The sequence below is a fragment of the Patella vulgata genome, chromosome 2 (assembly GCF_932274485.2).
Source record: "Patella vulgata chromosome 2, xgPatVulg1.2, whole genome shotgun sequence".
In the NCBI taxonomy this organism is placed as follows: Eukaryota; Metazoa; Mollusca; class Gastropoda; family Patellidae; genus Patella; species Patella vulgata.
This window is the reverse complement of record NC_065880.2, coordinates 93,626,341-93,698,429: the sequence shown is the minus strand read 5'-3', so window position 1 is coordinate 93,698,429 and position 72,089 is coordinate 93,626,341. Positions and strand designations below refer to the sequence as shown.

Here is a 72,089-nt window from a genome sequence, read left to right as displayed (position 1 = left end):
TCCGTTGATATGCTATATACTACTACACCTTTAAAGAATAAATATCGTTTAAACCAATTACGCACAAATACAAATGCAGCTTAGTGAATAAATATCATATAAACCAAATAGTATACTGGCTTGTTTTTATATCAGTTGTTATACTATTATATTAAACCAAATACGTACTACATTTTCTTGTAAAAATATACATTAACAACAGACCTTCACACCTGACGTCAGTACTAGATTGTATTACGTATTGCTTGTAAGTATTGGAATCAATATGTATGGTATACCGCCCACAATATCTCCTCTAGCTGCCAACAGTTTGGGCAATAGTACACGTGTGAATATTTCTATGTATAGGTCAAAGTTCATTTAATATATAAGAACTGTTATCCGGTGTCAGGGTTTAATTCTGCCAGATTTGTGAAATGAAATGGGGTTAACGTCCTACTGTTCTGCTCCCACTGGGGTAATGCAGACAGGGCTACGTCATACATCGTGTTATGAGGGAAATTTTCCCCGCTACGGCCTACTCTTATATCTAATCCTAACTGCCAAGGGATTTTTAACGTACATGTCAATGTGTACACGGAACAGACGGTTCTTTGTAGATTGGAAGTTTTACTGCTTTAATAAAGACGGACATACACCAGCCAGATAGCCATGAGGAATAGCGGCGATATGATATATACTCGTATTTTGAATTTCAAGTGCCACTGGTCATGTACATGGGACCTAGGTTTTTCGTCCGACCCGAACAACTAGACGTTGCCAGACTCTCCGACCAGCATCAGATCCGGGACCTCCTGTTAAATAAACCAGCGCCTTTCTTACTGACCCGCCGCTCCCACCGTCCCTTCCTTACTATAATCAACACACTTCTTGTAAATCACGCGTCATCATTTAGGCAATATAACCCCTCCCTACTACCAAACGTTTATACTCATAACTTAAAGTACGTGGTGTAAAGAAACTGACAACATGTTTAAACAATGTTACCGATAGTACTTATTAATAAACCATGCACCAAGTGTTTACACTGACATCATGTTAAAACAATGTTGCCGGTAGTAATTAATAAACCATGCACCACAACGACCTTCTTTAATTTACATGACATTGAAATAACTTGGCGAGTTTTCAATTAGTGGTTTAAAATTGCTTCTCAACTGTTTTAACAGATATATAGCTGTATTTCTGGCAGTCATGGTTACCTGTAAACGATACCTATGGGTTATAGGGCGGATCCACTGTAAGGGTGCATACACCATCATATAAAGTGTTTCATCTACATTAATATTTGTGACTGCAGTTTGTCTGTCTATTCAGGGTAGGCGGCCACACTAGAGCTGACCCGAGGCTGACATTTAATGTTTAAGGGTAGCTCGTACCGGGCAGTAACAGAAGCGATGGCCTACCGCATCCGGTGTCATAGTTATGACCCCGGGCTATGGGATCCGGGCGAATTCGTGTAGTTCGGAAATAGCACATATCAATTATCCATGGGCACCATTATTATTGTAATCTTCAACAGTAAAGTAATTGAAATGATGATGAGGCACTTTCCTAATTCTGATCAGCATTACTTCATAAACATTGTGCTCAACTAGTGGATTTGACATGTACAAATCGACTCTAGGCTGTTCGACACAATCCACAATCTATAGGACATAATCCTCGGAACCGTCTAATGATATACATATTGTGTTTTGTGGCCACTGTGGTTCCTGTTCCTCATGCAAACTGACCAATACTATTGAAGCAATGAAATGATCAATAATTCGTGGCAATTGCTTCAAGATTATTAAAATGAAATGAAATGGGATGGGGTTTAACGTCCTATTGTTCTGCTCCGACTGGGCTAATGAACACGGGCGTAAGCTATACAATATGGGGAAAATTTTGTCTACGGCGCTACGGCGTACTCTTGTATCAAATTCCATCTGCCAGGGGATCTTTGACGTACACGTTAATATATACACGGCACGGGACCTCGGTTTATCGTCCCATCCGAACGGCTATTAGTTGTCTCTTGCCAGTCCTTCGGTACTGCTCCACTGACAAAGAGAAACACGTCGAACACCGGACCAACAGGGTAGCGAGCCAATGTCTTACTCACTGAACCACCGTGGCTTCCTACCACTGTAGAATACGAGAAGTAGTGTAATGGTCCTAATATAATACATGTCGTGTTTATTTTTATTGCACTGTTTCTAATGACCGTAATTATAATGTGAACTGTCGGCGGTGGTGTACCCGGGAATTACACTGAATCGTTGACCCGTTGTTTATTGTTTCTTCAGAGGGACGCCGAGTTGGAGACACAGGCTCTGGACTGGATGGAAGCAATCATGGGTGAGAAAATCGATAGAAGTAAACCATTTGAAGATGTTTTAAAGGATGGAATTATTCTCTGCAAGTGAGTTCTATATTGTATTATATTGTTTCCGTATCTAATGCAAAGTTCGGACTTCAAATTGGACCAAGACATTGTCAGATGTTGTCCCATCTGTTTTGGTTAGCGTTCAGTCCAACGACAATTTGAGAAAAACTTAGACCCAGATAAAGAGACAAAAACTTAGACCCAGACAAAGAGACAAAATTAACATTGTGTATAATTAGTGGTCTGCATCCGCCTAATAATGTTGTATTGTATTTCAATACTTATCTCCCCTGAATTTATTATATTTACGCTTCATGCATTTCCTTTTCCTTTTTCTTGAGTTTTTAAATGACAGTTTATTGTGCGGTGATCTAGTTTGGGACCAGGGCCAGCACTAACGTTGTCTAATTGCAGGGCGTATTTCTTGGAATATAAATTATTATTTAGACATTTGTTCACACGGCAATCTTATGATTAACTCTCTCTAATCTATCAGATTAGACAATGTCCGACCTATCTGCCTTAAATGTTAATATGGCCGTCCAAGCCTAAATTTCCCGAAAATGCATGACGTCCCTTACTTACGAAGACTGCCAATAAATGGGTCGACAAAAGAGTTATACACAGCGTCAGTGCTTATTTTACGTTTTTTTTTTGTTTTTTGTTTTGTTTTTTTTTTGTTTTTTTTTAAAAGCAAATAAATGTGCAAACTATTTTCCTATTTTGCAGTTTTATGAATAAAATGATGCCTGGATGTATTAAAAAAATTGACAAAAAAGGTGGAGGTTTTGCTTTGATGCAGAATATCGAACGATTCAGTGATGCAGCCAGGAAGTATGGTGTTCCTCCTAATGAACTTTTCCAGACAGTTGATTTATGGGAACGAAAGAACATTCCCCAAGTGACGTTATGTATTCACGCACTTGGTAGAATCGTAAGTGCATTCTCCCATCTCTAAAAGCACTATTTTAGATCTTTAGCAAAAGGGGTGGGGGTGGGGGCGGCCGGGGGCCACGGAGAAGCGGGGAATCGAAGCCAAGCCAGCGAATCATTGAAATAAAATTGAAAAAATTGTTAGATATAAAGATGTTCGGTGTAGGCTTTCTTTAACTGCATTTCCTTACTTAGCATGTTCCTAAAGCAACGACTGCAAATTATACAACATTTAGCCGTTAGGTTTGTCTGAAATTCCCAAACGTTTAGGCGCGTTATCTCCCTTTATCGCAGACGTACAGATTTGTTTACAGCCGCTGAAAGCTGTCATATAGTTCACAAACGCATGGCAAACTACGGAAAAGCAACCTTACTCGCATAATGAAAGAACAAAAAGTAGGACGTTAAACCACATAAAAAATAAGAAAAAATCACAGAATTACGTAGAATGTCTCTTTAATTTATGTAAATTATCTTCAATTATTTTCATTCAGTTGAGTTTAATTACATTATAACCAGTCATACGGAAGCGTATAGGGGTCATGCAAAAGTTTGTAGAAGACCTCGAGATCCTGCGATCCTGTGATACTTTCTCGAGATCTCAATTTAATGTTCTTGAAATCCCCTAATAATATTCTCGAGAATCTCCCATCCTGTGTAAACGATCTGGAGAAATCGAGTTAATGTTCTCGAGATCTTGCCATCCTGCGTAAATTTTCTAGAGATCGCCCCACAACCTGTCGTTTCGGCGTTTACCCCACACCCCTCACGCCACATACACACACTTCCCCGAAAACCTTAATAGCACGGTAGAGCCTACAGTTTTTGATATATTTGTTTCAAATTTAGTGTAAAGCATTGGGGCCACGAGAGGACGGTCCCTGTCGCTTCTGGCGCACCTTATCGTTCTGGAGTTATCCCCCTTATCCGAAAAACTTGTTAACGCAATAGAGGCTACAGTTTCTAACTGATTTTGTTTTTGAAACGTGGTGTGAGCACTAGGACCTTTCGATTTCAGAACTCCGCAAACGTCTGTTCGAGAGTTGCCCTCTTTGTCCGTATTTCTTTCAAATATGTGACGATGAGAGGACGAACCCTATCGATATTCAGCATTCTGTGACCTTCTGTTCTTTAATATACCCCCTTCCGCGCCCGCTCCCTGAAAGCCTTGTTCACGCCATAAAGGCTTCACTTTTAAAATTTTGTGTGAAGCTTTGGGGTCATGAACTTTATTGATATTCAATGGTTAGCGATCTTCCGTCCCGGAGTTATACTCTCCATTCTTTGAAAACCTTTTTTTAAAAGGATTTTTGATATTCAGTGTTCCTGCATAGTTTCGGCTGAACAATGAACCTTATTGATTTGCAGCGCTCCTTGGCGTTTTCATATTTGGTGTGAAGTATTTGGGCCATAAGACGAGGAACCCTATCGATTTTAATCATATTTCAAATTAAGTGTAAATCATGGGTACCCTATCGATTGTCCGTTTATTCTTTCATTAGTTAGCAGTTTTACTTTATAACAAATGTTAGAGTGATTTATTTTTTATCAAATTTGGTGCGAAGTATTGGGCCAATGGTTGTTTCACAACGTGGAAACACTATCATATAAGTTTTTTTTTACTTTACTTTTACTGATATTGATCTTGGTAAAGAACTGCCATCATGCTGTAATAGAATTAAGCTCAGCTCAGCTACCTATACGTACGCGGCGCGAAAATATGCCAAAACTCTAAAACTACATTGAGGCAACGTACCACGTGACGATACTGATACGTGATACGGATGGGAAAAATTCCACTTGCCAAAAGTCTCTAGTAACACACACGTGGACACGTGTCAGGGCAACAATTTTCAAAACCGCATTATGAGACTCGGTGATTCGGATATAAAAGTACTGTGGTATAACGTCAACAAAACAACATGCTACAGTAACTGCTCTTGCCAGAACAAAATATTATTAAGTGTTACTAATTTCGTTGCTTTAATATTCGTAGTTCAACTTTCAATAATGTTAAAATGAAATGGTGTTTATTATCCTATTGTTTGCATCAGGTGCTGTGGCAAATTTAATTATTGTTTAATCGAGTGGTTCTTTTCTTATCGACAGAAATGAGAAATTTGGACAAGTTCCTTAATTCGGATGATAATAATTGAATTAATTTAAATATATTAGGTTTTCGTAAAAAGTATGGTTTGATGAATTGATGACGCAATTCATTATAACAAGGACAGCTTAAAGTAAAATGAAATTCATCTTCTTTATCGTTCTGGTTATATAGTGTACATTTTCTTTCATTACGTACTATTTTATTGTATCGGCCTACTTCTATTTTTAAATTATGCGCGGATAGTCGGAATTTGCAAATACAGTTAACATGTTAACTCGGAAGTGAAATAATGGACATCCGGTTACGATTTTCTATGGTGATTCTGAAATAAACAAGTATGCTCGCACTTTCGTATGTAATCAATGGACGTGTGTGTTATTTGATTATTAATATTGTCCGATTTCCTGTTTTGCAAGCCTTCCGTATGTCACCAGTGGACGTGCTTTTTAGCTGATTATGTATTTATTCAATGGGCGTGCTTTTTATAAGATTATTCATATTGTCCGATTTCCTGTTTTTGCAAGCCTTTCGTATGTAATCAATGGACATGCTTGTTATTTGCTTATTAATATTGTCTGGTTTCTGGTTTTTCAAACCTCCCCTCGAGGATAACCAACAACAGTATGGTTCCAACCCATTGTTGTTCATGACAATTCTGTCAATAATAATTCCAATACAAATTAATTACAAATCGAATCAATAATAAAAATAAAATAAAATAAAAAATTCAAATCGAATCAATAAATTCAAAACAAGCCAAATGGTTTACATACTGTATATTTCAAAACTCTTAAACAGAGGTTGAACAGGCGAGTCTACCCTTTGTCACGTACAAGCGGGGAATCGAAACAACGCCACTTGACCCAATGAAAAACCTTCTAATGCAACGCGCATGCGTTAACAATTTAGCCCCCCCCCCCCAATCTATCTAAAGTCTAAAAAAAGTACCGCGTTAATGCAACTACTGTTTCGAAGCAGAAAATGAACTGGTTTGTATTTCTTGTTTTGCATCAGAAAGATGGAAGCCAGAAATCAATGAACCTAAGTCGATTCCAATTGTAGTTCGACTCATGCAATGAGAACTATGACCTGCATGATTCACACATTAAATCATACTCTGTGTGATCTATTTTGTAGGCCCAGACGAAACCTGATTGGACAGGACCAGTACTGGGACCAAAGATGGCCGAAGCACACAAGAGAGAGTTTACTCAGGAACAAATGGAAGCTGGGAAATATATACATAGTTTACAAATGGGTTCTAATGAAGGGGCCAGTCAAGCTGGTATGAACATCGGAAAACCAAGATCAATTAACGACTAAATTATTGTACATTGATTATCATAATATATAAAATATTGTAATTAGGTCTGATATATTATGTTATATACGCTATAGTGTGTATGTATGCGTAGGTTATCATGAATGTAGATTTAGAAGTCTCTGGAACACCTGATATCACTTCCCAAGTAGGGCATCGGCAGTCCCAACTTACTCTTCTTGAGGAGGGTCCATATTATTATGATTCACGGTTTGATTTTCGGAGTTTTAATTGTAAAGTAAAAACTTAGCTGACAACCACACCCGAAATACGCCATAAGCCTTTGAAAATTTAGGGGGCGGTTTACACTACAAAAGGCATTAATAACATATATCAGTATTATATTTCGAAACAACAATTTAATCAAATCGATTTTATCCTACCACTAATTGAAACAAGACATCAGATCTCTTTTGGTTCCGATTTGCATATAATTGAAATATGAACTTAAATGACTTGAATATGCTAAAATGAAATATAAGTGTCGATTTAAGTATATCTGATATGTATTTCATTCGCATTGGCGAAAGTTTAACTTAAATGAGTAAATAAATCGGCTTTCGCGTTATGTTTCAAAACAATTTAATCGAATAGATTATATCCTACTACCAATATAAACAACATACCAGATCAACTCAAATCAATGAGGTTTAGCTGGTTTTATGTTTTACTGTGGTGTAAATTGATCAGATGTTAGTTTGGAGTAAACAAATAATAACCGTCTTAAATCAGTGTTCTATTATATATTATGTTATCATTGTTCTTCACGATTCTGTTTGTTCTCTTGTCTATCGGTAGATTAAATTGAAACATATCAACACATTCATGTGGTTTGTTTTGTCTTTCTTAGCGATGGTTTTGAGATTGTTGCTATTGCTATTTTGTTTGCTACTGGCATCGGCTAAGGAGGTGAGGGTGGGGAAAGGGGTTGGATGGGCAGTTCAAATCGCAAATGTATGTGTAACAAAGGATGGAGAAACGAGTTAAAATGCCAATCTGTCCATTTAGAGAACACCATTTTGTTTGGGCCACGGGCTATTCAATATTAGGTTAATAGTTGGAAGTGGCCCACTGAGTATGCCACTGGTATAATAACGGATTCGATCCCGGTTTTGGCCGAGAGCATTCCTATTGGAATCCACTTCATTAAATCAGCAAATAAAACAGTCGTGTTGTTCAAAAGCTATAACATTTCACCATTTGGGCGTGGATATCCACCAGCGTATGACCTACCCACCATTATATGTATTATCCATGTACTTTACCGATAGAAGTCATCAGATGAATACCGGCTGAAGTTAACAGAAAAGAAACAGGAGGTTATATAGCAGGAAACATTAAATATTGCTCCACATTTCTAGATTAAAATATATCAATAACAATATTTTAAAAACGAGAAGAGGTTTCGACAGAACCTGAAGTAAGGTACGGTTCTTATATGGTGAAAGTAAATAAGAAAGATCTAACGACGTATTTAAAGAAAGCCACACCCAAATCCTATACCAATTAAGCATAAATTTGCTATCCACGAGAAGTCCCCAAATGAGCGGCGACACCTGGTGAACATATTTTATCTTGTGCTCGACAGTCATCTGTGCTTAGAGTAAAGGACAGATAACCTCGAGGTTCAAGGTCCATCCCAGAGTCACCCACCCAGCGGTTTAAAACAATGATGTTTTTGCTTGGATTTTAGATAGAAAGGATTCTGGGACCAGATGTAACAAGTAGAGTTACTAGCGCGGCGGTTAGTGCATGTTTGTACACATAGTACAAACGAATACAAATCTTTATTAGCGTTATTTATGCGACTGCACCACAATAACCAGGCCTGGATAAATATGTATACCAACCAAATAAAAATTGGTTAATTTGTGGACAGTGTTATTATTTGGAAACCAGATTCTTTTGCTATCTGCAATCAATAGTGAAATATTCTACCAGAAAGATCACCGGGGACAATATTGACCCGTTAAATACACAAGTATAATCGCATTTGTCAAAGTATTGATGAAATGAAACACGTGGAACACGGACTGGCGCACTTTAGTGTATCACATTATAGACCCGAGAATTAAAGCGGAGAGAGAGATATGGTTTAACGTCCACTCAAAACACAAACATAGGTCATTTCGGGACTAAGATATATGGTTCAATTTTATTTCAATAATTCGTTCGCGCGTAGGGGTCTTTAGCAGTGGGAGGAAACGGGAGGACGCCGAGAAAACCCACGAGGTTGGACAGGCGACCCTACCCCTTGTCACGTACAACCGGGGAATCGAAACCACACGAGTTGACTCAATGAGAAAGTATTAGTCTACTGTTTCTTGTGTCATCAATCCAAGCCACAATCTGTGGGGCAGTCTAGGAGAAGAGACGATTCATTCGTGAATTTCAGTCCAATTTATACTTTTAACTCGGTACTAGCTCAGTCGGTGCAGAAAGTTGGACGTTCAATTTCATTTTTAAAAAAAATCAATTTGCAGGCCAATCTGCTGAATAATATATTGTTTATATGCACAAACAAAGGAGAAGAGGAAACAAAAATCGTTTAAAACGTAAATCAATATTCAAAATGTCTGATATTTCAATCGCATCCCGATATCCTGTATAAAGTATTGTTTATAGGCAAAAACAAAAAAAGAAGAGAAACAAAAATCGTTGAAAAATCCATTATCAATAAAGTCGAGTTGGGAGGATCGGTCTTTTGATTTTAAGGGTGGGGGGGGGGGGGTCGCCAAATGGTTACCGCGAGCGTATTAGATCATAAGGTCTGTCATTGAGTCAAGTGGCGTGGTTTCGATTCCCCGCTTCTACGTGACAAGGAGTAGGATCGCCTGCCCAACCCCATGGGATATCTCCTGGTCTTCCAGTTTTCTCCCAACGCTAAAACCCCTACGCGGAAGCGAATTATTGAAATAAAAATTTAACAATATGTAAGTACCGAAATGAACTAGTTTGTATCGACGAGACGCTACACGCCAATTATCTATGTCATCGCTAGTCCAACACTGTACAACATATGAATAGCCCCGGGGAAGAACTATCTAAGTCACTTTTTCAACAAACCCCAGTTCATCGTACCCTTTATTGAACCTTAATTTGCCTGAATAGTTGAAGTCAGTTGTACTGGTAATTATGATTCGTATTAAACATCATTTTAAAGTTGTAAATAAACCCACTCGTTGGTCTGTTCGCGTCAAACATTCTCGTCCAAAAGTCTGTTTTGCCTTTTATGCGAAAAGACAAAAATGTGAATTAGATCGTTCTTCCCTTGGACTCTCCATATGGGTATCAGAAAAACCAGCCTGATATACAAAGGTCAAGGCCAACAATCAAAACACCTCGATCCAGACCTAACTTTAACCCGCGGACTAGTAAACTAATGATCATCTCTCCCAATTTCTAACCGCAAAAATGTATGACGCTTCAGGACGTTTATCGATGAACTAAATTTGAATGTGTGACATGTAAACACCGGGGAAAACATATGACATCATCATCTAACTCATTGATTACAGCGTGATGCAAGGTCTGTCATTAAATCAAGTGATTCCATTTCCACGCTTGATCGTAACAAGGAGTAGGATTTCCTGCCCAACCTGATCGTAACAAGGAGTAGGATTTCCTGCCCAACCTGATCGTAACAAGGAGTAGGATTTCCTGCCCAACCTGATCGTAACAAGGAGTAGGATTTCCTGCCCAACCTCGTTGGTTGTCTCCGTTGGTGCCCAACTGCTAACGCGAATTATTGAAATAAATTGAACCAAATATTAGTTACGAAATGCGCGAGGACAAACTTTTATATAGCTTAAGATTATGATTTTTGTTAAACCAATGCATTTATGTTGTGTAAAACAAATATCTTACGGGAGTATGATTTATCTTCGGCCCGACTTGTTTATTTTCAGATTCAATTAAAATATATGTTTTATATTTTGATATTATGCAAATGTTTAGTTTACTGAATAAATAGAGTAAAACATATGAAGAACTGAAGAGAAGCGGGCTAAGCTTATTGAACCAACACCCTTAATTTGTTACACAAATATAATTAATTGTATATATATAATCTCGGAATTATAGATAATAGGATTAATAAATAAAAACTCAACAATGACCATGTCTAAGCATAAATCTTCTTATACTGAGCTGTTCATCCCTGACTATTATATTCTAATTAATCGATGGGTGAAATAAAAAGTGTAATAAATCCTCAGTAAGCACATTGATATTGGTCCTAAAGGTGAGCAATGGAGTTTAGCATCCACCAAACAAAATCTTAGCCATTTCGGCACTATCATATGGTTCAATTTTATTGGACCTGGAAAACCCCAAGAGGTTGGACAGGAGACCCTACTTATTGTCACATACAGGCGGTGAATCGAAACCACGTTACTTGACTCAATGACAGACCGAGACCGTTTCATCACCCCCCCCCCCCCGCCCGTTGTTCAATAAATGAAGAATTAGTGTAATTTTAGAGTCTTTTGTGTTGTCCAGAGACAAAACACATTTCCTTACAGATGTGTAGGGACATAGCTCTGAAGTAAAAATGAAAATAGAATGAAGGGTTATAAAAATCGATGTAAGGAGATTAAATTTCTTTTCAAAATAAAAATTTGCCAAAACAAATTCTTCTTATAATTCTTTTCTACCATGATCACCGTGTAAACGCACGTTCAAAAAGTTCACATGGGCAGGTCACTTTAACAGAGGCGGACAAAGACCCGTCACCAGTTTTACCACGACCACTATCATACTTGACTGTAGGATATACCATACAAAATATCATACTCGACTATATGGTAGGGTATACCACAAAAAATATTATACTCGACTATATGGTTGGATATACCAAGTAAAATATCACACTCGACTATATGGTTGGATATACCAAGTAAAATATCTCACTCGACTGAAGGAACATATTTAGTACATGAGTTCTAATTTTCAACATGTCCCTCCTACTCTATAAAACTAGCAACTACACAGTAATAATATTTACAAAGTGCATATATATCATATTATATGAGCTTATAATAAAGAAATATCAAACAAACAAGAAAGAAAGAAAGAAAAAAGGTCAAATAAAAATACATTTATTATGAAAATGTCCGTTTGCAACTTCAGACGAAACTTGCCTTGAACAAGTCTTGATTGCCTTGTCGCTAAAAGATGAACCAGAATGTAGACGATTTTTGTATTTCTCACCATCTTTGTCTTGTGAATTGTACGCGGATGGTACCAACTGCACTGAAGCTGGTGATATTACTGGATGTTCTAGTGTTCTAGAAGGGTAAATAATAAATAGTCCGGTTTACGGCAGTCGACCGCCATATTTTGCTTTTTCTATTGAAGTAGGGTGTGGTTCACGGCCAGATAACAATATGAAATTGATTGAAATGGAACAATATTGAATTCTAATTCGTGTTTTTGATTTTGAATGTTATGGATATATAATATTGAGTTGGAGACTTTGCCCCTTTAAATAGGGTGAAACCTGTTTTATTACCGGCCTGAGACTGTACACCGCAGATCCATTCACTTGAATTGCTTCTTGCAATGTTTGTGTAGTTTTTCCTTTTGTCAGTGGGTTTATCTTGTCTTCTCGTTACTACTGAGACAGTTTGATAAGTTACTACTCCTTTTACAATCTTGTAGAATTTTAAGACGCCAATCCACATTTTACGAACGTCAAAATTGTATTCAATTTTAGTTAATCTAATCAGCCGAAAATTTTCTAAATATATACTCTTCCAAAAAAAGTAATGCAAAGTTAGATTTTCAATGGATGTTTCAAAGACATTTAATACATATATAAACTAAAATGATAGAAATTTGAAATGTTGTACAGATAAACAACAGCAAGCAAAGCTTTAGTGACAGTCATCGAATCTCCCAACGTTAGATTTTACGTCACATACAATTAGTAACGAGTGTGACACCCCCCTCCCCCAAAGAGACAATCAGAATGCGGATGACAGCATGGGGAATTGTCTGTCCTGGCGTTGTGAGAGATGGCTGCCCACATCATGACACTGCTTCCACCAAATCTGTCCACTTCTTGTATGCAACTTGTTACGAAGCGTTGACCTCTTCGGCGGTAGACACGGGCCCTTCCACCCTGTCTGCGAAGGTAATACCCTGTGCGCTTGATACCATTGCCGTCGTAGCTGGCGATGCTGCCTGGTCAACATTACGCCTCTAACAGGGCGTCTTGGTCTCAACCTTGCCTCTCGGAGACGGTTCCGGACAGTCTTGGCCGAGATCCTGCGCAGTCCCGGTATTGGGGATGCAGTGGAGACCGCAGTTGCAGTCATTTGGCGTAGGTGGTGCAACCGAATGTAGATGTCTTGGGCAGGAGTGGTGACACGTGGTCTAGCGGATTTGGGAAGATCACGTGTTGATCCCTGCTACTGGTAGCGGTTCCATTGCCTAGATATGGTTGTAGGAACACATTAAAATCCTCGCAACCTCTGATTAGGGCTCTGTAAATACTCACAATTTTATTTCTATCTATTTATAATGCTTTTGGAGCTGTAATGTTTTATGTGCATTTTTTGTATTTTTTGCTTAAATTTTGTCTGATGGCGCTGTTCCTCTAAGCTTCGTCCAGTTTTGGCATTATGAAATCTGTGCTGAGAGTTGTAATAAAAGTGAAGCAGAATAGAGAACCCTGCACTGTTATAGTGCTAGTTGGACCTTGCTGATGCGAAGGTGGCTCAAATCGACTGCAATTGCGATTTAGCAGTGTTACCTGTATGTGTACAAAGTCATTGATTTCTGAACAACTCTTGCCATGAAAATCCATTTTGTAAGCTGTATAACACAACATATTCAGCGTTCGTAACAATCCGTTACTTATAATATATATTTATAAAGAAAATTTTCACTTTTGCTGTACTTTGTTTGGAAGAGTAAGCTGGCGATTATTTTGAAATACACTAGGGGTCGATGAATAGGCACACAACTATTGTTAGATCCTGAAAGAAGGAGTTTATCAGTAACGTGAAGTTTCAAGAAAATGTTGATGTTGTACTTACTATTTTCTGTATAATTTTAATTTTTTAAATAAAAACAAGGTTTGTAGCGTTACTACAACATAAAGTTTAAAAGTAGTCCCATGAAAATAATGTCCGATATGAACTCGATGTGCTAATTGTATAGGTTCTAGTCATCTCTATATGTCCCTACAAACCCTTGATGTTTGTGATGGTACTGTATAACATACAAAATGATTAAATGTAGTCCTTTAACAACAATATCCCACATGAACTCGGTGTGCTAACTTTAAAGACTAGTTGATTGTGATGCAGACATCAATATTACACGAGCTATGTACGGACGCTCAAATTGGAACTATTTTTTGTTTTTCCGATTTCCTATTTTAATTTTTAATTTTTATTTTGAAAAATAATTTCTATTTTCAACTTTAGATTCTGTAGAATACTTTTGTTTATAATTTTAAACTTATAATTTTATATTTTGTATTTTAATGTCCATTTTGTAAAATAGTTTATATTTTTTTTTAAAAAATACAATTTTTATTTTTTTCGAGCACAATTCGACAACTCTCGGCTGATTCTATGATTTTAATCATGTTAGACGTAGCTTGATGTGCGTTTCCGCTCTCCGACTGACATTGTGGTACGGTCCTGGGTTTACTGTTTAGGAAAGCTTGTCGCTTAACAAAAAACGAGTTCGTAAAATGACGTTGTTAAGAGACTTTACCTTGCATAGCCGCAGGTTTCTTTACAGACAATGCGTTTGAATGGTATTATTCGTGTGCAACCGAGGTCAAATGGAAGTTTCAAAATACGGAGGTAGGCCGAATGTACAAGCTTTTATTATCAACAAAACGGCATTCCAGTAGTAGTAATTATACTAGGCCCATTACGGTGGGAGACGTAAGTAAACCGGGGCGGTCTGCTGGATCTGACGACTATAGTGATCACTAAATACGTGTTATGGAAATATATTTTAGGAAGAAGCAATGTCAAATTTACAGTACCATTGAAGTGATGGGCCAAACAAAGGCAGGTTAAAAGTTAAGACACAAATTTACAAAATAAAAAAATATTTTACAAAATAAAAAAATATTTTACAAAATAAAAAAAATATTTTACAAAATAAAAAAAATATTTTACAAAATGAAACAATATTTTACAAAATGAAACAATATTTTACAAAATGAAACAATATTTTACAAAATGAAACAATTTTGTTTTTTACAAAATGAAACAATATTTTACAAAATGAAACAATATTTTACAAAATGAAACAATATTTTACAAAATGAAACAATATTATACAAAATGAAACAATATTTTACAAAATGAAACAATATTTTACAAATATTTTTCAATTTTTTTCCCAAATAAAAAAATATTTTACAAAATCAAAAAAATATTTTACAAAATCCCAAAAATATTTTACAAAATCAAAAAGTTATTTTACAAAATCAAAAGTTATTTTATAAAATCAAAAAGTTATTTTACAAAATCAAAAAAAAATCAAAAAGTTATTTTACAAAATCAAAAAGTTATTTTACAAAATCAAAAAGTTATTTTACAAAATAAAATATTATTTTATAAAATAAAATATTATTTTATAAAATAAAATATTATTTTATAAAATAAAATATTATTTTATAAAATAAAATATTATTTTACAAAATAAAAAAAAAATATTTTTCAAAATTTCAAAATTAATTTTATTTTTCAAAATTGCAAAATAAAAAAATATTTTTTAAAATAATAATAATAAAAAAAATAAAAACAAAACAGGAAATAAAAGATTACAAAATTCTACAAAATCATTAAAAATATAAATTAGAAATTATTTTTGAAATTCAAAAAGAAAATAGGAAATAAAAAAACAAAAAAAAAAAAAAAAAAAACCCCTAAAGTTTAATACAATACAATGAAAGCAGAGATACTTTCTCAAAATTTGAAGAATGACTTATTGGCGTGTATATATTCACGCATCTCGATAAAAGAGTTTAGTCTATACCTCCGCCGAGATGAAAAAATTGCTTCATCAGTTATTAATTTCAAAATCATTATTCTTTGGCTTTTCATTCCTCTTTGTTTCCTTTTTATTATCTAGTTTTTAACTATTATAACGAGAATTGTCAGCTCTTTATCTAAATCTTACATAGTGCATCTTTAATTATATTGTGTATGTTTTGTTATTTTCTCCTTTGACGATCTTATCAATGCAGAGTATTATTTGCTTCAAAAACAAAATCATGAATCAAGTTCCCGTAAGAAAATCTAATTATTTTGTGTCCATTTATGATTGTTTGAGGTTAATCTTTGTTTTCTATTCGTGCTGTTTTTCATTTCATGTTTTGTTCGAGTTCCTGTTTTATTTTCTCGGCTGGTGTATTTCATTGTGTACTACAGCAATTAAATTTAATGTTTTACTAATATAATTGTTGATTTACAAAAGCTTGACAAAGCTTCAATATTGCAATATTTCGTTTAGCCAACATCTCTTCAACAAGATTAAATAAAATATTTAGCTTTCAAGCTAACTTTAGTTTGAAAAAAATATACTGAGCACCATGGAAAACGCATCACTTTTTTCCCCCAAATATTTTATTACTAGGTAGTTTTGTATGTATAATATTATGCAATACTATGAACTATTGTTTCACACAATGCTCCCAAACGCACAAAACAAATTGCACAAGATGCACATGAAAAACCCAATATTCACGTGCAGCATTGTGTGTGAGCCCTTTAAAAGCAATTTTTCAACTTAATGTGCAGTACATGAACTGTGAAACGTCAATCTGTCGTAATTTGTTGTTGGACGTGTAAAGGAATCGAGCTAGAGATGCCGAGACTTACTGAAAATCAACGGGATGAAGCCATGGGAATGTCCAGGGCTGGCATGTCTAAATGTGCTATTGTCAGACACTTCAATTGTCATCAGTCCACTATTGTAAGGTTGGTGGAACGTGTTCGAGTTACTGGATCAACACGTGACCGTCAACGTCCTGGTCCACAACGCGTTACAACCCAGGCTCAAGACCGCTACATCCGGGTCACTCATCTGCGTGACAGATTCCGCCCAGCGACTCGAACAGGTGCAGCAGTCGTCGGAAGACAAGGACCAGTAAGTTCCAACACCGTAAGACGTCGTCTAAGAGAAGTAGGACTCCGTGCACGACGACCTTATGTTGGAGCTATCCTCAGGGATCATCACCGTCAGCGGCGTTTGATATGGGCTCAAGGACACCAGACATGGAGAAGAGTAGACTGGCAAAGTGTGCTCTTCAGTGATGAGAGTCGCTTTCATCTTTATCACGCTGATGGCCGTCAACGTGTGTGGAGACGTCTTGGGGAACGTCTTGCAGACTGCTGCGTCTTCGAAACGAATCGATGGGTTGGGGGAAGTGTAATGGTGAGGGGAGGCTTCACATTTCATCACCGGACCGCCCTACATATTTGCAGGGGTCGCGTTAATGCTGTAGCCTACATTATGGCCCGTGGAGGACACACGCGCTACTGACATCTGTGTCGTACTTTTGGTTTTGACCCCTCTGACTTTGTACCCTTGATTACAGATTAAACATCCATAAGTGTACAAATGTGTTGTTATTGATGTGTTTCCATTTGAATATTGTTCACAATAAGAAGCAAAATAAATAAGATATGTTTACAGGATCATTTTGTTATACGAAAAACTAAGTGACGCGTTTTCCATGGCGCTCAGTATATTTACTGTTTTTGCGGTGAATCATAATAAGGTATGTAATTGATTCAAGTAGTGTTGTTTCGATTCGCCGGTTGTAAATGTCAACAAGAACATGATAAATATTGTGATAAGCCGGCATCAGTTTATAAAAAAAATACAAAAAAACCCAGTGATTGTTTTCCATAAAATTGTGTTCCGTTTTTAATGTGCTCAATCGCTATATGCGACTCAAGTATTATGGGCACCAGTATGTTCTTGTTAAACTGAAGCCAGTCTTTCTACATTACTAAAAAATCTGTAACTTCGATCGGTTTGTGGCAAATATTTTCATATATAAAAGTTATTTTTTTTTTACTAATAAATCAATGACATCAAATTCACAGTGTAGAAACCTTTAACAACCCATTAGGCTGTACATCATGCTGTGTAATATAGGGGTATCTTTGATTATTCAATTCATATATGATATTCGTGTGCGTCAGTAAAGCAAGCCGTAGCTTATTGCAAGACACATCAATTCATTTGTCCAAAGAGGTGGAGCCACTAGTGTATTCAAGGCGATATTTCGAAGAGTATTCTCTCAAAGTTATCAAGCTAATACAGTAATACATGTTGTTGCTGTTTATTACAGATTTAACATCCAATACAATAAATAATGATATTATGGACAGGTTGATTTAATTAATTAATTTACACTTAAAGGGTTGAAAATTGGTAAAAACACAAAATAAATTAATCCTTATATATAAAAAAAATCACCATAAAAAACATTTATAAAATCGCTGCCGTGAGAAGAGAGGACAGGTCATTTTTTCCCTTGGTCATAATATTCTGTAATATCTTCGTTCGTTCTGGCGTTTTACGTCCACTTCCGCCAAGGGACAGAACTTGCCAGAGAAAGCCACAAAATAGACTTGATCCAACTTTTGGCTAAGACACAATGTCTTTGCCAGGAAGCCCCCAAGGTGAATTTCATCCAAAGGAGAAGCTCTGGGTGTAAGAAATGAAAGAATGACGCGCTTTCGCAGTCTGGCCCACTTTGCCATAAATGCTACGATCTTATATAAGGTTGGTTAATTTAGGTTTGAGTGTCAGCCGGGCGCTAGGGCCAGCCGCCTCTCCGACCTAGGTTCAGGGATGCACGCAATGTTCTCCGGGCTAGGCGTTGTCGTGCCGTTAGCCGTGTCAACAAAACAAAAACAACCCCACATGGCACCCGGCATCCCTTCACGAAGGGACGATCGACTAGCACTAACCCTCAGGATGATCCCTTATGAATCCCGCCCATTAGGTCTTGGGGTAAACCCTCAAGTCTTCACAGAGTAAAACCCTCCCCAGGGGGTCACATCATAATATCTAGGATACCAATCTCTCACAAGAATTGTGCGTACGTGCGTTCCTGGAATCGAAGACAAGCACACACGAAAGATATGAGTCAACTATATACAGACAAACTATAACAACTTAACCGAAGACATACATGACAACAAGAAGATCAAGGGTATGTAAACACAACAGTTAAAATATACAATGAACTGATAAATGTGTTAATTAAGTAGATGATCAATGTGTGTGATTTTACCTACCATGTTTATAAGTATAATTTTATACTGTATATTTATTGAAGAATGTCGGAAAAATCAATGGGAACTGGCATCAATATGTGCAATATTAGCATGATGACGTTGAGAGAATACTCTTCGAAACGTCGCCCAAATAACTAAGTAACTGTTTTTTTCCATAATTATGTGTTATAGTTTTTTTCAGGAAAATATCGGCTCTTATTATCAACATACCTTAGTAACTTCCAGTCGATTAAAGTACGTTGTCAGACCAAAACAATGCAGGGGGGTTGGATGGCCGAATGGTTAGTACGCGCGCGCTGTATCATACGGTCTGTCATTGAGTCAACTGGCGGGGTTTCGAATCCCCGGTTGTACGTGACAAGGAGTAGGGTCGCCTGTCCAACCTCGTGGGTTTCTTCGGGTTCTCCGGTTTTCTCCCACTGCTAAAGACCCCTACGCGCAAGCGAATTATTGAAATAAAATTGAACCATGTGTTAGTACCGAAATGACCTAGTTTGTGTCGAGTGGACGTTAAACCCCACCTCTCTCTCTCTCTCTCTCTCTCTCCAAAACAATGTTTGGTATATCACCCACTCATAACGCCGGGATTAGATCTAATCCTGAAACATTTACTCAAGAGCTTAATCATGGAGATTACTGTCCACGCATCTGACAAACTACGTGGAAAACGTGGCCCTGAAGTTGAATTTTGGTTTAAATAGATCCACATTCCAGTAACAATTATATGGAATACAATCACTGCTAATTACTGAGCGACTAAGGGCGTTAGGTTTGAAAAGTGGTTATTTTTATTGAAATTTAATGCCCTTCACAGTTCAAATCTTGTCATTTTGATAACCTGTTTTACCTTAATAGAAGGTCCCATACCCGTTTAATACATGATATGAATCTGGAGGAATCACTATAGCATCAAATCATTGTCAACAACAAGTCGCCCATTAATCAATTTGTTTTATTTTCAGGCAAAGTTGTCTTCGCATTACCCTTATCAACCTTGATCACGTTCATAATTACATTACTTTAATTAAGTTAGGTTTTCTTCAAGGTAATTAGAAAGGAGTCTCTGGATGGTCAGCATTAATGAAGTATTGGGGTTTACATGTATATTATGTCTTGTTATATTTTATTATTGCTTGATGATTACTAGAGAAGCCTAATCGAAACGTGGCTCAGTAATTAGCAGTAATTGTATTCCATAGAATTGTGACCTTTACTAGCTGCCCTTGAAACAAATGAAATGAAATGAGGTTTAACGTCCTCTGTTTTGCTTCGAACTGGGCTAATGAAGACGGGTATACGCCATACAGTGTGCTATGAGGGACATTTTGCCAGGACAGCGGCATTACGGCCTACTCTTATATCGAATTCCAACTGTCAATGGATGTTTAACATGCACCCCAATGTGTACACGGGACCTCGGGTTTTCGTCCCATCCGAACGACTAGACAGTTGTCCTTGTCAGGCCCTCCGTCCGGCATCACTGACAAGGGGGACCACGCCGGAAAATCCCGATGAACTTTCTCGACCGTGACCCCCGCCCTTGAAACAAATTCATAGATTTACAGTGTATCTATAATAAATTCTACAGGAAAACAGATATATGGCTGAAAGCACCGCTGAAATAGCAATTTAAGCAACATTCGGCCATTGAAATACATTTTGTAAATTAAATAGACTACCATAACGCATAAATTTCAATATATACAAAACCAGATAACAGTGGTTAATCAAACTGATATGATGTTTTATGTCGTGTTTGTCATTCAGTCAGTCTGGGGGTGAGGTGGGGTGGGGGTAGGGGGAGGGGGCATTCTCCGGTTTCGCTCACATATAAAACCCAATATGATTTAGTCCCAGACGGATTCTACAAATGTGAAAAAACAAACAGATTGATTTTTATAGTGTTAAAATCAACAATGCATTCTACTCAAGTATTTATAAGCCACCGCGTAACTACTAGACTTTTATATCGTCTCTGTAGCATCTTCGATCAGATCGTACCCAATTGTGAATTTTTTATTTGTCTAGAAACTTAATGAAGAGATAAATAATTATTGTGTAGTTGCAGGGCTCTGACAAATCAGAAATCGAATGTGTATTGCTTTAATTCATCCAGTGTTTTAATGGAGTTAAAAATATTAAATATGATTCGGAGGTTACTTGTATTCTTCTTATTAACTTTATATATTTGTAAAGCTCAAAAGTATGGACATTTTTTCAAGACTGCTGTTATACAGAATACATGTGATCTGTCACATAAGCTAACAAGTCAAGTCAAGAAAAGTCGAATAGCTTGTGCAGATTTCTGTGCAAGTGAGCCTGAATGCACAAGATTTTTGTATTGCTCAGAAACTTTATTTTGTGAATTATATTTAGATGGTACCAGTTGTGCGGTACATGGAAACAGTACTGGATGTTCGTGTGCTAAAAGGGTAAGTAATATACATAGTCTCCTCTCGGGTACCAGCTACAGTCCTGGGCGATTTCCCAGATGGATTTAATATTAATTTTACATTGGAGCCCCGTTTAGTCTCGGGTACCAGCTATATTCCTTGACAATTTCCCAGATAGATTTAATATTAATTTCACATGGAAACACCGGATAGTGCCTGGTACCAGAGCGACATTCCTGGACGATTTACCCAGGTGGTGTAAATATAACTTTCGGTCATTTTGTGTGATGCCGTCTTCATTAGGCCAATCGGTGCTAGGGATGTTAAACCCCCATTTGGTTTCATTTCTTGTGCACTGAACAATGTCCTCGATGTAAGGCGTAAGGAATTTTGTATTGATATTTCGGAACATTTCCCCCTAATTTCATATGAAGAATTTTGAGGCCTAATTGCGTCCCGCAACCTTGTGAACGCAATAAGGACAACATCTTTTAACCGATTCATTGTTATGCGCCCACACTCTAGAGGTCACAGTTTTGACGAAACTTGAAACTTATTCGTCGCACAACGAGTCAGTGCATATATTTCAAGAGTACACTGTGTATTTCAGTATTTAATATACCCAAAACAATAAGGACCCCTGTAGAATTAGTATAGGACATGGAAACATTACAACATTTCTTTCAATGTGGTGGCCCGCTGATCAAGCAGGTAAATTCTACCCTGCGAGTCTTTTCTATTCAGTTTTATTCTTTAACTTCATTGATACATGTTTATTTGGATGGCCGAATGGTTAGCACTGCGCGTTGTATCGTAAGGTCTGTCACTGAGTCAATTGACGTGGTTTCGTTTCACCGGTTGTACGTGACAAGGAGTAGGATCGCCTGTCCAACCTCGTGAGTTTTCACCGGGTCCCCTGTTTCCCACCACTACTAAAGACCCCTACGCGCAAGCCAATTATTGAAATAAAATTATACCATATATTAGTCCCGAGATGACATAGTTTGTGTCGAGTGGACGTTAAACCCCATCTCTCTCTCTCTCTCTCTCTCTCTCTCTCTCCATTGATACATGACACTGGGAACGGGCGCACCTAATTGTATTTCTTTTTGTTTATTAATAGAACATAGCATGTGATGAAGGGACGTGTATATGTCCATTTGGTTACTATGGCAACTCGTGTGAAAATATTTTGATAGGTAAGTTAGCACTCTCCTATGACGTCACGTGGCAGACAATCGCCGTCAAGAAACTCCATTCAGCAGATGACCACCGCCACGATTAGTCGCATGTTTTGATAAGCAAACTTTTTTGCATTGATTGCGAATATTTTTTTGTTTTATTGCGAGGCTGTTTTCTTTATGAATGACGCCTGTATCGATTCGCTTACAGTTGGCTTCCGGAATCCTTCCCTTGAATTGATATAATTTATACGTTACTTGTTTATTGGTTGCTGGTTTTGGTTTTGGTTTTATGTAGTGAGGTCATCCTCAACGTACTATGACACATTTCGAACGACAGTAGAAATCCCAAATGCATCCAAAGATAAGAAATACTATTAAAATAAAATAAAACCAAGTACGAACAATCCAAACCATTAGACAAAATTCGAAGTCCAAAAAAAACGGTATAGGCAAAATAGTGTAATAAGGCAAAATAGTGTAATCAGCATATGGACTGTTCACCGTGTACAAAATACACGACAAACAGTGGTAACAGGTATCCGGAAGAGTAAGCTTACCCTGCCTGGCTCCACACCCGCCATAGCTGCATCCAAACTATTAGGCGAAATCTCGGTAAAATAGCGTGATTGGCCAATGGACTATCGGTATGCAAAATGCAGGTGATGAACAGTGTTAACGATGTAGTAGACAGTATATATCCTCTACCAGATAGGATGGGATGGGACTATACTATTTATAGCACTCTAGAATTCCATACCATAAAGGGGTGGGGCTATACTAGTTATTGCACTCTTCAATTCCCTACCATCAAAGGAGAGGAAGGGGTGGGACTATACTAGCAATAGCATTCTAGAATTCCATACCATCAATGGGTGAGACTGTGCTAGCATGATAATATACCACACCGTAAAGGGAGAGGAAGGTGAGCAAGGGGTATATTATAGCGTTATTACAGCTTTGTATTAATTTTGCAGATTGTAAGGAGGGTGCAACACTTGGGATGTCATTTCCGAACGCTCCGGTTCTTGTTACCGTTCAACCAACAACTGCCCCTGCATCTTTTGAAATTCGTTGTTACATCGCTGCAGATGGTTGGTCGACTGTGCTAATTAGGAATAATGCTTGCGTGTTCGAAAACTTTAACCGATCTTTCATGGAATATGAAGCCGGATTTGGTACTGTCGAGAATGGCTTTATCGGCTTGAAGAACGTTAAACACCTTTTGAATAATGCGGAATCGACTACATATCTTGAAATCAAACTGTTCATGGACGACGGATCAGTCTGTGCTATGTTTTATAACAATTTTAATCTAATAGGAGGAAATTATGTCCTATATCTTGGGAGCTTCACTGGCACCACGCCATCTACCCAATGCACCGATTCTTTAATTGGTAGCATGCCTTTGAACGGAAACAACTTTTCAACGTATGATGCCGATTTTACAGGTTCTAACCAATGCGCCACAAGATTGGGAGGCGGGTGGTGGTTTGAAAATAATGTGGAATGTACTAGAAGCTTCCTAACTGGCACTATGGACGGCTCCGGGACAGATGTTTTCTGGAAGGATAGCTTAGCAGGACAAACAATCGAGCAAGTCAAAATAACTTTACTTAGAATTGATTAAATTAACATTAGAAACGATTAATACAACAATAAATACATATACCACGACTGCTATGGGGTGCGGGGGTGGGGAGGGGCGGGAGGTAACATACAAAATAACTTGCTTCAGTTAAACAAAAGATGTTTGTCATTACCGTATTTTATTTATTAATATACCTATCGTTAAACACCCATGTCTTTACCGTATTTAATTTAATAATATACCTATCGTTAAACTCCCATGTCTTTACCGTATTTAATTTGGTATACGTATCGTTAAACACTAATAATAATAATATGTATATTTATATTGCGCACAGTACCATGCTAGTATGCATGCTCAAAGCGCTACACAGACTGGGTGCCATAATAGGCCGTAAATAGATGAGTTTTTAAGTTAGTTTTGAATGTTTCTGGGCTGGGTGACAGTTTAATGTTCAGCGGTAATGAATTCCACAAAACAGGCACAATATGAACAAATGATCTGTATCCAAATGATTTGAGTTTATATTTTGGGATTGTAAGAAGATGTTCCTGTTAAGAACGGAGTGGACGTCCGGGAAAGTATGGTAATAACATATCTGCTAGATAGGAAGGTCCCGTGTACACATTGGATTGCATGTAAAAGAGCACTTGGCAATAGGGATTCGATATAAGAGCAAGCCTTAGGGACGCTGTCCCGGCACTTATACGCAAGGCACAAGAGCTTAAAATCTATTCTTGGTTTAATTGGCAGCCAATGTCATTACTCATGTCATTACAGTATTTAATTTGATATACGTATCGTCAAACACCCATCAGTCTATTTTAATTTTAAACGTGCACTATGGATGTTGCATCCGCGGTAAGTTAGTAACCCGGGGAAGGGGGCAAGAATCCTTAACTGCGACTCTCTGTACGTGCAAAATGTCCCTCCTAGCGCACAGCGTGGCCCGTCGTCATTAGCTAGAATGTGACAGAGACCAATGAGGTTTTTAATTGGTAACACCAATGGTATTTATATTTTGTATGAAAATGTGTTTATATTGTAACAAACCTGATTAATTTTTAAATAAGGTAACTTTGTTTAATAAACATCCATTAATAGAGTTGTGTGTATTATGTTTGTATCTGTGTATTGTTAAAGGTTATAATAGAGTCTTGTTAATGAAAAATCAATACTGGTTAACAATGATGACTATTACAGAGTTCATCATGTATTCACCACAGTGCATATTTAGATAATTGGGAACTACGCCAACGTAGAAATCTTTGTGGTAACTCATGTGGTTAATAGTCGTCACTACTTCTGAATAATTACCCCCCCCCCCCCTTTGCGCTACGAGGTTAATCGCCACACCTTCTCTTGACTCTTGTCTTGTGAACAGTTCGTTAGTAAACGACTCATTCTAGACGGAACTGAAATGGGGTTTAACGTCCAACTGTGACTGGGCTAATGAAGACGGACGTAAGTCACACACTGTGCTGTGGGGGAATTGTGCCGGGACAGCGTCCCTAAGGCCTGTTTTATATCGAATTCCTATTGCCAAGTCCAATGTGTACACGAGACCCCGGTTTTTCGTCCCATCCGAAAGACGATAAGCCGTCATTTGCCAGGCCCGCTACCCTGCTGAACTTTCTCGATCAACAACGTCATCGAACACAGAACCTTCAGGTTAGCCAGCGAGCACCTTCCTCGCGGCTTCGGTGGAAGCGGACGTTAAATAAAGCTATTTATCACGCAACAGTCAGTAGGCTTAAATTATACTTCCGGTCAAATGGGCGGTGTGTTCTGAGTAGATGATAAGGGAGGAATGCGGTTTAACGTCCTCTTCGGGAGATAAGCTGGTACCCAGAATACCGATCATACTCAATAGTTTATTTATTTTCAATGTATATGCGTTGTTTTTACAGAACGATTGTTGGTATGTCTGAGCAAGTTAGGTAATGAGGGTGTAAAGTAATGATGTGTCTGGATTGTGATGCATGTGCAGGTGGTGCATAGTTCTGATTGGATGTTTGAGTGACTAAAAGTTTCTTGGTGTAGGAATTAGAAAAGTTTGTCAGAGAGGTTTAAAATAAGTTACAGGACAGACATGGCTGTTTTCTCTACTTAGATCAGAGAGATTTTAAAGGACCAGACATGACTGTTTTTCAATATCTACGGTAACACCAATGACTGGCTTTAGATGCTTAGAACCTGGTAATTAAATACGATGTATTTAAATGTAATGAATCCGTTCCTTGATGAAATAACATTTAACCGGTAATGTCTAGGTGACCGATATAAATCATATTTCAACCCAGGGGTAACCTTGTGAATCATATTGTAGTTTAATCTTGGTGAACTTTGTGAATCGTACGCATGTAGTCTAGGTGAAGTACATTTCAATCTTGGTGAAGTTTTAATACAATTAGGGAGTCTAGGTGAATCCGGGAAATAGATCTGTGACATGTGAAAGTTTTGTGTTTTCCGAGAATTTGTGTTCGGGTTTAAAATGTTTTAAAAAACCAAATTACGCGATGGGGATGGTGGAATTAAGACGAAGAATTAATCTGAATGCTAATCAGGAGGATTGATTGAATGAAAGCAACAGAGTACTAAATGCCGGAATGAACTGTAACTTTAAAGCATCTAATTTTGTAAAAACCTCTTAAATTGTATATGTAAATTGATTGTACAATATACATATTTAAAACAAATTAATTAGTTGTGTTGTTTGTTGGAAATTTGGAAAAGGGGGCAATTAAGTTAAAGAACCTGAGGTCACTTTGTGACAATAGGCTTATAGTACACTTCCGGCCAAATGACTGGTGTCTTCTCATCATCACTTCTCAGTATATAAGTTTTTAATAATGCTTTGTTTTTAAATGGAGGTGTTTTCACTTCAATCATATTTGATGTTTATATCTGTTCTATATGATATTATATATGTAGTCATATTTTATATTAAATGAAATCAGATTCTTATTGCTATATCTTAACAATGTATTATGTAAGAGCTAAATCTGTCTATTGCAAGTCGTTATTTTGACTCCATTTAAACATTTATTCACATTACAAGTCTATAATACATTTTCTAGATCATCGGATTTAAACACGATCGCCGTTTAATAATTTAATTTAAAATTGGATAACCGAGTCAATCTTGATTGTCAAGTACCGCAGGTGCCACAATAAACAATCTGTGCTGCACTGTCAAGCTTCACTTCGAATAAAGTATCCTTAAACAGACGACCCTTTATCTAAATCTTACGGGGGGGGGGGGGGTAGCACGTGCGTGCTGTATCATAAGACCTGTCATTGAGTCAATTTACTGGCGTGGTTTCGAATCCCCGGTTGTACGTGACAAGGAGTAGGGTCGCCTGTCCAACCTCGTGGGTTTTCTCCGGGTCCTCCGGTTTCCTCCCACTGCTAAAGACCCTTACGCGCAAGCGAATTATTGATATAAATTAAACCATATGTTAGTCCCGAAATGACCTAGTTTGTGTCGAGTGGACGTTAAACCCCATTTCTCTCTCTCTCTCTCTCTCAATCTTACATAATGCAATGTTAAAGATACATTATGACCTGTCTTTGAAAGGTTTAAAGATACATTATGGGAGATTTTTACAGAGAATTGGCCATTCTTGCTATAACAGTCCAAAAGTAGATGATGAAAGAAGAATATTTTGAAAATTTCAGTCAAATTACTTTATTCTGAACATAGTTATCATCGTTGTAATATTTGACTAGAAATGGTAGTGAAATGTGCCTTCACGGTGGCTGATCGTTTGATTGACAGGCGTTAACTCCACCTACATATCTCGATTATCAAGTAAAGTTTTCAATGGCATGCGGAAACGCTCTACAGCGGCCTCGCTAAGTACACTCTATCATTTAGCCTCGACCTAACTGACGTATTCTCATCAGGATGCGCCATATTTGAATTAATTGATAAGTGAAATCCTATTGAAATCCGAGCTGTAGCCGAGCCATCCGTGGGTCTACAGAGTTGATTTTGGGCTTGTTGTTTAAATAAAGATCTAATTTATAATTTCTATAACATCTGAAGCCTAAATTAAGACTTGCAATAATCAGATTTTGCTCTTGCATAATGTATGTTTAATTAAATGTGATTATATGGATTGTTTCACTCATGTACGTACTATAAATGTATAGCTGAATTAGTTATAAATGTAGTAAATCCATAAATGTGTGTTATTTTAATATGTTAACGGCTCATTTATTTAGATAACTACGGGAACACGATGAAATGAAATAAAATGAAATGGGGTTTAACGTCCTACTGTTCTGCTCCGAATAGTTTTTAAAATAATGACGGACATACGCCATACAATGTGCTATGACTTAACTGTTTCCCGGACAACGGCGCTACGGCCCATTCTTACGTGGAATTTCAACTGTTAAAGTATCTTTTATGTTCACGCCAATGTGTACATGGGACTTCAGTCGTTCGTCCCATCCAAACGACGAGACAGAATCAGGCCCTCCGGGTAACAGACCACACGATTATGACAATAAATTTGGCATTAAACCTGAGTATTTGACCTCAAAGAGGTTTGGTTGAACGCTAATGTTATACCCTTTATACTCATTCCTGTGAAGTTTGGTTCAAATGCATCAATTAACTTAAACGATATAGTCACTGATACTTTCGAAATGTAGTCGAAGTGCCAGTGGGTATCATTTTTAAAATGTGTGATTGCCAAGACCCTTCAATAGAGAATCACGTCACTTCATTTGCCTTATTTAATCGTCTGGAAGCAGACAGAATACACCATTTTAAATACAATACAACAAACAATATATGCCAGCCATGTTGTCAAAGATGTGTTTATGGTTTTCAATTATAAAAGCCGGTGATGTTTTGATTCTTTATAATTAAATCTATATCGATATTCTATAAAACATCGTCGAGTCGATGACGTCTTTAGAATTAAAAATCATTTACCAATGTTCAGATTTTCTTCATTCATCGCACATCAACTTGCCGGAAATGAGGAGAAAAGCCAATGAAGCTGGAACGAAGTAATAAAACTGATTCGATCCTATTCACTTCACGACAATTGTGTTGCTTTAGGAAGTTCGAAGGAGCTTATAAGCTTGTGCCATTGCTTGTTGTAATTGTTTGTGCTACAAATTCACAAAGAACAAGTGGTGTCGGTTGTTCTAGAGCGACTTGAGCATACTCTGTGTACGGTACGACCTCCGCCACTTTGGATAGCCTTGCGCATATTCTATCGCGTTTACGACACTCGGTTTCAAATAGTTAATTGGAATTAGAGCTCGGTGATTACATGTTCCTGTCTCATAACACTAGTAGTATATGCTGTGGCATTTTAAAAGCCCGCCTTAATTTGTCCGGTTGATGCAGAACAGTGGGTCATTAAACTATATTTCATTCTACCATCTCCATCAGCCAAGTTCATGCAAAACAGTCCGACGTTAAAACCCATTTATTTTATTTCACGTTTTCACTGGGTGATGCTAACATTAAAAGCGCGTGTCGTAAAATCAAATTAATCATTAGATTTAATCATAACGGTAATCAATATACATCATTGTCACTAAATCTTGCTGGTGTTCAGTTTTCGCTGACATGTTTGCTGACAACATGAACCGCTTTATAACTGTATTAATAGTGGTTGTAAGTAATGTGGACTGTATGCGATTTGCCCAGTACACTAAAACAACAATTACCAAGAATTCTTGTGATAAAACCACCAGAATTAACAAGGATAATGTCAGGAATAGAATGGACTGTGCCAGATTTTGTACAGAAAATCCAGAATGTAGACGCTACGTCTTTTGTCCATTTAATTCACTGTGTAAATTATATTTAGATGGAACGGGTTGTATTATGTCGGGTTATTCGAATGGCTGCTCTTGTTACAGAAAGGTGAGTACACATTGGCGTGCACGTAAAAGATCCAATGGAAGTTGGAATTCCATATAAGCGTAACGCCGCTTTCCGGGCAAAATTGCCCTCATAGCACACTGTATGGCGTATACCCGTCTTCATTAGCCCAGTCAGCAGAACAGGACATGAAACCCTATTTCATTTACTATTATTGTAACCCGCCTTTCGAACAAAGCGAGGGACTATTAAAATGGGTTCGTCATCCTGTCTGTCGGTCTGTCCGTCACACTATTTTGGACACAATACCCTTCCTTCTTATTGAGATAGAATGTTTAAACTTGGCGAATGTCTTGATTGAGTTTGAAGATAAACACCCTCTCTCTCTCTATCTCCCTGCTATTCTCTAACACTATACGTCGGTCAAATATGGCAACCGAAACCGACCCAAAAGCTTACCACATCCAACGTCTGATATATTCTCTGCGACACATCTTTAGTTTCATCTGGCAAACTTAATTTCGCCATTAATGCATGTAACATCTTAAAAATGAGTTAATTTATTTATCTATCAAGGGTTATTTTTTATCAAAACTGGTTCGTAATTACAGTGCATTAGTCACTGTAATTAAAGATGTTAAATTTAAAATGCTGGAAAAAGCAAGCTATTATTGCTTCGATATAAAAATGGTTGTTTGAACCTGTGCCATCTAGGATTATGTATAATCGTAGTTGAATATGGCAAAAATGTTATGAATAACAATAATCAATTGTTGTTTTAAAAGTTTGCTTATTGAAAGCCAGAGTTTACCACATGGATCTATAGTACCATCTCTTATCTCGAAACATGGAAGGTTACAACCATAGACTACTACAAAAAATAACAGGTCTCTCATTCTATCTCATCCCCACTTAACTCATAGAGCGAGTTACTGAAGGAATCAACCATACGTCTTATAGGAGAGTCGATGAATCAATTATGGGGTCATAAAAAACTTGCCAAACGTTTTATAGGACACACGAGGAACTATGACGTTATAAGACACACGATGAACTATGAAGTTATAAGACACGTGGTGAACTACGGCGTTATAAGACACACGGTGAACTATGACGTTATGGGACAGACGATGAACTATGACGTTATGGGACAGACGATGAACTAAGCGTAATAGTGCACACGATGAACTATCGCGTTATAAGACAGAAGTGATTTAAGATGATATGGGACAGACGATGAACTGTGGCGTTATAGGACACACGGTGAACTATTGCGCTATACAACCGTTGATGAACAGAGACGTTATCGATCCATCGATTACAAATGTCCGTTTAAAATAAAGACCCATGAACAATCAAGCTGTTAATTTAGAGAACCATAAAGTTATAAAACCATCAAAGACCTCTGACGCTATAAAGTCACGGCTGACCTATAACATATTATAAAACCACCGATGACTTCTTACGCCATAAAACAACTGGAGGACCTCTGACGCTATACATCGGTCGATGGCCTCTGACATAATAGAAAGAAATGACAGACTTTATGATACAGCGCGCACGCGCTTAGCATTCGGTCATCCCACCCTCTCTCTGATGCAACAAAACCATGGATGGCATATGTCGCTATAAAACCATCGATGAATCCTGGCGCTATAACACCATCGATGACCTCTGATGTTATAAACCCGCCGATGTTTTTAATACATACATCACACAGTGATGTGGAATTTTGATCTAGTTTAGTCACAATGAGTGCAGCACGATTTTGGATGCTTTGCAACTTGGAAATTTGTTATGTCTTTATAGAACCTCGTATAATGCAGCTATCGTACACTTTATGTTAATGTACATGATAAAACCATTTGTTTAAATTGTAGAACATTGGATGTGATGGTACAAATAACTGCACATGTCCACTAGGGTATTATGGTAGCCAGTGTGAATACATTGTTAAAGGTAAGGGTACAATACGTCCACAGCTTACTTCACAACACGCCGTACGTGTTTTGACATGCACGGGTCTCAGGGTTTGGTAGCTCGCAGACCAACTGCAAGAAATCGGTTGAAAATTGTGTATATGTGCTGGACCAAAAGTCTTTACGTGTTCTACGGTGCCGAACGCATGCCGCAAATGACGCGTAAGACTCACGCAAGGGTTTACTAAAAAAAATTCTCGTAGCAGCACACACGGCGGATTGTGAGCTAGGCTTAAAACAGCAACAGTGCCATGTAGAGTGGAGAAAAGGTTTTCACTACTGAAAAGAGAGTTTACACTGCGGAGAAAGGGTTTTTCATATTTTTATGATTGACCATAGTTTTCATCGAGAAACACTCGTTCATTGTATTGCAGGATGGATTTTTCTCATATAAGGTAAATTAATAGAACAAGGGAAAACGTTAACGAATGGCACCGTACTTTATATTTCTTGCAATATCTTAATTGTCTTACGTTTGTAGGGAACCACGGTGGCTAAGTGGGCAAGACGCTGGAGGTCGCGTGTTCGATCCCTGCATTGGCGGAGAGGGTTTATCCGGATTTTCTGACGGGGTTTCTCCTTGTCAGTGGTGCAAGATGGAGGGCCTGACAAGGACAGCTGTCTAGTCGTTCGGATGGACGTGTATAAATTGGCGGGCACGTAAAAGATCCATTGGCAGTTGGAATTCGACATAAGAGTAGGCCATAGTGCCACTGTCCAGGCACAATTTCCGGCATAGCACCCTGAATGGCGTATGCCTGGCTTCATTAGCCCAGTCGGGGCAGAATAGTAGGACGTTAAAACCCATTTCATTTCATTTCTTACGTTTCTTTGCACGTAACAAACAGAAGTTTTGTTGCAATTCCGAATAAGAGTAGTTGGTAGAGAGAGAAATGGGGTTTAACCTCCACTCTACACAGCTGCTCGGTCATTTCGGGACCAACACGTGGTTCAATTTTATTCTGTGCATAGCGGTCTTTAGCAGTGGGAGAAAACCTACAACCTGGGAATCGAGACCTAGCCAGTTAACTCAATGACATGCTTTATGATACAACGCGCACGCGCTATCCATTCAGTCATCCAACGCCCCCACCCCACCCCACATACACACGAGAGAAAATGGTAGCGCGGCTGTATGGATTTGCCGTCTCCTATAGCATATGTCCCTCTAACGTCCTACTGTTTTTCTCCGACTGGGATAATGAAGACGAGATCACCTAATTTAAAAATCATTGTTTCCAGTGTCAGCTTGGGATTATCGATGCATTGATTTTGATTGTAAACTTTCAGATTGCTCGGATGCTAGACAGAAAGGGATGACTTATAAGCAATCAGTTTTAGCTTACATCAAACCAACAGTTGCTCTCCAACCATTTGAAGTAGCATGTCAGGTGAAAAACGATGGTTGGACAACCATCTTGGATCGGCATTCGAAGTGTGACATCGAAAATTATAATGTTACACTGGATCAGTATAAAGTTGGCTTTGGTCAGGTGCCTTGGAATATGTGGCTGGGTTTCAACAAAATTTTACAAATAATGGCGAATCCAAACACGGAACGACTAATGAATGTATATTTGGTACTGGCTAATGGTACACAATGTCAAATAAATTACAGAAATTTTGAAATAGGCAATGAAAGTTCAAATTATGAGATTTATTCCAGTGCGTCGAGTTCTATGAGTAACATCGAAAACTGTTTGGACGGGATCATGAGTGATATTAATTTAACAGGAAATAAATTTTCTACGTACGATTTAGATTTTACTGGAAACAGTGAATGTTCTCGTCGATTTGGGGGCGGTTGGTGGTTTAATGCGAGCCATGACTGTAGCAGAAGCTTTCTAACAGGAACAGTGGAGAACACGGACACTGGTAATTTCTGGATGCCTACAAGCAATGGTAAAGGTTATCATAGGGCACGCTTAAGTATAAAAATTGTATGAGCTTACACCGAATTTAAAGTACTGAAGAACCATCCCTTAAAGGTACATTATGTCAGACTCGAATAAAAAAACCTCTGATAATTGTCATTATAATAAGTTAAAAATAGACAATAAAAATGAATATATTGGAAGTTTCAGTCAAATTACTTTATTCTGATCGAAAAGCCTTACCACTAATAGAATTTGTATACAGTCTTGCCTTGTTAAGGGGAAACCCCACCAATTATATTATGCGCTATTGTCAGTTGAGAAAATGTCTTATTTATCATCTTTAAACATAAGGTTACCTTGGTCAACCAATCACAATTATTTTTATCTGTTTGACCACAGACCTGGACAACCCAGAACTCAAACGGTTTTCTCCTCTCCTATTATGAAAATCTAATTTTCGAATGGTGAGAAACGATATAATTTCTAGTGAACAAGTAGAAAATATTTCAAATTTCTATGTGATTGTTTTTAAGAGCAACATGAAGGGGGTGACAAACCTTGGGTCGGGGATTTGGACTGAATTTATTTTGTGAGATGGGTTAGTACCCAGATACATCCCTACAAAATATTAATTTTGATTCAGTTGATACCGACCTCGAAAATTGGAACGACGTATTTTAATAGAAAAATAAGCAAAAAATGGGCAATTTCGGAAACAAATTTGGATGATCTGCTATTCGGACAGACAAAATTCTGAGCATTATTAGGACCACTCCGGTTCCTCCTATACACCGAGCTTGAAATTTCTACTACTAATGATACCTTGGTACTGGCCGGATACTCTCTGAAAATTTAATTTAATGAAAACCAAAGTTTGAGAGGCTATAGCTCGCTCTTTGCAGGGACTATGAGCAAATTTGAATGTTACACACAACTAGCAACCTTCCTACTAACACTAACAAAGTAAAAAATAAAAACAGGAGAAATACATTAAAAACACCAAAAATTTTCCGTTTGTCAATACCCCAGACGAAATATATGCATGGACATCGTTACAAATTTAATATATTCCATTTAGTCGTTAGCAAAGCTGATTTAGACATGAAAGAAACGGAGTAAAATAAGATTTAGCGTCCACTGGACACAAACTAGTTCATTATGAAACTAACATATGGTAATGTATATCAATGGATATCTTTACAAAGATAATATATTCCATTTGGTCGTTAGCAAGGATGGTTTAGAGTTGTCCGCTCTCCGCGTCTGACAGACGACCCATTGTGCTATAGATGTCTTCTATGAGGCATTTTCTTGTTATTTAGTGGGGTAAAATATTTGACCGTTTCTATAAGAATTCGACCCACTGAATCCAATAACCTTGGGTATTCCTTTTAAATGTGACGGCTAATGTCGCTTAGTTGGCCACATTCAAAATGGAGGCTTATTTTGACGGGAAACTTATTGAAATATGAATTTTCGGTTGATTATATATATTATATATATGTAGATTCAGAATCTGGATGATACCACTCTGGTACCCTTGGGGAACACTTTTGTGCTAATTTAGCTGAAGAATTCATGCCCAGGTATCATATAGGTAAAAATTGGTACACTTTTCAGCCCGGTTGACGCCCAACCCCCACGCCGGGCTCCTGCTCTAGTTAGCGTCCTGTTCCTGGTCCCCCCAAAAGTTAGTAATATTTAAGGAACTAATGAAGATGCCCGGAGAGCGGCATGTCGCCTAATCTTCACCAAATTTCTACATATACACGTGACCTCAGTTTTACGTCCTATGTCAGTGACTACACCGGAATCGAAACCGAGACCACGTGATCAGTTAACGAGTGCCTTACGTACAATCTTATTAAAACACAGATCCTATTTCGTTTCGTTTTTATAGTTCAAAATTTCGTTTTACTTGTCTTTACTGCACTAGGATCGGGAAGAGCTGTTATCATTGACGTGTTCTGAATGGTGTGAGGAATTATCCAATGAAACGGTATGTTACGGCGAGCTTTAGGCGTGTTTTGCACGGAACTGTGGGTAATCCACTAGTAAAATCAATGCTGATTGGTTAATCAAATGTATGAGGTCATAGGGTCAAAAGCCGCTCGTATGACCTCTGACGCGACATATCGCTACAACCGATCATATCTTCATATATTGTAGGCCATCGAAAGTATAAAAAAAACCCGAAACGAAATATTGTAATCAGATTGCCTTACGTAAGGTATGTTGTACACAAGTATAGATGTAACTAAACAAATAAAATTTATTATCTTTCGGTCGCCCTCAACCCAGCTCTACCCAGAGCAGCTAACCTCTGAAAGCCCTACACAGTCCTTCTAGTAACACCGAATGCTGCTCACTGGTCTCCCTTTCCCCCCTATGTCTTGGATGAGCGATTTATTAATTATTTGATTGGTTGCATTATGCCATTAGATATATGGAAATGGAGAGCATGTGACCAATGTACTAAATATCTATGTAAGTAACTTGTATCACCATATTTGTAAACCTAGCTCTGACATCATGTCTGGTACGTAACACTTATTTATTTAACGTTCAATTACGATAGTTTAAAAACAAAAGAGGATATGGCGTGTTTTTGCTAAACAAAAAGGAAGTTGCAGTACAAGCCAGTCTCTGTATTTGTTAACCTTTATCCTAATATTTTTAACTCCATTAAAACACTGGCCAATTAAAGCAATACACATTCGATTTCTGATTTATCAGAAACCCACAACTACACATTAACTGTTAATCCCTTCATTAAATTTCTAGACAAATAAAAAATTCAACATTCGAAACTTTCCATTAAACAATTGAGTTTGATTTGACCGAAGACGATATAGAAGTCCAGTTGTTCACCAACGACGTGTACATTAGTCATGCTGATGAATTTCTGTTGTTAACACTGTAAAAGGCCAGTCTGATTAAAACACAGATCCTATTTCGTTTCGTTTTTTATATTTCAAAATTTTCGTTTTACTTATCTTCACAGCACTAGGATTTGGAAAAGTTTTTATATAACAGGCGTTCTAGTTGATGTGAGAAATTGGCCAATGAAACGGTCTGTTACGATAAGTTCTTGGCGTGGTCTGCACGGAACTGTTGGTAAACCCTTAGAAACGTCAACGCTGATCGATTAATCAATGTCTGACGTTAAAGGGCCAAAAGCCGCCCGAATGACCCCTGACGAGACCTCCCAGTGCAACTGATCAGATCTTCATGTAGTGTAGGCCATCGAAAGTATAAAAAAGGAAACAAAATATAGATCTGTATTATAATCAGATTGGTAAAAAGCAATACGATTATTTTAACATTCCCAGAATCAGCCCGGGGAAATTTTAATGATTGTTTTTACTATCTGAGCGATGGTACGTCAAGCCAGGCTTGAATGGGGTGTTCAATTCAGATTAATTGGTCTACGTCCTATTGATAAATTTAACAGCCAGTAGCAAATCTAGAGAAATAAATACAAGCGCGATTTAAAATAACAATGGGCCATTGTCTCATTTTAAGCTTAAATATAAACATTTTCACGACTTAACCCACGATAATAAGATCAATTATTATTTTATTATCAGTCGGATTATAAAAAGGCCTATCATGTACATTTTCGCTGACAACAAAATTGCGGTGGGCTTTTTGCATAGCGGGCAACATACATCGATGAGATTTCAATCCCACATATCTTTGCATATACTGAACGACACTGAACCATTTTCGGACTGATCATATTCCTATAATAAATTCATCTTTCACAATATTGTAGTTTACAAGGGATTCCTATAGCATTCAAATGACGCATCGGGACTTTGAAGAAACTAAATCGCTATTCATTGGCACCTAGAAATTGACATAAATGGGTCGCAACGCAATATAATAATGCAATATGAATGTGTATAAATTGATTTACATTCAATCGTTTGAGTAGCAATTGAGTAGCATTCTTTGGCATCATTCCAGCCTACATCGATAGTATTCTCACCTAGGATATGTTTAGCCCCGTTCATCCAAATGGCACACGATTCATGTGTCTTAAATACTGGGTATCCGACGCCCATCTTTTCACGGTAAGATAACAACATCCATGTTGATTTAAATGAACCAATAAGTCGTGTTTGCAATATTGGTGGTGCGGGGGTGGGGGGTGTATGACTGAATGGTTAGCGCGTGCGCGTGGTATCATAAGGTCTGTCATTGGTTTCCCCCCCACTGCTAAAGACCCTTACTGGCAAGCAAATTATTGAAATAAGACTGAACCATATATTAGTCCCAAAATGACCTAGTTTATGTCGAGTGGAAGTTAAACCTCATTTCTTACTCACCCCCCCCCCCCGCTCTCTCTCTTTCTCTGTTTGCAATGTCAAAGACCCTGGATTATGGGTTAAAGAGATAGCTACTTTAATCGAACAGTAGAAAATCTGGAGAAATAAATACATTGAAAATGACAAACGCGACTTAAAGACATCATATCAGGTTAATTAAACATTGTTATTTGGTTTGGTATTTAGTACCATATATGTGACCGGTTACAGCCAAATGGGTCGGAAGTGGGACATGCTCACTTAACGAGACGATGTAAAATAGCTACTTGAGCTTGGCTTTAAAAATTATTTTTTTTTTTGCTAAATCTGGAGTAATCCAGACAAATTTAAATATTTAATTAATTTAGTGTATAAATTGGGTGTTTTGCTAAAAACAAAAGAATTTTTGTAAAAATTAGCCATTTTCGTCTGCCAAATTGTTTGTGCATAACTTTTTTTTAATTTCCATCCAATCTTTACATTTTATATATCATTGAAAAGCTTATAACATATACTTTCTGAATATATGCATAACTAAAATATTATTTTTTACCCAAAGTGACACATTTGGCTGTCACCAGTCACATATGATCGTGTTTGTCGTGTATTTTGTACACGGTGAACAGTCCACATGCTGATTACACTATTTTGCCTGATTACACTATTTTGCCTATACCGCTTTTTTAGGACTTCGAATTTTGTGTTATGGTTTGGTTTGTTCGTACTTGGTTTTATTTGATTTAATTTTCAAAATATTTTTCAATGGTCAAATGCTGCTTATATTTAGAACAGTGTTTTAACAATGCTATGATTCTGATATGTGTTTTGATATTTAATTGTTTAATTTAGCTTGTTCTAGGCCAATCCTCTGATTATAGATCCACTGTCGATCTATTATTGATAGAATATCTCTTGATGAAAATCCGTATAGATCAAAATTCAACTACAAGTCCAGCCTATGTCATGTTATGACCGTGGCTAGACTTATCAGGAAATAACAGATCGAATCTCTGTGTTCAGATAGAAAGCTCTTAAAGAAGGTTATCCCAAATAAACAGGATTATTGTTTTGTTTGACTATTCTAACATACTTCAATCGGCAAGGATTTACCGATATTCTTGATTTACAATGGCTCATGTATGCCTGAGAAAATAACTTTATTGCACTAATGGACCAAGATACTGAATATAAATACTGCCAAGGCTTCGTTTACGTCTACTGCAGCATGTACAATAGGCCTCGGTTTAACGTCCTATCGGAACCACTAGGCTCTCTACCCACATATATCCCTATATTACAATACAGCTTTATATGGAAATGAAATGGGGTTTAACGTCCTACTATTCTGAACTGGGTTAATGAAGACGGGCATACGCCATACAGTGTGATATGAGGGAATTTTTGCCCCGACAGCGGCACTACGGCCTACTCTTATATCAAATTCCAACTGTCAAGGGATCTTTTACGTACACGCCAATGTGTACACGGGACCTCGGTTTTTCGTCCGATCCGAATGACTAGACAGCTGTCCTTGTCAGATACAGCTTTATGGACAAAAAAGTGAAAGGTTGGTTGATGTAGTTAAAATGAACAAAATGATGGGGTTTTTTTTTAAATTGAATTAATATTTAATTTCATGTAGTTCAGTATCAATGTTATCAAGCCACGGTGGCTCAATTAGTAAGCTGTATTTATATAGATACATCCAGGCAAAGAATAAATTACAATAATAAAAACAAGTATTTTTGGTTATTTATATTTTTATAGTGCACAAAAGTAAAAAATAAAAGATATATACCATTAGAAACATTTCCTGGATTTATACACTTATACTATAACAGAAACAGAAATATACGGGTTTTAAGTTTAGTCAATGCCAATGATAAAAAGACATTTTAATTTTCTAAATTTTACAATATTTGGTGACTTTATACTTATACTTATATGATTTGAATTACTATATATGTAATTTTTATATTTTGTGAATAAATAAAAAGTAAGATGTTGGCTGGAGGTTCCGGGTTCGATCCCTGCCTTGGCCGAGAAAATTTTCATCTGATATTCCGGCGTGGTTCCCCCTGGTCTGTGGTGCCAGACAGAGGGCCTGGCAAGGGAAAACGTATAGTTGTTCGGATGGGACAAAAAAAACCTGAGACCCTTAACAGTTGGAACTCGATATATGTATGGCGTATGCCCGTCTTCATTAGCCCAGTCGGACGCTAAACCCATTTAATTTTATAGTTTATAATGATTTAGTTAAGCTTGTTTTACTTGCATTATTTATTAAATAAATATTAACACAATATAGAGATACAGCTTACAATTATACTTTGCAAACAAGTTTATATACATTAATCCACTGTAATCCATTATGTTAACAAATATCAATAGGATCAGACAACAACGTGGAACCTATATAAATTCATCTCGCGTATACAATCATTTTACATAAATACAAATATATTGTTTATAAGCGGGTTGCCATTCAAGATATTGTTTGCAATAGTTGGGGATAGAGCAATCTAAAAATATGGTTGGGCTAAAAAAAGGTGGTTTGCGTACAACCAGGGCCATAATTCAGGATGTAATCTTTAAGTGGCATTTAGTGTTCGACAAACACATCAACAGAGCACAATTTCTATGGGAAAACAATCACTGGTTTTATTCTAAAAGCACGACGTTTCGACACCTATCCTCTTATCGTTATTGTCCTTGGGCTTAATTACCAGGCGAAATCGGGGATCACATGGCTAAGTGGGTAAGACGTTGGCTCGCTAGCCTGGAGGTCGGGTGTTCGATCCAGCCATTGGTGGAGAAAGTTCATCCAGTGGTTTCACTTGTCAGTGATGCAAGACGGAGGGCCCGACAAGGACAGCTGTCTGGTCGTTCGGATGGGACGAAAAACCGAGGTCCCGTGTACACATTGACGTGCACGTAACAGATCCCTTGCCGCTGCCCGGGCAAAATTTCCCTCATACCACACTGTAAGGCGTATGACCGACTTCATTAGCCTAGGTTAGGAGCAGAACAGTAGAACGTTAAACCCCATTTCATTTCATTTCATTTCATTTCATTTTATTTCCAGGCGAAATCAAAACAAAATATTCTGTTTGTGAAATTTATCCTTCTACATTGACAACTTTTTGTGGGGGCTTGTAAAAGGTTTCGCCACCACCAACCCCCCGTGAATAAATTGTCAACCATAAATACAATAGATATACATTGTCCGTCAATTTTACAGCACCCCTGAGAACACTTCCAGTCCCCCTTGTTGCTGGGGCTAGTTACGGCCCTGTCTGCATATCTGCTAGTCCTTCGACAGATAGGCGCAGACCAGTGCAACAAGATGTCCAATGATTGTACGTGTTTCCGGGGCGATAACTCCACTAGCCGGCCCGGTCGATTCTTTCTCTAAGCACTTCCCTATGGAAATGTTTTTGGTTGTGTCTAGATAATCATCCAAACACACGACAAAGGCGTCATCCAATATATCAAACTCAAGAGAGCTTAGAGTTTTATTGACACTTGAGAGCGTCAAGGTGGCTTTGTCATCACTTAAAATACCAACCGACTTGGCCAAATGAATCTGTATACAGGTGAATAACTTCGAGACCGGCAATGTAATGGCATTGGTAACAATATTTACATATGGCGACCTACTCAGAGACCTTGGTGGCCCGTTTCCGCTTAACCGGTCACAGAACGGCTCCATCCCTTGCTCTTCAAAGTCCGTCTTAATGCAAGAGCGCAGCGCCCTAGTCGTAAAATTAGCGCCATTAACGGTTCGACTCGTGGTAAATTCATTTAACTTTTGTATTAGATTGTCGTTTAATTTGTCCATATCACCTGGGTGTTCTACTACATAAACTATTGACACCTGCGCCTTTATTTCCAGGTGATCAACGCACGTGCTCAGATAATATGCAGCAAACGTATATGACTGTACTTGGTCCCGCAATTCACGTGCAAATCTAAGAACATGGCCAGTGTAAAAACGTTCTAAATAGAGACGTCCTTCTGATGTTAGGTGGCTATCCATGCTTTCCTTCCCCCATATATCATGCATGTCTATACATACAGAAAACTTATAGGTGTTTAAAACATTGCTTATGGCTTCACACGACACGTTATTCAATACCTTGCCATCGGGACACTTCGGCTCTATACACTGATTCTGTAAAAAAGAGGTAAAATAATATTTTAAACGGGGTAATAACGGTTTCTACACAGGGCCTCATATCTACAATTTGTACATTCAATTGGAGCGAGTAAGAAGTTGGCTCGCTAACCTGTAGGTCCCACGTTCGATCCCAGCGTTCCGGCGTGGTTCCCCCTTGTCAGTGATGTAAGACCGAGGGCCTGGCAAGGGAGAGTGTAGAGTCGTTCGGATAGGATGGGAGCATGGGTTCCGTTTACGCATTGGCGTGCACATAAAAGATCCCGTGGCAGTTGAAATCCGATATGAGTTGGCCGTATTGCCGTTGTCCGGACACACCTTCCCTCATAGTACACGGTATGGCGTATACCCGTCTTCATTTGTCCATAATCCTTGATTGGCATTTAGCCATTGGGTACATTAACGTCCACTTGACCCAAACTAGGTTACTTCGGGTCTAACATATGATTTAATTATATTTCAACAATTCGCTTGCGCGTAGGGGTCTTTAGCAGTGGGAGGAAACCGCAGGACCCAGAGAAAACTCACGAGGTTGGACAGGCGACCCTACTCCTTGTCACCTACAACCGGGGAATCGAAACTACGCCAGTTGACTCAGTGACAGGTCTTCAGATACAGCGCGCACGTCACTATATCACTATGAAAATTGCATATTTGTCACGTGTTGATTTCACTTGTTGTCTGTCCTCCGATATTACCCCCCCCCCCCCTAACATTCAACCCTGATTGTACAGTGATAGTTGTAAAATATGTTATAGTTCTATACAGAATAGTTCTCTCTATTCGGTTGCGTAGGCCAAACCATTGTCATATTTATTTTAGATACTAAGCAGCAAAAGGTTGATATGTTACCCTGAATAAACGCATTGCTTAAAACTTGCCAAATTGTGATGAATTAATCACTGCTGTGTCAACATACTATTCACAAATAATTGCTTTGATCCATTTAGTAAGTCTTTTTCTGGAATGATTTGATTAAAGTGCCTCTCTCATTTTGAAATCGTACTGAATTATTTTTTTTGTTTTTTTGTTTGCTGTTTAGTATATAAAGAATCATACCTTGATAGGATTCCAAATTTTAGTCTTGGCATACGTCTCCGTATTGGTTATCATCATCGTAATATCGCTCACGTACTGTCTTGATGACTGTGGTGGGGCTGGTGCTGGTTGATCATGCTGGAGGTTGAACCAGGTGACATCTGTGTTACATAAATAACAGAAGATGTTCTTGAAGGACTTCACTCTTAGGTAATACTCCGATCCAAGACAGTCGCTATTCAGTCTATTATCAAATACTTGCCACAAACCCGTTTCATTGCATCGAGAAATCAAATTTGTCTGTTTTTCCGAACAAATTCTAGGCCTGCTCATCGCAGGAGGAGTGAAGTATCTGTAGCAGCCACTGGCGTTCAGGAAATTGTCGTGGACCTCCATGTACGTGTTGCCGAATATTTTCGGTAACTCGCCTCGACATATGAACTGTATGGACCATATATTGCCCGTATACACCTTGTTGCATTCAGCGCAGTATTTGTTGCGATATGCTGCCCCCGTTGCAGGATTTGTCAGAGGTTGGAAAGTAGATAAGTCGTTTTCAACGGGTTGCTCACACTGACTTCTCAGAATCTTATCTGTAAATTCTTCTGGACAAGTGGTAACGAACTCGTACACGGTCGGCACTTCATCAAAAGTTATACCTTGGCATGAGAATGGCGGTGGACACTCGTTCAAAATTTCATATGATTCTGGAAACTCGGGATAAAGGGTTGATTTGCATTCTGTGCGTTTTTCGACCGCCGGAATCCCGTCGATCACGTATTTATCTGGACAACAATCGTTGTAAATCATACACGCATCATCACAAAAACATTCAGCACAGTCCTCATTTCGATCAGCTGTACCTTTCGTAAAGGCGGTTTTACAGGCCTGGTGGCAATATTTGTTGAATATAACGGCCTTTTGACTCTCGGTGTCATTAAAATATTGAAAGTCGTAATCATAAGCCGACATATTTAGTGCTATATCAACTTCGGCAAAAGCCTGATGCAGAAAAGACAGCATCAGTATAATGCACGAAACCATTTTACCTATAAGTATAAAGACATACAAAATATTATTTGATCGATGACAACCACTTGAAATGTATTAGCCATGTAGTTTTCAGTATGCGTTTCCCATGTCTGGCAATGACCGCCATCTTGTCGTTCGAAATGAGTATTAAAAAGCAAGGTCCCGGGTACACGCTTTTTCAGCTGTCATGCAATGAATGAGTTAGCGGAATGGCCGCTGTCCGGACATAACTTCCACCTCCATCGCACAAGTTATGCCTGTTGATGAAGAAAAGTAAACTCCGTTTGATTTTATTAACAATATAACGTTTACTGTCGGTCATTTCTGTTAATTGTTAGGGGTATTGGCTGGTCGTCCGATACCGATACGTCAGGGTTTAACATCCTACGTTTCTTCAGCAACCATAAATAGTTGGGCTACCCACAAATAGAGAGAGATTGAAATAGATAGAAAGAGTAACGTGAACTCGAGACACACCAGGTAATTTCAATAATTTGTTTGCGCATATGGGTCTTTAGCAGTTGGGGGACTCTCAGAACACCCACGAGACTGGACAGGCGACCCTACTCCTTGGCAAGTACAAGCGGGGAATCTAAACCACGCCAGTTGACTCAATGACAGACCTGATGATGCTACGCGCGCACGTTAACCATTCGGCCACCTAACCCCTATTTACAAAAACCCCTCCTTATTAAAAAAAGAAAAACAATTGTTTACCTTTATGTTATCCGATGTTTGATATGTCTGAACCTTCCGATATTGAAATGAGAAACGTCCAACAGACCAGAGTTTTAAATAGTCAGCGGTGGCCATTAAGATAATGGCCTTTGACAATGAACATTATTATTACCATGGACTCCATTTATTTAATCTGGATGAGAATCAACGATCTGGGAATTAGTCTGTTTATTTTAATTATAGTAGTTTTACTAATGAAGACATTTGTGAACCATTACTTTGCTTGATTGCCGCAGTTCTGAAATGCAAGTATGTGGGCGACTCCCAGCGCCGGGTGAGAGACGTTCAAGTGGTAGTACAACCACACCATCAAGTGGTTTTCAAGAACCATGTGCAATAAACATGCATAAATCGATGGGCAAGTCTGAAGTGCGATGCAACACGTAGTCGAAAACTTTGCTCCATGTATACATTTCAAGATTTCAGGGACAGTGGCAATATCTCTGAATTTCTAAAGGTATACACTAAAGGACTAGATGTACATTCCCAGTAAGTTTAATACTAATCCTCTCAAGAATTACTGTATTCATCTCTGTATGATTAAACCTGAAACATTTGCTGGTGTAGCCATTAAAAATTAAGTTCTATTTGTTGATAGTGTTATTGTCTGTGGTTTATTTAAGTGAAAATTGTTCTCTAGGGAATATAAAATCTACATCAATGTCGGAAAAAAAATAATTGATGCATTACAATTTTCCATTATTTGCAATCTCTTAACAGAACACAGTTTTTTTTATGGGAAACCATCATTGGTTTATAACAATAAGATGATACTTGTCGAAACGTTGTGCTTTTAGAATAAACCAGTGATTGTTTCCCATAAAAACTGTGTTCTGTTAATGTGTTTCCCAATCGCTAAATGCCACTTAAAGATTAATGTAATCACTTAACGTTGACAATCGGATATTTTTCTAAATTGTAGAGAACCAAGATGTAAAGACCACGTTCCAACGGTTCTGTTTTAGTCGGGATTGCCCCGAATGGCAAATGATATCGACAATGTAATTCGTAGTGTTATTCTAACAAAACGTTGCTACAACGGTTCTGTTTAGTCAATTTAAATTTACAACTGCGCGAAAAGTTTGGATAAAGCGATGACAATCTAACCAGTGGCTCTCAACCTTTTGTTGCCAACGGCACACCTTGGAACACATGAAAAAATAGTTGGCTGTTGGTTGGTTATTTTAGAATAAGAGAGACATATTACAAATACTTCCCAACATTCTCGAAATATGCTTATTGTTTTCGACTACAATTGTTGATTCAGGACTTAAAATGTCGGCCAACTAGCTTAGTGTCTGTTCTCAGACACGCAGCCTAAGTTTGGTATCAGTGGCTCAGTAACTATGGACGTGTCGGGTTTGATCCCGGTGATTTCACTAACCAGGTGGTCCCGGGTCGACCCCGCCCGGTGTGAATGAGAAATCTCCATGAGATTGTTCATGTCTCCGCCTTATTGGCGGTGCAGGTTTGACGGTCTGGCAAATAACGATGTCTCATCGTTCAGACAGGAAGGCAAAACAAGTTTACGTGCATATCCTGGCTTCATGTGACAGATGCCTTGGTAGTTGGAATAAGATGACGAATAGCCGGAAAGGCGGCTACCCGGGCGAAATTACCCCTATAACACACTACTTGGTGCATGTCTATCTCCATTCTCCGGGTCCTTCGGTTTTTTCCCACTGCTAAAGACCCATATATGAAAGCGAATTGTTGAAATAAAAATTAAACCATATGTTAGACCTGAAATGACCTAGTCTGTGTCGAGTGGACGTTAAACCCCCTCCCTCTCTCCCTCTCTCTCTCTCTCTCTCTCTATCTCTTCATTAGAAGATTTGGTGCGGACAAGTAGGACGTTTAATTTTATTTGGTTTCATCTTCTAGCAAAATCATCTACATAGCGGTACTACGACCTTCTCTTATTTCGAATTCTATCTGTTAGGGTTCTGTTACGTGTACGTCAACGAGCACACGTGATTTCACTGAACTGCCGTTCGGAAGAAAATAATTCAGACAATGCATCGTAAATCAAATTTTATTTCACATAGATCAGTCAACATGGTACAAAACACAGTCTATTTTAATATTTATAAATTCACTGATTCCGCACTGTTTATTGTGTCGACTGATGGAATGCTATCAAAATCATCGGCAAGATTGGTTCGGCTGTTCTGTTCATTTAATGTATGCTGTTTGATTTTGGACTGTAAAATAGAATCGATTTAATATTTAATACATATGTAATATATTTGTATCATCGTACAACATCGATTTCAATGGTCATGAGATATAATCTCCAGGGTTGTTATTAGAAGAAGTACATGTAACACAGTAAATGACTTTGACGTCATCGCAGCCATCTTGAAATTAGGACATCAATCGATGATCAAATCTCCAAGGCATGAAAATTGTCATATCTGTCATGCATGAATTGATAGAGCCTTAGTTTACGCTTTTTTCGTACAAACCCGCCCCAAAGAAACACAACAAGAATGAGTAGCAACAAAAACACACCAACTATTTACATGAAATAAAACCTCTCGTTTGTTATGCATGTAGCGCGACGTTGCGCGATGGTTTTTTAGTACAAATATATTCTATTTACAAATCCAGGCGGATATTATACCGGTGTATGCAGTATGTGTCAGTTGAACGGTGATATTTTACTAATGTCTCTCATTGTGGTGCAATTGTGTTCAATCTTTTCAACTTTAAATGATGTGTATGTGTGGTTGAGGTCACGTTTAATGTCTACTCAACACAAATTAGGTCAACTCGTATAATTTTATATCAGCGAAACTAGGGTAGGGACGCGAAACCAAGATACTTGCTGAAAATAACCGAGGTGTAGGAAAACTAATATTCACGTTTATCACCCACTATTACATTCTACAGTAGATATCGCTTGTGTGATAAATTACATAATCTACTGCGATATCTCCTTACATGAATTTGATTGGTTAAACAAAAAGAAACTATTTTTTTTTTCAGAGAGCAGTTGATTTTTTTTATTACAAGTAACTTCTTTCTTATTAAAAAGGAACTATTTTTATTTAATTGACCTTGATGGAAACACTGGGTCAATATAAAGGACTTTGCAATGGTTGAATTGCTGCCAAAAAATGATTATCACTACGCAGTAATCTAATCGGGTTCAGTAAAAGTGAAATCTATAGCAACAAATTATATTTATTTATTTGTCCATGTAAGAACGGATTTGTGTGATAAATGAAATCTCCTACTCGTCTTTTTTGATATCTAAAAATACCAACACTCGTCGATGTTCGTTTTTGTTTTACTTTATCGACTTGTGTTGATATTTTTTAATATAACAAAAGACGAGTAGGAGATTCTCTATTTATCAGGTAATCATTTCGGAACGGCTTAATTTATTTTTGTGTTGGAACTTCCAGACAAAGTCAAAGTGTTTCATTTGTGAAAAATAGTGTGTGTGTGAACTAGCTTTATTTAGCGTCCGCTTCCACCAAAGTGATGTCGCCGACATTAATATGTTTAAAAAGATATATATTTACCAGGCGAAAAATCTGGAAATTATTCTTAAAATAAATTACCTGAGCACGTGGTCGGATGTTGTACCACATGATCTCTACCAAGGACACCAAGAGACCGAGTCCCATACCAAATATAACGACTAGAAATATACCGCCAACAGTATGGAAGGTTAAACCATCGCTCTCATCGATAGTAGAACATGACTGATTAGAGTTATCTCCCGTCCACCATTTCTGTTGCAAGGCATCTAATACTACTTCCGATTGCAGCTGTAAAATTCTGAAATATAATTGGACTAAACATGAAAATGGCACACATACCCATACTTCTGTCGTTAGATAAACCAAGCTGTGGTAACAGTAGAATACAAGAGTTACTCCCCTTATCTTAACAAAAAAGGTAGTTTATCAAAACACCGAATAATTTCAGATGGATTACCACATCCGCCAAAACGTTTTATATGTTATTTTGTAGATTATTTTATACCGTTCAGGAGGTGGGGTGGGGTGGATTTTCAAATGGTTAGCACGTGTGCGTGTATCATAAGATCTGTCATTGAGTCAACTGGCGTGGTTTCGATTCCCCGGTTGTGCGTGCCAAGGAGTAGGGTCGCCGGTCCAACCTCGTGGGTTTTCTCCGGGTGTCCAGTGCTAAAGACCCCTACGCGCAAGCGAGTTATTGAAATCAAAATTAAACCGTATATTAGTCCCGAAATGACCTAGTTTGTGTCGAGTGGACGTTAAACACATATCTCTCTCTCTCTCTGCTCTCTCTCTCCGCCCTCTGCTCTCTTTCTCCCTCAATGACCTAGTTTGTGTCGAGTGGACGTTAAACACATATCTCTCTCTCTCTCTGCTCTCTCTCTCCGCCCTCTGCTCTCCCTCTCCCTCAAACCGTTCAAACAAGTCTTTGGCGTTTGGTAAATATAGCCGCCTTTATAACCGTTTGGGGTAGAGACTTTTGGCTATAGATCGATTACATCTGTGTTTATCGCGAATAATCAATAATACCTGAATGCAAGAAACAAAATTAATCTATTCAGGGTTCGCTGGATTATATAAAAATATGTAGGCATAAGACAGATGTATACATATATATCGTCAAGCCAAAGCAAAATGTTTTAAAAGTCATTTTTTAACAATTTACAGAGGACACAAAAAAAATATTTTTTGCCACAGTTACATACTTAATAACAAATTGAGCCTTGCTTAAAATAAGATCATCAAACATACGATCTTTTAATAATTCTCACTTGACAATAACTGGTACTTATAATATAATCAATGGTTAAAGGACAATATTGATATGTGATTGACACCAATATTGTCCTTTAATCATATCTATCATGATTGATTTCAAAATCTTTTGCCCTAGCTTGACAATACGCATTGAACATTTCTTACGTTTTAGAGATAAGCTTTGTTAAGGGTGATTTCTGCGGTAAGGCAAAGGCATAAGGTTTGGAACTGAACTGTTTTCCCACAGCGATTAATCTACAATCTTGACTCAATTCATATTGTAGCATAGGCGATTCGTGGATCATGGCAAAATCCTCGGTCAACACTTTATTGAGCCCTTCCTCTGAAGTGGTGAGTAGTCCTGTTCTTTCTATGGCTGTTTTAATTGTTAAGTACTGATCACCTAGTGGATAATCAAACACAGCAACGCTCTGAGATCGGAGTTCAAAGCTTGTACCATAGCTCATATTGCGCCACAGATCGTAGAAGTTTCGTTCAATATTGGCCATGCGTTCAAAATAATCTTGTATGACTGTTCCTCGTTTTAGAGAATATTTAATCCGTGTTTGTTTGGCAAGATCATCAAGTGAATCAATGGGTACTGTTAGACGTGATGTGGTTAATACAGCTGCTAAGTTAGCGATATAGTTCGCCATGATGATCGTGCAGAATAACCAGAAACCACTGATGAGAAGACGAGTTGAAAACGTTCTGGGTGTAAACTCGGGACCTATAATATAAATAAAATGGGGTTTAACATCCCAATATAATAGAGAGAGAGTTCAATGTGAGCTATCCCTAATATGTAGTGCCCGGTGGGCTATCCCTAATATGTAGTTCCTGGTGGGCTATCCCTAATATGTTAATTACCCACTGGAGCTAGCCCTAATATGTTTATGGACGGCAGGGGTTCCTGGTGAGCTACCCCTAATATGTTAGTGAGCCACTGGAGTTCCTGGTGAGCTACCCCTAATGTGTTAGTGAGCCACCGGAGTTGCTGGTGAGCTCTCCCTAATATGTTTAGGGACCGCAGGGGTTCCTGGTGAGCTGTCCTTAATATGCTAGTGAACCACTGGAGTTTCTGGTGAGCTCTCCCTAATACGTGAGCAGACCACTGGCATTCCTGTTGAGCTATCCTTTATATGTTAGTGGACCTCTGGGGTTGCTAGTGAGCTATTCCTAATTTGTTAGTAGACCGGTGGAGTTCCTAGTGAGCTATCCCTAATATGTTAGTGCACCTCTGGAGTTCCTAGTGAGCTATCCCTTATTTGATAGTAGACCACTTTCACACAGATGTTGGTTTTGGTGTTCTTGATATGCTATCATCAAAACGCAATCTGTAGTATGTTTTATAGATGAGGTTCCTGATAAGCTATCCCCGATATATTAAAGTAGCTAAGTCTCTAACTCAATATCATCCAAAATCTTCGACATTGAAAACACGAATTATTTGTCAATTTAAATCAACATTGATGTTGTGATGTTGTGGGCTTCTGATATCCAATATTTAAGACAAAATAAATATTTCACCATTAGTACACGAATCGTGTACCATAATTCGTTTCAGGCCCATTCTAACAAGGGACGCGAAGAACGAGGCTAGACATTCAACAAGTCATGTGAAACGGTGACAGCATATTTATATCGGGAGAGTATGCGCAATAAATACTATGTAGACTAGAATAACCAGACGCTAGAAATTTTCATTCGATTGAGACTTCTGACATATTTCGCCGAACGTAACTGATTTGAAATTAGAGTAAAAATGAAAACGATTGAATGTAAATCAGTTTATATATATTCCTGCATCCACTGAATACAGGGTTGTATCCATTGTTCTTGACATTGCCCACCGTCGTTTGGACATTACGACTGAGCCTGATGCGTCACACACCACCAACAGTTCATTTCTAAAACTGAAATTTGCTAATAAAGGCATTGATGCTATCGGGTTAAGCCAAATATTACACCATAAGCAAGTCACAGCACACATCCCTCCTTACTTCAAAACTGTTACTGTTCCTAGGATTTCTTATACTTATACTAAACCCATTGCATCCAAAATATTTAATTACAGAAATGCATTATCTAACATCAATGCAAAAGAATTATATGATGACCCTCTACCCTGTTTGTGCTCTACGTCGTCCTTCCTTTACCCACCAGCTGGACATGTGGTCACTGGTGATTTGAACATAGTCCAGAATAATAAGCTACGTGAAATTTTGTCAAAAGGACCCAAATACCGGGAACCGCAACCATTTTCATGGGATCAAAATTTCAAACTTATTATGGATGCCGTAGAGGACTACGCTAGATCATGGGCCAAGAGGGAAGATGTTATCTCGGATACTCTCTCTGATTGGACTAAGTCTATCAGTCGTTTACTTAAACGAAGAATATACATGCAACGTTTGTCAGTTGACACTAGGCCTAAGTCTATTTTCAATGATGTTAGCATTGTTGAAAATCTCAATGCCTTGCATGACAAGTATGTCATTGTTCCGGCTGACAAGGCGTCCAATAACATAATGTTTATATGTAAACGACATTATTTTGACTGTCTGTTCAAAGAACTTAATTTCGGGAAACCAATCCACAGTGCTACATATAAACGATCTACTCTTAGTAAGGATGAAATTATATCCAATCACAAATCTGTACTCACTTCATTTGGTACTCCGTGTGGAGATACCTATACAGATTTGCCCTTGTTATATTGGATACCTAAACTACATAAAAATCCCTACAAGCAACGTTTTATAGCAGGTTCATCCCGTTGTTCCACAAAACCACTTTCAAAAGTATTGACATCTATACTAACGGCTGTTAAAGAGGGTATTCAAAAATACTGTGACAAAATATACTCTCGTAGTGGTATAAATCAAATGTGGATATTGAAAATTCCAAAGAATTACTTGATGGTTGCAAGCTAGATCCCTTGCTTCAGTCTCATCTATTCAAACGTTTGACTTTTCTACTTTGTACACTAAAATTCCCCATAGTAAATTAAAAGCCCGGTTGAAAGACATTATTCACTGTGTCTTTTCGTCTAAATCAGGTACTGCGAGATATCAATATTTAGTTGTAAATTACAATTCTACATATTTCGTTAAGAATCACAGTGATTCCAAAAACAAATTCACGGCCATCAAGATAATTCAGATGTTTTATTTTTTAATTGATAACATCTTTGCTGAATTTGGAGGGGAAATATATCAGCAAGTGGTTGGCATTCTCATGGGCACCAACTGTGCACCTTTGCTTGCTGATCTGTTTCTCTATTCGTACGAAGCCGATTACATACAGACGCTCGTACAAACTAATAAACGATCAGTCAGACTTTTTAATTTCACTTATCGATATATCGATGACGTTTCATCACTTAATAATCCTTAATTTAGTGATTATGTAGAATTCATATATCCTGATGAGCTCGAAATTAAAAACACCACTGACAGTGACAATTACGCTTCCTACTTGGATCTGCGTCTCGATTTTGACAATTGCCATAAACTGAGTGTTAAATTGTACGATAAACGTGATGAATTTGACTTTCCGATTGTTAACTTTCCATTTATTAGTAGTAACATTCCAATATCACCAGCTTATGGAGTGTTTGTGTCTCAGCTAATTCGTTACGCGAGAGCTTGTTCCTTTTATTCTGATTTTTTAAGTAGATCGAGGCATTTGTCATCTAAGCTTCAACTACAAGGATACTTGCGCACTAAACTTATTAAAACCTTTAAAAAGTTTTATGGCCGTCATATTGATTTGATTGGTAAATATAACGTGTCTCTCTCGGCTATTATTCTAGATATATTTAATTGACACGTATACTATTACTATCTCCCTGATAATGTCTACTACATCGTTAACACAGTTCATCGCGTGCATTTTGCATACCGATAGTTCATTGGCCAATCACGCTATTTTACCGACATTTCGCCTAATAGTTTGGATGCAGCTATGGCGGGTGTGGCGCCAGGCAGGGTAAGCTTACTCTTCCGGACACCTGTTACCACTGTTTGTCGTGTATTATGTACACGAGGAGCAGTCCATTTGCTGATTACACTATTTTGCTTGAATACACTATTTTGCCTATAACGTTTTGTAGGACTTCGAATTCTGTCTTATGGTTTGGATTGTTCGTACTTGGTTTTATTTTATTATTATTATTATATGCGTTGTTATGACCCATTTGTGTCAATTTCTAAGTCCAAAATATTAGCGATTTAATTCCTTTAAAATGACAAGTTATCGGCGAGTTAGCACCAAGATTTCAAACAACATATATAGTTCATGCTAGCTAGAAATGTGAATAATACGTACCGTACAAAGATAACGAAGCTGCCACGTACCAATAACTATCCACAACACCAAAATATTTCTCCTTCTTATCGATTATCGTATAATATCCTCCCGGTGTATTTCTAGGGCTGTATGGACTGCTTCTCTCAAAGATATAGATGCAACCGCCAGTAATTAATAAAACGGCAAACCAACATAACCACAAGGTGGAAGAGAAAACGAAAGTAAAAGTCATGAAGGACGTTTCGTCATCTGGTTTCTTCATCATGATCTGAATTCCAGCAAAGTCATAATAAGGACTGGTGAAATCCAGGACTGCTTCTCTGTCCGCTGTTACCGATACCGGAGCTACTACCATATCTGCAGACTGGAATAAGTTTTTTTCAAGTAAAGTACATGTATTATAAAAACCAATAAAGTTTGAGAAAAAGCTGCCTATTGCAGGTCGTTCTTTTGGCTTCATTATGATATCTATTCAGATGACAAGCCTTTAATCACCCCCTGGGCCATTGGGTGGATGTGATGTACATCTTTTAACCCCAATAACTTCGCTTAGAATAAAGAAATGGGAATGACATTTTCAATATATTCATTTTTCAGTAACTATTTTTTGAATTATTATAGGAAGAACAGTCAGTACTGGTCTAAATCTTCCACAATGCACCTTTAATATTTAAATAGTCTTGCTTGCTAAGGTTATTGATCGATTAAACAGAGCGGTGTGTTCGGTTTAATACACGAAATACATCAGATACTATTATTATCTACAGCACATACGTTGAAGGTTCTTGTTCTAAGCTTATGGTAAACGCCCTTTTTCCCACGCTTCTCCTTTTCTGTAGAATACCTTACCTCTCAATATTAAACTATCTGATAGCATTGAAAGTTTTAAACGCAATTTAAAAACATGCCTTTTTGTTGACTACTATGGCTCTAAATACAGGTATCCGATTTAATTTTATTCTGTTTTAGACGCTGTTCTATTTTATCCTTTATTACCTTAAACTATTTTAATTTTTTTGTTACATGTCATATAATAATATTTTATTATAATCTTTATGACCATATTTTGATTGTTATCGTATGCCATTTTTTTTATCATCCATTTTGATGTCCACAAAATGTTATCTGGCCATTGAGCAGAATTTTATATTGGTAATAGGCGCATTATAAATAAATTATTATTAAATTATTAAGCTTATTATAACTAAAGCTAGACAGAAAACAAATGTACAGATCTCGGAATTCATTTGTGAAAAAAAGGGAATCAGCCAATTCTCAATGAATCTATGTTAAAGATCGATTTCTAGTATAGATTTATTGATCAAAATAAAAAAATATATATTTTTACAAAATCTGAAATGCTAAATTACCCCTTTCAGAATTTCTCCTACCAGACCAGACCAGGTTCCATCAGGGTTCTTTCGTCCATATTGTTTATCGGGCACTTCGTACATCGTATAGGTCAGATCGAGTCTAGATGCTATTTCATTGAACACGTCTACAGTGTAACCACGATAAATCGTTCCGTTTTCAGTCTCTTCACGAAATACAAATGGCGGTTCCTGAAAGCAAAGGTATTCTACAGTACAGTATCTTTATAACACAGGGAAAAGAGAAATGCAGTAAATTACTCGTTTTGCACACATTGCTAAATTCCGGACAAAAATTTTGTCATTTTCTTTTCAAATGTTACTAGGTTTAACTTTCTAGTTTTCTGCACAGGCTGGGTTAATGTATACGGACATGTGTCATGTGGTATAAGGGTAATTTTACCTGGATAACGCTGTTGTGGTTTTCTTTTATTTCATTTTCCGTCAAAGTTCTTTTATGTTTCTTTTGTTCCACCCGAATGATTACAAAACGTTATTTAGTATGTATGAACGATACATGGATATAATACGATTGACTTACATGTATAGTTGCTACCATTAAATGATTCTTGTGAAAAGTCTCAACACCCTCTATTGCTAAGTAACCATCTAATAATGTCCAGCGTCCTATCTGAAAAACAAAGTTCAGAAATGATGACTGAAGTAAGGACCCGCTTTTTTCTACATTCGTTAGAGAGACTGACACAGGAACCCAATGCAAGAACATGTTGATCTTGGAGGACATAAATCAAATATATACCGGAACTGCATATAATTTACTAGCCGAGCCGTGTATGTTGGTGTGCTTGTAGTCGTCACCCCAGATCATCTTTCAGCAAGTTGTTTAATCTTCTGTGAATCAAGTGGAAACTATTTCACCATGTGTCTATCATTAATACGGATACAATGAACTGGGCATACGTACACTTTGTAGAATACCTGATGTTTCTCCACCTTTCGAACAAAACACAAGCAGAAAAATAAAATAAAAAAATCTTTCGACGACTTTCATGGAATGCATGTAAAAGATCCCCTGGCAGTTGGAATTCGATATAAGAGTAGGCGATAGTGCCGCTGCCCGGGAAAAATTTCACTCATAGCACACTGTATGGCGTATGACCGTCTTCATTAGCCCAGTATAGGAGCAGAACAGTAGGACGTAGAACCCCATTTCATTCATTCATTCCATACAGAAAATGTCGCCCTGTGAAGCTTTGTGTAAACAATGATTTTAATCAGGAAGTCTCAATGGGATTGGGGAACTGGCTTGGCCTATGTAAAACCCCTGAACTTATAACAGGACAACAGACAAGCCCAGTAACAATTGATATATTTATGTATTGTTAAGATTTTTTTTGAAAATTTACCTGCTTTTGTTGGTCTGTGTTATATAGTTTTGTAATTTCAATCAAATTAAATTCATTCTGTATTCCTCCAATTGGTGGAATCACCTGGAGATAAAAACATATTACTTATTATATTAATTTTTAACCAGATAGTCTGTGACTACATCACTATATTAGATCAGTGGTTAACCAGACCAGACGGTCTATATTTAGGTTACTTGATTTATTGTTAATCAAAGCGTTAATAACGAGATCATGGCCAACAAGCAAACTTTATCAGATTCCTGGGGGGGGGGGGCGAATGGTTAGCACGTGCGTGCTGTATCTTACGGCCTGTCATTGAGTCAACTGGCGTGGTTTCGAATCCCCGGTTGTACGTGACAAGTAGTAGGGTCGCCTGTCCAACCTCGTGGGTTTTCTCCGGGTCCTCCGGTTTCCTCCCACTGCTAAAGACCCCTACGCGCAAGCGAATTATTGAAATAAAATTAAACCATATGTTAGCCCCGAAATGACCTAGTTTGTGTCGAGTGGACGTAAAACCCCATTTCTTTCTCTCTCTCCAAGATTCCTGGTTAAGCAGACAAACCATAAGTTGGTTATTAGGACAGATGTAACAGTCAGCATTTCTATTCAAAACATATAATACTTGGAAAAAAAATCAAAAGGCAGGCCAATAGTCTGCATTCATTTATATTGTCCATTAAACTAAAAGATAATTAAAATAAAAGTTTGTTTACCGGATTATTGATGGTGACTGGCCCATTGCATATGTTCGCTGACGGATCAAATGTTTGCGGTAACGTAGGTAGAATGGACTGCAACCACGGCCATAATATCTCAGATATTCCAGGCTGAAACATAGATAGATTAAATGATATTTAAAGGGCGTATTTCCCACTTGTACGTGACAAGGATTCGGGTCGCCTGCCCAACCTCGTGAGTTTTCTCCGGGTTCTCCAGTTTCCTCCCACAGCTTAAGACCCCTACGCGCAAGCGAATTACTGAAATAAAATTTAACTTTATGTTAGTTTAGAAAAGACCTAGTTTGTGTCAAGTGAACGTTAAACCACCATTTCTCTGTGTATATATATATACCCATAATATTGTAAAACCACAATTTATATAATTTAATATTGGTTCATTACAACCAAGTTTGTACTTGTGTAAATATTTATACTGTTTGGTTAATCAAGGCACATCAAACTGCTTAATCATAAATAACTACATGTAATAACACGGCGACTTACCAATTTACTGATCGCATCAAGCGAGTCCTGATTATAGGAAGGTTTGGATACTGTCGATTCGATCAGGACATATTGACTGGTTACACAAGTCAAATCTATGTTGCTTGGATTATCAAGTACATGTATGATATACCTGAAGGCCTCTGGCAGTCCGACATATTTGGCCTTAAATAAAGAACATAATTATTGAAAGTAGTTTACGTGACACAATCCAGATACAAATTAAACCAACTTTGCCTTTAATCATTTAATAGGTTTACTGTTTCCATGATGTTGTATTATTATCGTTAAGTGTATCATATATTTCACTTTTGTTGCAGTGATCTCTGACAATTAGGACATAGATGCTATTTTACTAATGGTTGGAACCACTCAGTATTAAGTTTCCATTGTGATCATTTTGCATTGACGAATTCTCCCCAAACCATTAGTGATAAAGATTAATAAACTGGAACCACTAGCCATAAAATATGACAATACTATTTCAGTCCATAATATATAAAGTAGTCAAATACTTATATTATTTACTCGTTATGTTTGATAATGATAATAAATCAAACCTAAACACAAGAACAAACTCCCATTACTTATATGCCATGTGATCATGATTTTGGACATATTATGGCCGCAGTAATGAGTTGACGAATATAGAAGAGTAGTTATCGCAATAGATCATCAAAATGAAACATAAAATCCCGATGATCGACAAAAGATTTCATTTCTATTAAGATGGCCACTAGCTCTAATATTCGTATTGAAGTTTTACAGGCCTGAATTCTATCGAAGAAGCGTCACTTTAAATGTAAAGCCCTGCTCTCAATAGTCCAGGAGCTAGCAACCGATTTAATCAAATCAAAATCTCGTGTACAAAAGGCTGATAATGGCGACCTTTGGTCTACATGAAGTGGGTTAGTTCAGGCAAGTGAAACATCATAAGGATTCATGTGGTTCTAGATGATTCCAAAGAACAGTTTGATACTCATTGTGAGCTTGTACTGAGATATGCATTTATGGTAGATTGGGGGCGGTTGATCATTGGTAACTTTTGACCTACTCAGAAGTGGATTAATCCCCCAAACTGATAATTCAGAAGGATTTATATTGTCATTGAGGACATTTAACATCGGTTTTGTGGATGTACTCGCGATGTGTTACAAAACCATTTTGTTTACTCAAGCTATTATTCCTAACTGTCTGTCGGGAAAAACGCATAGGTCTAATTTTCATTAAAAGCTTAGATATGTAAGCATTTTCCACATTTTAAACGGTTTCAGTCGGGTACTCGGTGTCACGTCAACTATTTTATAAGGTGGTGCTCATCTGTGATTAGACCTTTGACCTTACGTCTGCCAAATAAAGATATAGGACGTCATTTTTAAAAGAAAACAGATCAGTTTTCTATTTTCAGAACTAGCTTTGGGTGGAAACTGCCAGTGACAAATTCCAATAAGATGACAGAATTTTGCAAGATCACTCAAATTGAATAAGACCCAGGTACCGGTCACCTAAATACTAACACATATGAGGCGCCGTTGGGTGTACGACGTTGGCTCGTTTGCCTGGATGTACTGTGTTCGATCACGGTGTTGGCCTGCTGGACACAAGAAAACGTGTAGTCGTTCGGGTGGGACGAAAAACCGAGATCCCGTGTACACAGTGACGTGCACGTAAAAGAGAACCCTTGGCAAAATTTCATTCATGGCGCACTGTATGGTGTATGCCCGTCTTCATTAGTTGGCGCAGAACAGAAGGACGTCAATCCCCATTTCATATCATTTCCGTGTCCCATAATACGTCATTGGTCCTCTAATCATGAGATCTTTTGCTTACAACATTAATGAAAATGACTTACCGTGCATAAAATGTGGTTGACTTGAAACGCTGTTCCTATGACAATCTGATAATGGCGGATGGTATGATGCTTTATTTTGGTCAGCCATTGTGATATGTTGATTTTCTTGGGGTTGATCAGAAGAACGGGAACGGTCAAATTGACACTATCAAGGATCGACGGCGAATCTTTAAATAAAGGACAAAGTAACTCATCCACAATCCACGTACCAACAACTAAGACAAATGTGTTTTCACCAACAAATACAAACAGATCAGAAATGTCTTATTAGCATATAAACAGAATAGATTAGTGTGTATACCGAATTCCATGAAGAAAGCATCTTGAAATGCGTATGTGCTATGCTCCAGAATCAAAGGATGAAAAGGTGTCGTTCGGACTAATAAAGAAGCTTTTAGGTGGGTATATAAACCTGTCTAAATGCTTTCAATGTTTGGTTCCGAAATTACAGGCTGTATAAATGATTACATGCTTGTCGAAGCTGTAGTTGTAAAGGATCGTCATGATTTTATTCATACACCTGAATAATGGCATTGTTTTAATGGCCGCTGTGATTATCAAGTAATTCATACACCTGTAGAATGGCATGGTTTTAATGAGTTGTTTTATCTTCTGACAATCAACACTCCAGTGGCTCAATATTTTGGGATTTCGGTCAAAATGTATTAACGTGCACCAACCCACTTGGATTTATCATGACCCCTAATATGTAAAAGTGCCATTTTAAATTCAGAAGCAACCGCCACTGTAACCCAGGCATCTTGTGTACCAAGTACTAATTTCTTTCACACTCATTTAATATCAAATCTTTGGACAGATAGACAAATTAAACGATTTATGGTGATTTTAAACAGATTTTACGAATTTTTAAACAAAGGTTGGATATTTAACGATTGTGAAAGAAATTAGTGCTAGATACACAAGATTAAATGATACCTGGGCCACAGTGCGTTTCATTTAGCGGTAAGTGTCGTGTTCGAGGCAGTGTATATCACACCATTTAGATTGTATCTATACTTGTGGGGACAATGGTAGAGTGTCAATGTTAAATAAGCTGTTAAAATAATTGATTAAAGCCTACATACATTGACAGCTGTCCGTAAATATGATGATTTTTGCCAGTTTATTCCTCTGACGTCTAACGTAATCAAAAGCCACGGATATGATGACGTCATGAGATGCCTGTAGTGATGACGTTTGATGGCAGTGACATCCGGTATAAGATGGTCTAATCCAAGGAGTAAATATCGTACCACCAAGATCGGCTACAGAACACGAGTGAGTCACATCCAATACAATGGTACTTCCGGGATGGTAGTTTCTACACACTGGTGGTAATAATAATAACAATAATAATAATAATAATAATTATAATAATAATAAATGGCGAAAACGGCAACAAATATTTATACATTGTTATAACGTTCCTTTCTGTTTTAGATCAAAATTAAATTTTTGAATTAATTGTGAAAATATTTAAATGTTATTACATATTTAGTTATTGTGTACTCAACTGTTACATAATTAGTTATTGTACACTGCGCACACAACATACTGTACATTGCATACACAACATATTGTACATTACACACAAAACTGTATTAATAACTTACATAATTAGTTATTGTACATTGCACACACAACATATTGTACATTACACACAAAACTGTCATATTTAGTTATTGTACATTACACACAAAACTGTATTAATAACTTACATAATTAGTTATTGTACATTGCACACACAACATATTGTACATTACACACAAAACTGTCATATTTAGTTATTGTATATTACACACACAACATATTGTACATTACACACAAAACTGTCATATTTAGTTATTGTACATTACACACAAAACTGTCATATTTAGTTATTGTACATTACACAGAAAACAGTCATATTTAGTTATTGTACATTACACACAAAACTGTCATATTTAGTTATTGTACATTACACACACAACATATTGTACATTACACAGAAAACTGTCATATTTAGTTATTGTACATTACACACAAAACTGTATTAATAACTTACAGAACTGTACACTGGCAAGCGTATCGTTTTCATTGGTTACATCATAGGAAAAGATGTTGACATCAGTATTTTGGTTTGTGAAGATGTTTAAACTAGTCCATGTTGGAATATCATCATTGTCCGTTAGTATAACTTAGAAATAAAAAGACATTAATCTAATTATATATAATATTATGCTATGATAATATCAGATATCATCGTATCAATACACCCACTAAAACCACCATGCATATTATTATTAAACAAAATTGACAAACGACAAAAGAACAAAAAATACAACTAACTTTTTTTTACATCGCGTGTCTGAGTATGATATAATATAATCATAAGTAACACAGAAACGTTACAATTGTTCTTCAGTATTCAATAATAAATTTTCTTACTAGGTTGCCTTGCATGTTCTTCAATATTTGTACGCACTAAGTACGTGCATTACGGACAATAGAGACTTTTGGCAAGCGGAATCTTCCCATCCGTATCACGTATCCGTATCGCATACGTTATACGTTGCGTCAATGTAGTTTTAGAGTTTTGGCAGATTTTCGCGTCGCGTACGTATGCGTCGATCAGCTGAGCTTAGTTCTATTACAGCATGATGGCAGATATCTACCAAGATCACCATCAGTACTAGTCAAATTCCTATTATAGCCGACAATTTCCAGGAGGGAATGAAGTCGCTCGACAGTCACTGAGCTATTAAAAAAAATTAATGTCGAATCTTATTAAAAATCTTCGACTTCGACTCGACTGCAATTTTTGGTTTCACTAATGTATCATTTCAGAAAGTTTATACCCGTTTACCACAGAATAAAATCATTTAAAGATTTGCAAGGTTCCGCCTCCCTACATTTAGCACGTAGATCAACCATCATGGTTAAAATCACATCAAATATATACCTTCGTGTTCTAGAATACACAAAGATCCATGAAAACGCTACGATACAACATTTCAGCGTCTAAAGGTAGTAAAAAAGACGGTAAAGGGGCACGGCAATGTTATACGGACCTTTTCCGTATGAAAGCCGTTCGATACGTGCTGCCGTATCCGTGTGCCGTATCACACATGAGAAATACACACACATTGATTACGTCACACGCAAAATCCATACGGATACGCGATACGGACCAGAAATTTTCGCTTGCCAAAAGTCTCTATTATGGGTCCGTACACATGACACTTGTCTGCTCCCCAATAAGTGTCTGTCCACAACAGCGTTGTCTGCTCCCTAATATCAGTACGTACTAAGTGTCTGTTCACAACATCGTTGTCCTCTCCCCAATATCAGTACGTACTAAGTGTCTGTCCCAACAGTGTTGTCTGCTCTCAATTATCAGTAGGTACCAAGTGGCTGTCCACGACAACCTTGTCTGTACCCCAATATCATGTGTGTATGTATCATGGGTTATGCCTGTTCCTCAATAAGTGTGTGTAAAACTGGACCTCCCCAAGGAGGTATACATGGATCATGCTCGATATCAGTACGAATAAGTATTAAGTGCATGTGTATACATAAGCCTTGTTTGTTAGTCTGCGTACTTATTTTCTAAGTGTCTGTTCCCCTATATCAGCATATACCAAGTGTGATGTCTGATGTCTGTTCCGTACTAAAATAAAGTGGGTTTATTACGGACAATATTGGTACGTGGTATAATTGCCTCGTCTGTTTCTAAATATAATTGTTTGGATATATGGGCCTTGTCTGTTTCTAAATATCAGTACGTACAACATGCATATAGACACGGTATTTCCTTGATCTTTAGAATATTATTATAAATTCTATGATAACTATTAAAACTCATTGACATGACGATAATGATGATGTATGATAATGATGATGTATGATGCATGATGTATGATGCATGATGTATGATGATGATGTGTTCACTCAGTATAAGTAGGTCATACACCTATTGTAGGTACACCATTATACAAGAAACAAAGAAACGCATGTTCAGTGACAATGCTGGATTGGTGATAAATAAAATAATAACGTTATTTGACGCATACAGTGTTTCCCTTTCGATATTCCCATGTTCATAATTTGACCATTTATTGTTCCGTGGTTGGGACACTATTCCTTTGAAGTACTAAACATTGTACATTGTTAACATTATGTTTATTCAAGCAAACATTTAAAATTATATCGGAGAAAACATGATGTCTTGTGTTTAAACGCAATAAACGCTATTGATTGAATACAATACGTACTTTATTCATTTATCAAGTGTGTGCATGTATCATACAATTACTGCGCCTCCCCACGGAGTTTTTGTTTTGTTTCCTGGTTTCATTCCTTGTGTTGTTTATGTTGTTTTATATTCTATATAAAATAGTCTAGATCAATCTACAGCTATTGAGTTACAGGAATTCAATATATATTTAAAAATTTATTTCTTCTACTCTTGCGATCATAAAAGACACGGATACAGCTTTAAAATTATCTGACCTTCATCTCTTGATGATAAAATCTGCCAGCCTCAACGTTTGTGTTGTTTGTATTTGTTTCTTTCTATATAAATTATTTTAGATTAATTTACAGCTATTGAATTCAATTTTTAGCTCAACATTTAGTTGTTGTATTCTTGACTGTAAACTGCATTCATCGAAGAAATGAATGTAGCTTAGAAAATAATCTAGCCTTCGTTTCAATGTCATACTCGCGTGTATATTAAAGACGGGTGGTGTGCACAAACCAGAATATGCAAACAAATCGAATGGATAACATTTCAAATTCAAAATGCATCTATTAATAGATAAATATTTACCTGTACTTACCTATATTTGATGTAAGACAACATGAAAAGCAAGTCAATATAATCAACACAGGTAACAGTGACATCCTTCAGTCGAGTGTCCTTCACTTCATCATTAATAGCTGTCTATATACTTCAAGCACATTATGTACGTATATCAGGAACACGGGTGATATCACAGATGTACCTAACCACTTTATGTATTAATATATATGTATAAGATTCTACATTAAATTCTTTACACCTCTACACGTGTAATTCGAGCTCGTCCTGTTCTCTAGAATCCTTGTCGTCCTCATTAGTCTCCAAGTGGATTTATTTTACTATTGAAATCAGTATAATATGACTTTCTTATTGTAAGATTAAAATCTCTGCTGCTCCTCATTTTCCTTTCAATGTTATCATTGTTCATCTCCGGTAATACCCGTCAATCTCCGGATACATACCGAACTTATCCATATATCCAGTTGTTCTAGGTCAATCTCCTCACTACGCCAGATGACGCCACAATCGCTGAAAGAATTAAAGAGGGCGATGAAAATGTAAAATTATGGACAGTCCTAGGTGCTAAGGTATATTACACGTATACACGTGTTTGTTGCATGCCAATTGATTTATTTCCCGTATGCCGAATGATGGATTATTAATTATTGTGTAATCCAAATAAAGATTGAAATCCAATATCTTGTTTTGTACAACATGTGCGTATCGTATATGAATGATGACTTTCCCTTAAAATAGCAACCCGTCTTCATTTCATTTCATTTTAAGTAGTAATATTTTTACTAAGTATAATCAAATCCATTCCCGTTTTAATCCTTGCATATCAAATCTGTCTACAGATCACTGTTTTTCTCCAACACGCGTTGGAAAACGCATTTTTAACAACCAAGTTTTCAAAACAATGGCTTTTCTTTATAGTAAGGGACGTAAATCAGAGATAAAAAAACGCGATTATATTCGAGGATAATACATTTTACAGAGCTCACATATTTAGATTTTGAAATGCATATGTATATTTAGAAATTAACATGGTTTGAGGCTACTTAATAACATACATAGACTCGCTGCGTCTTTAAATTGATAAATACACAAATGATATTCTAAAAAACACAACACAACACAACACATCATTTGTGCTTGATAACGATAAGAAAATACTTGTCGAAACGTCGTGCTATGCCAATAAAACAGTGATTGTATATCCATATAAACTGTGTTGTGTTTTTAATGTGTTCAACCGCTAAATGCCACTCAAGGATTATAATGATATTCTAGTTCTATAAAGAAGGTATACACTAGCTCCAGCCCTTATCGAACCTACATAGATATTATTTAATGTTAAAGTTGTATTAAAACTCATATTTACCTGTGTATATATCTCTGTGTATACCATTTTATAATTCTCTATATAAACACACCTCGTGGTAATTGGAATATTTCTATAATGGACGGCAGAAATATCAATATAGTTGATTGCTCTTCAGAGACTATAGTCACAGGTAAATATACCTGCCAACCAGTTGGCGCTAGCACAACTCCCATTACAGGTGATATATAAATAGTATAGAGAAACTGTTAGCTATGTATGCTTGTCTGCGATATCACCCAAGGTGGAAGTGGACGTAAAACTCCAGGAAAGAACGTTAGTTATGTGAGCTTTCCAAAGCAACAAAAAATTAAAACAAGAAAATTGTTGAATTAGATAATGAGCATGCGAACATACGAACACTGAACCATAAAAATCATTTTTAAGCATTTTTCAAAGACGTCGGCTGCTATCATTAATGCTGATGTTACATAATTGAGAGTATGAGGCAAGTGTAAACACATATATAGCTACTGAAGTCTACATACAAAGAGAACTATCTACTTTAAACTTCGAGAATAGATCTTTGCCCTAAAAGGTCGCCATTTTCAAACATGATTATACTAATTATTAAACTTTTTCAAGTTTAAATGGCAGCAGCATCAACAGTTTACACAATTCTTAATGTTTTCGACTATACTCGTCGATATATGACTTAAAATGTCGGCCAACCAACTTAGTGTCTGTGCTCTACCGGAGCAGGCTAAGTTTAGTATGACGGGACAAATCGTGACGGTAATCAAAGACAGACCTGGAAGATTAAATCGGGGGTGTTTCGGTGGTCGGGTGGTAAAGGTACCATATCCCCATACAGAATATCACGAGTTAGAATCGTGAAGTTGGCGGAGAAGATACTTGGAATTCCCGCTTGTCAGGGTAAAACTAATCAGGAAGTGTTGGCTAGACCTTACTATAGCCCATTACAAATGGGGTTCCATGTGGACTAGAGGGAAACATAGCTGTCGTGTCTAAATTACTCATTGTACCCTGTAATCTTGTTAGTCCTATTTTACAGGGAACAATTATTCTAGTTCTCAACACTTGGCAATATAGTACTTTTCTTAACGCATACAAGTGGTTGTGTATTTTGGTTTTCCTGGAGATCAAGGTACATATATACTGCACTCCATTGTCAAAAGCAAGTATTTGGTCCGTATTGAACAAATTACTTTCATCAAGGGAATCGTTTATCACATGTGTATATATTCATTACGTTTGGAAGCCTGTTAATATGGTTAAACATACACTATGCAAGAGCTAAATCAGCCTATTGCGGGTCTTTCTTAAGGCCTGGTGTCATCGGATACTTCTGATATTAAGTAGATTAGAGCGATTCAGCCATATTTTGATTTAATCTAAAAATGCTTATGCGAGGCCAAGCTCCGAACAACCAGTGCTGTGGTTGCAATTAATGCACACATCTTGTCAAACCTTAAAAAGCTAATATCTTCGCTCGCAATGGAGCAATTTGAATGACATTGTTAATAAATTCATTTTGTATTATCTATTGTCGAACTATTATAGTAAGAATGGCCACTCTTAATCTAAATCTTAAATAATGTATCTTTAAGTAGGTGTTTGTTTTTTATACCAAGATTGTCTATTCAATAGTAAAGGCTATTGACATCGTTTGCAGTGAGCTACACAGCCATTAAATGTTTCGTCTGACCTACAAACTTTTAGATGCCAAATGTATCCCTGAAATTAAATCTTAAGGTTGTGAACGTCCCAATTGACACTTAAAGGTAGCCTATAGGTCATGATATGATCAAAATTTTAATAAGAACCGAGGAAAAGGGGGATTAGATTGATATGGTATATAGATAACCTTCAAGTATCTGGATATCTATCTATATCTATGTATCAAGACTAGCACTAATGGTTTCTATATCATCTTATATATCTTAATCACGTCTTCTCATTAACCTATTAAACATATTTATCTTGTCATATACACCGTGAAAAAAAGGGAGTTAACTCTACGTGTTTCGATTCGGATTCATCAATATCTACTATCTCTATTATCTAATGTCACTTTTTTCTCATTAAATATATTGAATAATTTAATAGCACGTGTATGTGACAAATGAATATGTGGTTTTTATATCGACATATATCAGTTTTATCATGTTAAGCATCTTAGTATAGTGTTATCCGCATGTTCATCAATTTGAATATCACTTGATACAAGAAGTAATAAAGATTATTCGATTAACTAATGGATTATTGTTGGAAACATCTGCTTGAACTCGTTTCTTGCTTCACCCCTTAGTACTGGACATAGCCTCCAAAAACAGGCACTCCCTGTTATATCGCAATCTCAATAATTCCATTATGTCTACGAGGATGTAATAGATGTATTATTGTACCGTTTCGTATTTCCAGCCATCAAATATGTTGAAATTATTAAATTGAGGTGCCGCAGTGAGTATATAAGACGCACCTGTCATTCCTTTTGGTCTAAAACGTTTTATTATGGCTATTCCCCGGTCGCCTGTCCAACCTCGTGGGTTTTCTCCCGGTCGTCAGGTTTCCTCCCACAGCTACATACCCCTACGGCTAAGCGAATTATTGAAATGGAATTGAACCATGTGATAGTCCCTACAGGACGTAGTTCTTATCGAGTGGACGTTAAATCTCTCTCTCTCTCTCTCTCTCTCTCTCTCTCTCATTTATTGAAGACAAACCATAGCATACTGAAAAAAAAAACAGAACTGAAAAGTATATGGATTTGCTATAAATAAAACGGCATTACAAAATGATCTGATCTTATTGCTTGATTTTTTCCCCGCCTAACTGATGCGAGTTTACATTTAACAATAATTGTTAGAGAAGCAGTAATATTATGACCATTATTTTGTCATTTTATCATAAGCAGATTGGATCGTATGCATTATACTCATTTAGATTTCATTATCGGGCATTGATATATATCTATTATTAAATATTTTATTGCCAAAACGAATTATAGATTAAATGGCTCTTGTTTTATCTCTACTATATGTATATTATATTTATTGGTGGGTTAAAAACCTATTTTAGAATTATTGACCATAATAATCAATAATAGGGAATATCGTTAATAATGAATACTGTGGGTCCAGTTTAGGTTCGGATTTCGATATTGATCCATACATTAAAGCAAGAGTTGGATCATTAAGATTAGCGTTGTTGATTCCGTCATAAAACACTGTCCTTTCTGTTTGATCTATAAATACCCATGTTTCTGCAATTGTTTGGTTACTATTGTTGTTTTATTATTTTTTTATTTTTTTTTGGGTGGGGGGGTAATCTCTGGTGGGTGAACACGTGCGCGTACACAATGACAAGATCTGTCGTTGAGATAAGTTGGGTGCTTTCGATTCTCTGCTTGCACGTGACAACCTGGTGGGATTTCTCCTAGTCCTTCCATTTCCTCTAACCGCTAAATACCCCTACGGACAACTGCATTATTAAAAAAATATTGAACCATATGCTAGTTCTAAAATGACATACTCTCTCTCTCTCTTTCTCTCTCCTCTTCTCTCTCCCTCTCTCTCTCTCTCTCTCTCTCTCTCTCTCAGTCTTTGTTTTATTATACTATAAATAACCAGTATTATAAAACTTCAGCAGGATTTACCTGTAATGAGGGAGAGAGAGAGAGATGGTGTTTAACGTCCACTCGACACAAACTAGGTCATTTCGGGACTAAGATGGGGTTTTATATTTATTTATTCGCTTGCGCGTAGGGGTCTTTATCGCTGGGAGGAAACCGGAGGACCCAGAGAAAACCCACGAGGTCGGACAGGCGACCCTACTCCTTGTCACGTACAACCGGGGATTCGAAACCACGCCAGTTGACTCAATGAAACACTTTACGATACAGCGGGCACGTACTAACCATTCGGCCATCCAGCCCCCCCTCCCCCACCTGTAATGATACTACCTGGACGGAGTAACTGGTGTATCTTTAGTTGTTCTGTGACGATGCATTATATGCATTTCGGCTATGACAAGGTCACTCAAGAACATTTGAAAGGTTTTACATCCAGACTAGGTCATTTCAGGACTAACATATGGTTCAATTTTATTTCAATAATTTGTTTTCGTATAGGGGTCTTTAGCAGTGGGAGGAATCCGGAGGACCTGAAGAAAACCCACGAGGTTAAACAGGCAACCTTACTCCTTGTCATGTACAACCGGGAATCAAAACCACGCCAGTTGGCTCAATGACAGACCTTATGACACAACGCACACGCGCGAACCATTCGACCATCCAAACCCTCGTTTTTCATCCAACATGGATGCAACACATTAATATTAAATGTATACAATTACAACATTGGAGGGCAACTGCAGATCTGTGTCGGGGAAAACTCTCACGGAGGCACTGCCTATATGGACCACATTCATTATTGGCTTATCACGAAAGTTGCATTGCCTAAATGCCTGGTGTAAAATCTCTCCGTCATGTTGCCTGCTTGTCATAATGAGAGAAAGAGAAGATCTCGATGTTCAAGTTCAGAAATATCAAAACACACAGGGGGGTAGTGACGCAGAACTAGGCTAAATGATGTCAATTTGTCTGTGATAATACGCAATAAAACTAATCACCTCCATGGCTTGAGTTGTTATTATTTTGTAAATAATTGATTGATTTAGTGAGAGTTGAAAGAGGAGACGAGGTTTTTGTTTTTAAGAAGAAAGTGAGAACTATATAAATCAATGTACGTCAATCTATCGGGTATTATCTGACATGCTTTCTCAATCATTGCTTCAACATAAAAACAAACATTACTTGACAAAACAGGGGATAAATACAAAGAGTTAATAACCCAACTATTTCTCATATACAACAACAGTTATCTCGGCTAATTTATATATGTTTTTTTTTATATTTATTTATATCTACGACCTGTCTTCTTTTCAAATGTGATGTACATCGATTTGTTGTCCTATCTCTGTGTTTACTCTTCACTGCTAGATAAATTAGCTTCTATGTACTTTGCGATGGTATTGCACTTGTGCACTATCCAGAAAGTCCTATAGGTTTCACCCCGGTGATGATTAAAACTTTTCCCTGCGATTTTACAACCCGCGGTTTCTTGCCACTGGTGCTGGGCTGATGGCTCGACCAGGACACCCCATGTATACCACTGACAGGACGTTTAACATCCTCCGGTATTTGAATAGGTATAGGAGTAGATCGTAGCGCCGCTGTCAAGGACACAATTGGGAGTTGAGTGAGTGGTCTAACGCGTGCAGTTTAAATCATAAGATACGTCATTAAGTAAAGTGGCGTGGTTTCCATCCCAAGCTTGTCGGTGTTACAATCTGATTAAAACACAGATCCTATTTCGTTTTTTATAGTCTTACTTGTCTTTACTACACTAGGATCTGGAAGAGATGTTAAATAACCCGCGTTTTCGATGGCGTGAGGGATTAGCCAATGAAACCATCTGTTACGGCGACTCCTTGGCGAGGGATGCACGGGACTGTGGGTAAACCACTAGAAACGTCAGCGCTGATTGATTAATCCATGTCCGATGTCATAGGGTCAAAAGTTGCTCGTACGATCCCTGACGCGACCTTCCAGTACAACTGGTCAGATCTTCATGTAGTGTAGGCCATCGAAAGTATAAAAAGACGAAACGAAATATAGATCTGTATTTTAATAATATTGGTCTATTGCCCATTCAATTTTCCCCGACTGCTAAAGACCCCTGCACGAAAATTTTCGGAGATTCCTGGCGATTTTGCGTGACAGCTTCATAGGAAAGACACTACTAACAGGTCGGTAGAACCTTGGCAGGAATTCCTTCACTAATCAGTAAGTTCTTTCCAAACGATCTTTGTGTC

The 72,089-nt window shown here is 37.4% G+C and overlaps 2 protein-coding genes across 3 annotated transcripts in view; one reads left to right on the top strand and one right to left on the bottom strand.

Moving 5' to 3' along the window:
* Window positions 1-7,557, top strand: part of LOC126811467 (myophilin) — a 16,582-nt gene extending 9,025 nt beyond the window's left edge. Inside the window, exons 2-4 of the mRNA XM_050537104.1 lie at window positions 2,292-2,407; window positions 3,101-3,305; window positions 6,552-7,557. Of these exons, the coding sequence (XP_050393061.1) occupies window positions 2,292-2,407; window positions 3,101-3,305; window positions 6,552-6,737 (507 nt within the window). The 3' untranslated portion in view covers window positions 6,738-7,557. The remainder of the gene's footprint in view (window positions 1-2,291; window positions 2,408-3,100; window positions 3,306-6,551) is intronic.
* A 39,685-nt stretch (window positions 7,558-47,242) lies between these two features.
* On the bottom strand, window positions 47,243-66,371 carry LOC126809806 (ionotropic receptor 25a). Of its 2 annotated transcripts, XM_050534597.2 has the most exons (14): window positions 66,252-66,371; window positions 64,905-65,395; window positions 62,129-62,260; window positions 61,170-61,412; window positions 60,085-60,251; window positions 58,233-58,397; window positions 57,723-57,836; window positions 57,007-57,090; window positions 56,181-56,270; window positions 55,640-55,831; window positions 54,288-54,633; window positions 50,121-50,685; window positions 48,777-48,996; window positions 47,243-47,408 (listed from the first exon to the last, which is right to left on the bottom strand). In XM_050534597.2, exons 2-14 carry the CDS (start codon window positions 64,966-64,968, stop codon window positions 47,292-47,294), a joined length of 2,499 nt encoding a protein of 832 aa, XP_050390554.1. In that variant the 5' UTR covers window positions 64,969-65,395; window positions 66,252-66,371; the 3' UTR covers window positions 47,243-47,291. The 2 variants fall into 2 exon arrangements, with proteins under 2 accessions (XP_050390554.1, XP_050390555.1); XM_050534598.2 differs by lacking the exon at window positions 66,252-66,371 and having other exon boundaries at window positions 64,905-65,495.
* Between the last annotated feature and the right edge of the window lie 5,718 nt (window positions 66,372-72,089).

Excerpts from the sequence above, each read along its gene's own strand:
- LOC126809806 (XM_050534597.2), bottom strand. The coding sequence starts at position 64,968 with ATGTCACTGTTACCTGTGTTGATTATATTGACTTGCTTTTCATGTTGT. Across the intron at positions 55,832-56,180 it reads TAATGGTAGCAACTATACAT|GAACCGCCATTTGTATTTCG; the intron begins GTAAGTCAATCG and ends CTTTGCTTTCAG. Across the intron at positions 50,686-54,287 it reads AGCTTCGTTATCTTTGTACG|GTCCCGAGTTTACACCCAGA; the intron begins GTACGTATTATT and ends TTTATATTATAG.